The following is a 72089-nucleotide window of genomic DNA, read 5'->3' on the forward strand; positions in this document are numbered from 1 at the left end:
AAGCACATCTGGAGGCATTCTGTAGTCTGCGGACCTTCAGAGTGTTTATGAAACACAGAAATTGCATTGGGATTGAATGCAGCAGCCACCATGTGGACATTTCTCCATTGGAGTAATGTCTCAAACTGTCTACGCTTTGATCCTTCCCTGGAAGGTCAGTAGTAGTTTCCGAAGCACATCTGGAGACATTCTGTAATCTGCGGACCTACAGAGTGTTGATGAATCTCAGAAATTGCATCGGGACTGAATACAACTGGCTCCATGCAGACATTTCTCTGTGGGAGTAATGTCTTAATTTGTCTGCGCTTTGATCGTTCCCTGGAAGACCAGTAGTAGTTTCCGAAGCACATCTGGAGGCATTCTGTAATTTGTGGAACTTCAGAGTGTTGATGAAACACAGAAATTGCATCGGGATTGAATACAACAGGCACTCAGCCTACTTTACTCCATGGGAGTTATGTCTCCCACTGACTACGCTTTGATCGTCATCTGAAAGGCCAGTAGTAGTTTCCGAAGCACATCTGGAGGCATATTGTAATCTTTGGACCTTCAGGCTGTTGATGAAACACAGATACTGAAAGGGATTAAATACAATAGGCACCATGCGGTTTCTTCTACATGGGATTAATGTCTCAAACTGTGTACGCTTTAATCGATTCCTAGAAGACCGGTAGTAGTTTTCGAAGCACCTCTGGAGGCATTCTGTAATCTGTGAACCTTCAGAGTGTTGTTGAATCACAGAAATTGCATCGCGATTGAATACAACAGCCACCATGCGGACTTTGCTGCAAGGGAGTAATGTCACAAACTATCTACGCTTTGCTCGTTCCCTGGAAGACCAGTAGTAGTTTCCGAAGCACATCTGGAGGCTTTCTGTAATCTGTGGACCTTCAGAATGTTGATGAAACACAGAAATTGCATCGCGATTAAATACAACAGGAACTCAGCGGTCTTTTCTGAATGGGAGTAATGTCTCCCACTGTCTACGCTTCGATCGTTATCTGAAAGAACAGTAGTAGTTTCCGAAGCACATCTAGAGGCTTTCTGTAATCTGTGGACCTTCAGAGTGTTGATGAAACACAGAAATTGCAAAGGGATTAAATACAACAGGCACCATGCGGACTTTTCTCCGTGGGAGTAATGTCTCAAACTATCTATGTTTTGATCGTTCCCTGGAAGAACAATAGTAGTTTGCGAAGCACATCTGGAGGCATTCTATAGTCGTTGGAACTTCAGAGTGTTGATGGAACACTCAAACTGCATCGGGATTGAATACAACAGGCACCATGCGGACTTTTCTCCATGGGAGTAATGTCTCAAACGGTATACGGTTTGATCATTCCCTCGAAGAGCAATAGTAGTTTGCGAGGCACATCTGGAGGCATTCTGTAGTCTGTGGAAGTACAGAGTGTTGATGGAACACAGAAATTGCATCGTGATGGAATACAACAAGCACCATGCGGACTTTTCTCCATGGGCGTAATGTCTCAAACTGCTTTGGGCGATCCCTGGAAGAGCAGTAGTATTATCCGAAGCACATCTGGAGGCTTTCTGTAAACTGTGGACCTTCCGAGTTTTGACGAAACACAGATAATGGATCGGGATTGAATACAACAGGCACCATGCGGACTTTTCTCCATGGGGGTAATGTCGAAAACTGTCTACGCTTTGATCGTTCCCTTTAAGACCAGTAGTAGTTTCCGCAGCACATCTGTAGGCATTCTGTAATCTGTGGACTTTCAGGGTGTTGATGAAACACATAAATTGCTTCGGGATTGAATACAACAGCCACCATGTGGACATTACTCCATTGGAGTAATGTCTCAAACTGTCTACGTTTTGATCCTTCCCTGGAAGGCCAGTAGAAGTTTCCGAAGCACATCTCTAGGAATTCTGCAATCTGTGGACCTCAGAGTTTTGATGAAACACAGAAATTGGATCGGGATTGGATACAAGAAGCACCATGCGGACTTTTCTCCATGGGAGTAATGTCTAAAACGGTGTACGCTTTGATCGATTCCTGGGAGGCCAGTAGTAGTTTGCGAAGCACATTTGGAGGCATTCTGTAATCTGTGGACTTTCAGAGTGTTGATGAAACACAGAAATTGCATCGTGATTGAATACAACAGGCACCATTCGGACTTTTCTCCATCCGAGTAATGTCTAAAACTGTGTACACTTTGATCGATTCCTGGGAGGCCAGTAGTAGTTTGCGAAGCACATTTGGAGGCATTCTGTATTCTGTGGACTTTCAGAGTGTTGATGAAACACAGAAATTGCATCGGGATTGAATACAACAGGCACCATTCGGACTTTTCTCCATCGGAGTAATGTCTAAAACTGTGTACGCTTTGATCGATTCCTGGGAGGCCAGTAGTAGTTTGCGAAGCACATTTGGAGGCATTCTGTAATCTGTGGATTTTCAGAGTGTTGATGTAACACAGATATTGCATCGGGATTGAATGCAACAGGCACCATGCGAACTTTTCTCCATGGGCGTAATGTCTCAAACTGTCTACGCTTTGATCGATTCGTGGGAGGCCAGTAGTACTTTTTGAAACACATCTGGAGTCATTCTGTAATCTGTGGACCTTCAGAGTGTTGATGAAACACTTATGTTGCATCGGGATTGAATACAACAAACACCGTGCAGACTTATCTCTATGGGAATAATGTCTCAAACTGTCTGCGCTTTGCTGGCTCCCTGGAAGAACTGTAGTAGTTTCCGAAGGACATCTGGAGGCATTCTGTAGTCTGTGGATTTTCAGAGTGTTAATGAAACACAGAAATTGCAAAGGGATTGAATACAACAGACACCATGCGGACTTTTCCGCATGGGTGTTATGTCTCAAACTATCTACGCTTTGATCGTTCTCTGGAAGACCAGTAGTAGTTTCCGAAGCACATCTGCAGGCATTCTATAATCTGTGACACATTCAGAGTGTTGATGAAACTCATAAATTACATCGGGATTGAATACAACAGGCACCATGCGGACTTTTCTCAATGGGAGTAATGTCTCCAACCGTCTACGCTTTGATCGTTAGCTGGAAGTCCAGTAATAGATTCCGATGCACATATGGAAGCATTCTGTAATCTGTGGACCTTCAGAGTGTTGATGAAACACAGAAATTGCAAAGTGATTGAATACTGCAGGCACCATTCGGACTTTTCTCCATCGGAGTAATGTCTCAAACTCTTGTACGCTTTGATCGATGCCTAGAAGGCTGGTAGTAGTGTCCGAAGCACATCTGGAGGCATTCTGTAATCTGTTGACCTTCAGTGTGTAGATGTAACACAGATATTGCATCGGGATTGAATACAACAGGCACCATGCGAACTTTTCTCCATGGGCGTAATGTCTCAAACTGTATACGCTTTGATCGTTCCCTGGCTGACCAATAGCAGTTTGCCAAGCACATCTGGAGGCATTCTCTAGTCTGTGGAACTTCAGAGTGTTGATGGAACACAGTAATTGCATCGGGATTGAATATAACAGGCACCCAGCGGACTTTTCTCCATGGGAGTAATGTCTCTAACTGAGTACGCTTTGATCGATTCCTGGAAGAGCAGTAGTAGTTTCCGAAGTACATCTGGAGGCATTCTGTAATATGTGGATCTTCAGAGTGTTGATGAAGCACAGAAATTGCAAAGGGATTGAATAGAACAGGCACCCAGCAGACTTTTCTCCATGGATGTAATGCCTCCATCTGTCTAAGCTTTGACGATCCCATGAAGGCCAGTAATAGTTTCCGAACCACAACTGGAGGCATTCTGTAATCTGTTGAACTTCAGAGTGTTGATGAAACACAGAAATTGCAAAGGGATTGAATACAACAGGCACCATGAGGACTTTTCTCCATGGGAGTAATGTCTCAAACTGTGTACGCTTTCATCGATTCCTAGAAGACCGGTAGTAGTTTCCGAAGCACATCTAGAGGCATTCTGTAATCTGGGGACTTTCAGTGTGTTGATGAAACACAGTAATTGCATCGGGATTGAATACAACAGCCATCATGCGGACTTTTCTCCATGGGCGTAATGTCTCAAACTGTCTGCGCTTTGATCGATTCCTGGAAGAGCAGTAGTAGTTTCCGAAGTACATCTGGGGACATTCTGTAATCTGTGGTCCTTCAGAGTGTTGACGAAACACAGAAATTGCATTTGGATACAATACAACAGACACCATGAGGACTTTTCTCCATGGGCTTATTTTCTCAATTTGTGTACGCTTTGATCGATTCCTGGGAGGCCAGTAGTAGTTTTCTAAGCACATCTGGAGGCATTCTGTAATCTGTGTACCTTCAGAATGTTGATGAAACACAGAAATTGCATCGGGATTGAATATAACAGGCACCATGCGGACTTATCTAAATGGGAGTAATGTCTCAAACTGTCTACGCTTTGACCGTTCCCTGGAAGACCAGTAGTAGTTTCCGAAGAAAATCTTTATGCATTCTGTAATCTGTGGACCTTCAGAGTGTTTATGAAACACAGAAATTGCATTGGGATTGACTACAACAGGCACCATGCGGAGTTTTCCACATGGGAGTAATGTCTCAAACTGCTTTGGGCGATCCCTGGAAGAGCAGTAGTATTATCCGAAGCACATCTGGAGGCTTTCTGTAAACTGTGGACCTTCCGAGTTTTGACGAAACACAGATAATGGATCGGGATTGAATACAACAGGCACCATGCGGACTTTTCTCCATGGGGGTAATGTCGAAAACTGTCTACGCTTTGATCGTTCCCTTTAAGACCAGTAGTAGTTTCCGCAGCACATCTGTAGGCATTCTGTAATCTGTGGACTTTCAGGGTGTTGATGAAACACATAAATTGCTTCGGGATTGAATACAACAGCCACCATGTGGACATTACTCCATTGGAGTAATGTCTCAAACTGTCTACGTTTTGATCCTTCCCTGGAAGGCCAGTAGAAGTTTCCGAAGCACATCTCTAGGAATTCTGCAATCTGTGGACCTCAGAGTTTTGATGAAACACAGAAATTGGATCGGGATTGGATACAAGAAGCACCATGCGGACTTTTCTCCATGGGAGTAATGTCTAAAACGGTGTACGCTTTGATCGATTCCTGGGAGGCCAGTAGTAGTTTGCGAAGCACATTTGGAGGCATTCTGTAATCTGTGGACTTTCAGAGTGTTGATGAAACACAGAAATTGCATCGTGATTGAATACAACAGGCACCATTCGGACTTTTCTCCATCCGAGTAATGTCTAAAACTGTGTACACTTTGATCGATTCCTGGGAGGCCAGTAGTAGTTTGCGAAGCACATTTGGAGGCATTCTGTATTCTGTGGACTTTCAGAGTGTTGATGAAACACAGAAATTGCATCGGGATTGAATACAACAGGCACCATTCGGACTTTTCTCCATCGGAGTAATGTCTAAAACTGTGTACGCTTTGATCGATTCCTGGGAGGCCAGTAGTAGTTTGCGAAGCACATTTGGAGGCATTCTGTAATCTGTGGATTTTCAGAGTGTTGATGTAACACAGATATTGCATCGGGATTGAATGCAACAGGCACCATGCGAACTTTTCTCCATGGGCGTAATGTCTCAAACTGTCTACGCTTTGATCGATTCGTGGGAGGCCAGTAGTACATTTTGAAACACATCTGGAGTCATTCTGTAATCTGTGGACCTTCAGAGTGTTGATGAAACACTTATGTTGCATCGGGATTGAATACAACAAACACCGTGCAGACTTATCTCTATGGGAATAATGTCTCAAACTGTCTGCGCTTTGCTGGCTCCCTGGAAGAACTGTAGTAGTTTCCGAAGGACATCTGGAGGCATTCTGTAGTCTGTGGATTTTCAGAGTGTTAATGAAACACAGAAATTGCAAAGGGATTGAATACAACAGACACCATGCGGACTTTTCCGCATGGGTGTTATGTCTCAAACTATCTACGCTTTGATCGTTCTCTGGAAGACCAGTAGTAGTTTCCGAAGCACATCTGCAGGCATTCTATAATCTGTGACACATTCAGAGTGTTGATGAAACTCATAAATTACATCGGGATTGAATACAACAGGCACCATGCGGACTTTTCTCAATGGGAGTAATGTCTCCAACCGTCTACGCTTTGATCGTTAGCTGGAAGTCCAGTAATAGATTCCGATGCACATATGGAAGCATTCTGTAATCTGTGGACCTTCAGAGTGTTGATGAAACACAGAAATTGCAAAGTGATTGAATACTGCAGGCACCATTCGGACTTTTCTCCATCGGAGTAATGTCTCAAACTCTTGTACGCTTTGATCGATGCCTAGAAGGCTGGTAGTAGTGTCCGAAGCACATCTGGAGGCATTCTGTAATCTGTTGACCTTCAGTGTGTAGATGTAACACAGATATTGCATCGGGATTGAATACAACAGGCACCATGCGAACTTTTCTCCATGGGCGTAATGTCTCAAACTGTATACGCTTTGATCGTTCCCTGGCTGACCAATAGCAGTTTGCCAAGCACATCTGGAGGCATTCTCTAGTCTGTGGAACTTCAGAGTGTTGATGGAACACAGTAATTGCATCGGGATTGAATATAACAGGCACCCAGCGGACTTTTCTCCATGGGAGTAATGTCTCTAACTGAGTACGCTTTGATCGATTCCTGGAAGAGCAGTAGTAGTTTCCGAAGTACATCTGGAGGCATTCTGTAATATGTGGATCTTCAGAGTGTTGATGAAGCACAGAAATTGCAAAGGGATTGAATAGAACAGGCACCCAGCAGACTTTTCTCCATGGATGTAATGCCTCCATCTGTCTAAGCTTTGACGATCCCATGAAGGCCAGTAATAGTTTCCGAACCACAACTGGAGGCATTCTGTAATCTGTTGAACTTCAGAGTGTTGATGAAACACAGAAATTGCAAAGGGATTGAATACAACAGGCACCATGAGGACTTTTCTCCATGGGAGTAATGTCTCAAACTGTGTACGCTTTCATCGATTCCTAGAAGACCGGTAGTAGTTTCCGAAGCACATCTAGAGGCATTCTGTAATCTGGGGACTTTCAGTGTGTTGATGAAACACAGTAATTGCATCGGGATTGAATACAACAGCCATCATGCGGACTTTTCTCCATGGGCGTAATGTCTCAAACTGTCTGCGCTTTGATCGATTCCTGGAAGAGCAGTAGTAGTTTCCGAAGTACATCTGGGGACATTCTGTAATCTGTGGTCCTTCAGAGTGTTGACGAAACACAGAAATTGCATTTGGATACAATACAACAGACACCATGAGGACTTTTCTCCATGGGCTTATTTTCTCAATTTGTGTACGCTTTGATCGATTCCTGGGAGGCCAGTAGTAGTTTTCTAAGCACATCTGGAGGCATTCTGTAATCTGTGTACCTTCAGAATGTTGATGAAACACAGAAATTGCATCGGGATTGAATATAACAGGCACCATGCGGACTTATCTAAATGGGAGTAATGTCTCAAACTGTCTACGCTTTGACCGTTCCCTGGAAGACCAGTAGTAGTTTCCGAAGAAAATCTTTATGCATTCTGTAATCTGTGGACCTTCAGAGTGTTTATGAAACACAGAAATTGCATTGGGATTGACTACAACAGGCACCATGCGGAGTTTTCCACATGGGAGTAATGTCTCAAACTGTCTACGCTTTGATATTACCCTGTCAGACTAGTAGTAGTTTAAGAAGCACATCTGGATTCATTCTGTAACCTGTGGACCTTCAGAGTGTTGATGAAACATAGAAATTGCATCGGGATTGAATACAACAGGCACCATGCAGACTTTTCTCCATGGGAGTTATGTGTCAAACTGTCCACGCTTTTATCGTTCACTGGAAGACTAGTAGTAGTTTCCGAAGCACATCTGGAGTCATTCTGTAATCTGTGGACCTTCAGAGTGTTGAGGAATCTCAGAAATTGCATCGGGACTGAATACAACTGGCTCCATGCAGACATTTCTCTATGGGAGTAATGTCTCAAACTGTATACGCTTACATCGTTCCCTGGAAGACCAATAGTAGTTTGCGAAGCACATCTAGAGGCATTCTGTAATCTGTGGACCTTCAGAGTGTTGATGAAACACAGAAATTGCATCGGGATTGAATACAACAACCACCATGCGGACTTTTCTGCATAAGAGTAATGTCTCAAACTATCTACGCTTTGATCGTTCCCTGGAATGCCAGTAGTAGTTTCCGAAGCACATCTGGAGGCATTCTGTAATCTGTGGACCTGCAGAGTGTTGATGAAACACAGAAATTGCATCGGGATGGAATACGACAGACACCATGCGAACTTTTCTCCGTGGGAGTAATGTCTCAAACTGTCGACGATTTGATCGTTCCCTGGATGACTTGTAGTAGTTTCCGAAGCACATCTGGAGTCATTCTGTAATCTCAGGACTTTCAGAGTGTTGATGAAACACAGAAATTTAATCGGGATTGATTGCAAAAGCCGCAATGTTTACATTTCCCCATTGGAGTAATGTCTCAAACCATCTAGGCTTTGATCCTTCCCTGGAAGGCCATTAGTAGTTTCCGAAGCACATCTGGAGGCATTCTGTAGTCTGCGGACCTTCAGAGTGTTTATGAAACACAGAAATTGCATTGGGATTGAATGCAGCAGCCACCATGTGGACATTTCTCCATTGGAGTAATGTCTCAAACTGTCTACGCTTTGATCCTTCCCTGGAAGGTCAGTAGTAGTTTCCGAAGCACATCTGGAGACATTCTGTAATCTGCGGACCTACAGAGTGTTGATGAATCTCAGAAATTGCATCGGGACTGAATACAACTGGCTCCATGCAGACATTTCTCTGTGGGAGTAATGTCTTAATTTGTCTGCGCTTTGATCGTTCCCTGGAAGACCAGTAGTAGTTTCCGAAGCACATCTGGAGGCATTCTGTAATTTGTGGAACTTCAGAGTGTTGATGAAACACAGAAATTGCATCGGGATTGAATACAACAGGCACTCAGCCTACTTTACTCCATGGGAGTTATGTCTCCCACTGACTACGCTTTGATCGTCATCTGAAAGGCCAGTAGTAGTTTCCGAAGCACATCTGGAGGCATATTGTAATCTTTGGACCTTCAGACTGTTGATGAAACACAGATACTGAAAGGGATTAAATACAATAGGCACCATGCGGTTTCTTCTACATGGGAGTAATGTCTCAAACTGTGTACGCTTTAATCGATTCCTAGAAGACCGGTAGTAGTTTTCGAAGCACCTCTGGAGGCATTCTGTAATCTGTGAACCTTCAGAGTGTTGTTGAATCACAGAAATTGCATCGCGATTGAATACAACAGCCACCATGCGGACTTTGCTGCAAGGGAGTAATGTCACAAACTATCTACGCTTTGCTCGTTCCCTGGAAGACCAGTAGTAGTTTCCGAAGCACATCTGGAGGCTTTCTGTAATCTGTGGACCTTCAGAATGTTGATGAAACACAGAAATTGCATCGCGATTAAATACAACAGGAACTCAGCGGTCTTTTCTGAATGGGAGTAATGTCTCCCACTGTCTACGCTTCGATCGTTATCTGAAAGAACAGTAGTAGTTTCCGAAGCACATCTAGAGGCTTTCTGTAATCTGTGGACCTTCAGAGTGTTGATGAAACACAGAAATTGCAAAGGGATTAAATGCAACAGGCACCATGCGGACTTTTCTCCGTGGGAGTAATGTCTCAAACTATCTATGTTTTGATCGTTCCCTGGAAGAACAATAGTAGTTTGCGAAGCACATCTGGAGGCATTCTATAGTCGTTGGAACTTCAGAGTGTTGATGGAACACTGAAACTGCATCGGGATTGAATACAACAGGCACCATGCGGACTTTTCTCCATGGGAGTAATGTCTCAAACGGTATACGGTTTGATCATTCCCTCGAAGAGCAATAGTAGTTTGCGAGGCACATCTGGAGGCATTCTGTAGTCTGTGGAAGTACAGAGTGTTGATGGAACACAGAAATTGCATCGTGATGGAATACAACAAGCACCATGCGGACTTTTCTCCATGGGCGTAATGTCTCAAACTGCTTTGGGCGATCCCTGGAAGAGCAGTAGTATTATCCGAAGCACATCTGGAGGCTTTCTGTAAACTGTGGACCTTCCGAGTTTTGACGAAACACAGATAATGGATCGGGATTGAATACAACAGGCACCATGCGGACTTTTCTCCATGGGGGTAATGTCGAAAACTGTCTACGCTTTGATCGTTCCCTTTAAGACCAGTAGTAGTTTCCGCAGCACATCTGTAGGCATTCTGTAATCTGTGGACTTTCAGGGTGTTGATGAAACACATAAATTGCTTCGGGATTGAATACAACAGCCACCATGTGGACATTACTCCATTGGAGTAATGTCTCAAACTGTCTACGTTTTGATCCTTCCCTGGAAGGCCAGTAGAAGTTTCCGAAGCACATCTCTAGGAATTCTGCAATCTGTGGACCTCAGAGTTTTGATGAAACACAGAAATTGGATCGGGATTGGATACAAGAAGCACCATGCGGACTTTTCTCCATGGGAGTAATGTCTAAAACGGTGTACGCTTTGATCGATTCCTGGGAGGCCAGTAGTAGTTTGCGAAGCACATTTGGAGGCATTCTGTAATCTGTGGACTCTCAGAGTGTTGATGAAACACAGAAATTGCATCGTGATTGAATACAACAGGCACCATTCGGACTTTTCTCCATCCGAGTAATGTCTAAAACTGTGTACACTTTGATCGATTCCTGGGAGGCCAGTAGTAGTTTGCGAAGCACATTTGGAGGCATTCTGTATTCTGTGGACTTTCAGAGTGTTGATGAAACACAGAAATTGCATCGGGATTGAATACAACAGGCACCATTCGGACTTTTCTCCATCGGAGTAATGTCTAAAACTGTGTACGCTTTGATCGATTCCTGGGAGGCCAGTAGTAGTTTGCGAAGCACATTTGGAGGCATTCTGTAATCTGTGGATTTTCAGAGTGTTGATGTAACACAGATATTGCATCGGGATTGAATACAACAGGCACCATGCGAACTTTTCTCCATGGGCGTAATGTCTCAAACTGTCTACGCTTTGATCGATTCGTGGGAGGCCAGTAGTACATTTTGAAACACATCTGGAGTCATTCTGTAATCTGTGGACCTTCAGAGTGTTGATGAAACACTTATGTTGCATCGGGATTGAATACAACAAACACCGTGCAGACTTATCTCTATGGGAATAATGTCTCAAACTGTCTGCGCTTTGGTGGCTCCCTGGAAGAACTGTAGTAGTTTCCGAAGGACATCTGGAGGCATTCTGTAGTCTGTGGATTTTCAGAGTGTTAATGAAACACAGAAATTGCAAAGGGATTGAATACAACAGACACCATGCGGACTTTTCCGCATGGGTGTTATGTCTCAAACTATCTACGCTTTGATCGTTCCCTGGAAGACCAGTAGTAGTTTCCGAAGCACATCTGCAGGCATTCTATAATCTGTGACACATTCAGAGTGTTGATGAAACTCATAAATTACATCGGGATTGAATACAACAGGCACCATGCGGACTTTTCTCAATGGGGGTAATGTCTCCAACCGTCTACGCTTTGATCGTTAGCTGGAAGTCCAGTAATAGATTCCGATGCACATATGGAAGCATTCTGTAATCTGTGGACCTTCAGAGTGTTGATGAAACACAGAAATTGCAAAGTGATTGAATACTGCAGGCACCATTCGGACTTTTCTCCATCGGAGTAATGTCTCAAACTCTTGTACGCTTTGATCGATGCCTAGAAGGCTGGTAGTAGTGTCCGAAGCACATCTGGAGGCATTCTGTAATCTGTTGACCTTCAGTGTGTAGATGTAACACAGATATTGCATCGGGATTGAATACAACAGGCACCATGCGAACTTTTCTCCATGGGCGTAATGTCTCAAACTGTATACGCTTTGATCGTTCCCTGGCTGACCAATAGCAGTTTGCCAAGCACATCTGGAGGCATTCTCTAGTCTGTGGAACTTCAGAGTGTTGATGGAACACAGAAATTGCATCGGGAATGAATACACCAGGCACCATGAGGACTTTTCTCCATGGGAGTAATGTCTCAAACTGTCTACGCTTTGATCGTTCCCTCGAAGACCAGTATCAGTTTCCGAAGCACATCTGGAGGCATTCCGCAATCTGTGGACTCTCAGAGTGTTGATGAAGCACAGAAATTGTATCGGGATTGAATACAACAGGCACCCTGCGGACTTTTCTCCATGGGAGTAATGTCTCTAACTGAGTACGCTTTGATCGATTCCTGGAAGAGCAGTAGTAGTTTCCGAAGTACATCTGGAGGCATTCTGTAATATGTGGATCTTCAGAGTGTTGATGAAACACAGAAATTGCAAAGGGATTGAATAGAACAGGCACCCAGCAGACTTTTCTCCATGGATGTAATGCCTCCATCTGTCTAAGCTTTGACGATCCCATGAAGGCCAGTAATAGTTTCCGAACCACAACTGGAGGCATTCTGTAATCTGTTGAACTTCAGAGTGTTGATGAAACACAGAAATTGCAAAGGGATTGAATACAACAGGCACCATGAGGACTTTTCTCCATGGGAGTAATGTCTCAAACTGTGTACGCTTTCATCGATTCCTAGAAGACCGGTAGTAGTTTCCGAAGCACATCTAGAGGCATTCTGTAATCTGGGGACTTTCAGTGTGTTGATGAAACACAGTAATTGCATCGGGATTGAATACAACAGCCATCATGCGGACTTTTCTCCATGGGCGTAATGTCTCAAACTGTCTACGCTTTGATCGATTCCTGGAAGAGCAGTAGTAGTTTCCGAAGTACATCTGGGGACATTCTGTAATCTGTGGTCCTTCAGAGTGTTGACGAAACACAGAAATTGCATTTGGATACAATACAACAGACACCATGAGGACTTTTCTCCATGGGCTTATTTTCTCAATTTGTGTACGCTTTGATCGATTCCTGGGAGGCCAGTAGTAGTTTTCTAAGCACATCTGGAGGCATTCTGTAATCTGTGTACCTTCAGAATGTTGATGAAACACAGAAATTGCATCGGGATTGAATATAACAGGCACCATGCGGACTTATCTAAATGGGAGTAATGTCTCAAACTGTCTACGCTTTGACCGTTCCCTGGAAGACCAGTAGTAGTTTCCGAAGGAAATCTTTATGCATTCTGTAATCTGTGGACCTTCAGAGTGTTTATGAAACACAGAAATTGCATTGGGATTGACTACAACAGGCACCATGCGGAGTTTTCCACATGGGAGTAATGTCTCAATCTGTCTACGTTCGGATCGTTCCATGGAATAGCAGTAGTAGTTTCCGAAGCTCATCTGGAGGCATTCTGTAATCTGTGGACCGTCAGAAAGTTGATGAAACACAGAAATTGCATCGGGATTGAATACAACAGCTACCATGCGGACTTTTCTGCATGGGAGTAACGTCTCAATCTATCTACTCTTTGATCGTCCCTGGAAGACCAGTAGTAGTTTCCGAAGCTCATCTGGAGGCATTCTGTAATCTGTGGACCTTCAGATTGTTGAAACACAGAAATTGCATCGTGTTAAATACGACAGGCACCATGCGAACTTTTCTCCATGGGCGTAATGTCTCAAACTGTATACGCTTTGATCGTTCCCTGGCTGACCAATAGCAGTTTGCCAAGCACATCTGGAGGCATTCTCTAGTCTGTGGAACTTCAGAGTGTTGATGGAACACAGAAATTGCATCGGGAATGAATACACCAGGCACCATGAGGGCTTTTCTCCATGGGAGTAATGTCTCAAACTGTCTACGCTTTGATCGTTCCCTGGAAGACCAGTATTAGTTTCCGAAGCACATCTGGAGGCATTCCGCAATCTGTGGACTTTCAGAGTGTAGATGAAGCACAGAAATTGTATCGGGTTGAATACAACAGGCACCCTGCGGACTTTTCCCCATGGGAGTAATGTCTCTAACTGAGTACGCTTTGATCGATTCCTGGAAGAGCAGTAGTAGTTTCCGAAGCACATCCGGAGGCATTCTGTAATCTGTGGATCTTCAGAGTGTTGATGAAACACAGAAATTGCAAAGGGATTGAATACAACAGGCTTTCATCGATTCCTAGGAGACCGGTAGTAGTTTCCGAAGCACATCTAGGGGCATTCTGTAATCTGTGGACCTTCAGTGTGTTGATTAAACACAGAAATTGCATCGGGTTTGAATACAACAGGCACCATGCGGACTTTTCTCCATGGGCGTAATGTCTCTAACTGTCTACGATTTGATCGTTCCCTGGAAGACCAGTGGTAGTTTCCGAAGCACACCACGAGGCATTCTGTAATCATTGGACCTTAAGGGTGTTGATGAAACACAGATATTGCAAAGTGATTGAATGCTGCAGGCACCATTCGGACTTTTCTAAATCGGAGTAATGTCTCAAATTCTTGTACGCTTTGATCGATGCTTAAAAGGCTGGTAATAGTTTCCGAAGCACATCTGGAGGCATTCTGTAATGTGTTGACCTTGTGTGTTGATGTAACACAGATATTGCATCGGGATTGAATACAACAGGCACCATGCGGACTTTTCTCCAAGGGCGTAATGTCTCAAACTGTCTACGCTTTGATCGATTCGTGGGAGGCCAGTAGTACATTTTGAATCACATCTGCAGGCATTCTGTAATCTGTGGACCTTCAAAGTGTTGATGAAACACAGAAATTGCAAAGGGATTTAATACAACAGGCACCCAGCAGACTTTTCTCCATGGGAGTAATGTCTCAAACTGTCTACGCTTTGATCGCTCCCTGGAAGACTAGTAGTAGTTTCCGAAGCACATATGGAATCTTTCTGTGATCTGTGGACCTTCAGAGTGTTGATGAAACACAGAAGTTGCATCGGGATTGAATACAACAAACACCGTGCAGACTTATCTCTATTGGAGTAATGTCTCAAACTGTCTGCGCTTTGGTGGCTCCCTGGAAGAACTGTAGTAGTTTCCGAAAGACATCTGGAGGCAATCTGCAGTCTGTGGATCTTCAGAGTGTTATTGGAACTCAGAAATTGCAAAGGGATTGAATACAACAGACACCATGCGGACTTTTCCATATGGATAAAATGTCCCAAACTATCTACGCATTGATCGTCCCTGGAAGGCCAGTAGTAATTTCCGAAGCACATCTGGAGGCATTCTGTAATCTGTGGACCTTCAGAGTCTTGATGAAACACAGAAATTGCATCGGGATTGAACACAACAGGCACCCATCTGACTTTTCTCCACGGGAGGAAAGTCTTCAACTGTCTACGCATTAATCGTTAGCTGGAAGACCAGTAAAAGTTTCCGAAGCGCTTCTAAAGGCATTCTATAATCTGTGACACCTTCAGAGTGCTGATGAAACACAAAAATTACATCGGGATTAAATACAACAGGCACCCAGCGGACTTTTCTCCGTGGGACTAATGTCTCCAACTGACTACGCTTTGATCGTTAACTGGAAGTACAGAAATAGTTTCCGATGCACATCTGGAGGCATTCTGTAATCTGTGAGACCTTCAGAGTGTTTATGAAACACAGAAATTGCATCGGGATTCATTGCAACAGCCACCATGTGGACATTTCTTCATTGGAGTAATGTCTCAAATTGTCTACGCTTTGATCGATTCGTGGGAGGCCAGTAGTAATTTTGAATCACATCTGGAGGCATTCTGTAATCTGTGGACCTTCAAAGCGTTGACGAAACACAAAAATTGCATCGGGATTGAATACAACAGCCACCATGCGGTCTTTTCTGCATGGGAGTAATGTCTCAAACTATCTACGCTTTGATCGTTCCCTGGAAGACCAGTAGTAGTTTCCGAAGCACATCTGCAGGCATTCTATAATCTGTGACACATTCAGAGTGTTGATGAAACACAGAAATGGCGTCGGGATTGAATACAACATTCACCATGCGGACTTTTCTCCATGGGTGGAATGTCTCAAACTGTCTACGCTTTGATCGTTCCCTGGAAGACCAGTGGTAGTTTCCGAAGCACATCACGAGGCATTCTGTAATCATTGGACCTTCAGGGTGTTGATGAAACACAGAAATTGCAAAGTGATTGAATACTGCAGGCAACATTCGGACTTTTCTTTATCGGAGTAATGTATCAAACACTTGTACGCTTTGATCGATTCCTAGAAGACTGGTAGTAGTTTCCGAAGCACATCTGGAGGCATTCTGTAATCTGTTGACCTTCCGTGTGTTGATGTGACACTGATATTGCATCGGGATTGAATACAACAAGCACCATGCGGACTTTTCTCCATGGGCGTAATGTCTCAAACTGTCTAGGCTTTGATCGATTCGTGGGAGGCCAGTAGTACATTTTGAATCGCATCTGGAGGCATTCTGTAATCTGGGGACCTTCAGAGTGTTGATGAAACACAGAAATTGAATCGGGATTGAATACAACAGGCACCCTGCGGACATTTCTCCACGGGAGTAATGTCTCTGAGTACGCTTTGATCGATTCCTGGATGACCAGTAGTAGTTTCCGAAGCACATCTGCAGGCATTCTATAATCTGTGACACATTCAGAGTGTTGCTGAAACACATAAATCACATCGGGATTGAATACAACAGGCACCATGCAGACTTTTCTCAATGGGAGTAATGTCTCCAACCGTCTACGCTTTGATCGTTAGCTGGAAGTACAGTAATAGATTCCGATGCACATCTGGAGGCATTCTTTAATCTGTGGACCTTACTTCAGAGTGTTGATGAAACACAGATATTGCAAAGGGATTGAATACAACAGAAACCCAGCAGACTTATCTCCATGGGAGTAATGTCTCAAACTGTGTACGATTTGATCGATTTTTAGAAGACTGCTAGTAGTTTCCGAAGCACATCTGGAGGCATTCTGTATTTTGTGGACGTTCGGTGTGTTGATGAAACATAGAAATTGCTTCGGGATTGAATATAACAGGCACCATGCGGACTTTTCTCCATGGGCGTAATGTCTCAAACTGTCTACGCCATGTTCGATTCCTGCGAGGCCAGTAGTACTTTTTGAAGCACATCTTGTGGCATTCTGTAATCTGTGGACCTTCGAGAGAGTTGATGAAAACCTGAAATTACATCGGGATTGAATACAACAGCCACCATGTGGACTGTTCTCCGTTGGAGTAAAATCTCAAACTGTCTAATATTTGATCGTTCCCTGGAAGACAAGTAGCAGTTTCCGAAGCACATCTGGAGGCATTCCATAATCTGTGGACTTTCAGATTGTTGATGAAACACAGAAATTGATTCGGGATTGAATACAACAGGCACCCTGCGGACTTTTCTCCATGGGAGTAATGTCTCTAACTGAGTACGTTTTGATCGATTCCTGGAAGAGCAGTAGTAGTTTCCGAAGTACATCTGGAGGCATTCCGTAATCTGGGGTCCTTCAGAGTGTTGACGAAACACAGAAATTGCAAAGGGATTGAATACAACAGGCAACATGCGGACTTTTCTCCATGGGAGTAATGTCTCAAACTGTGTACTCTTTCATCGATTCCTAGAAGACCGGTAGTAGTTTCCAAAGCACGTCTAGAGGTATTCTGTAATCTGTGGACCTTCAGGGTGTTGTTGAAACACAGATATTGCAAAGTGATTGAATAGTGCTGGCACCATTCGGACTTTTCTAAATCGCAGTAATGTCTCAAACTCTTGTACGCCTTGATCGATGCCTAGAAGGCTGGTAGTAGTTTCCGCAGCACATCTGGAGGCATTCTGTAATCTGTTGACCTTGTGTGTTGATGTAACACAGATATTGCATCGGGATTGAATACAACAGGCACCATGCGGACTTTTCTCCATGGGCGTAATGTCTCAAACTGTCTACGCTTTGATCGATTCGTGGGAGGCCAGTAGTACATTTTGAATCACATCTGGAGGCATTCTGTAATCTGTGGACCTTCAAAGTGTTGATGAAACACAGAAATTGCAAAGGGATTTAATACAACAATCACCCAGCAGACTTTTCTCCATGGGAGTAATGTCTCAAACAGTCTACGCTTTGATCGTTCCCTGGAAGACTAGTAGTAGTTTCCGAAGCACATATGGAGTCTTTCTGTGATCTGTGGACCTTCAGAATGTTGATGAAACACAGAAGTTGCATCCGGATTGAATACAACAAACACCGTGCAGACTTATCTCTATGGGAGTAATGTCTCAAACTGTCTGCGCTTTGGTGGCTCCCTGGAAGAACTGTAGTAGTTTCCGACGGACATCTGGAGGCATTCTGTAGTCTGTGGATCTTCAGAGTGTTAATGAAACTCAGAAATTGCAAAGGGATTGAATACAACAGACACCCATCTGATTTTTCTCCACGGGAGGAAAGTCTTCAACTGTCTACGCTTTAATCGTTAGCTGGAAGACCAGTAAAAGTTTCCGAAGCGCTTCTAAAGGCATTCTATAATCTGTGACACCTTCAGAGTGCTGATGAAACACAAAAATTACATCGGGATTAAATACAACAGGCACCCAGCGGACTTTTCTCCATGGAACTAATGTCTCCAAATGACTACGCTTTGATCGTTAGCTGGAAGTACAGTAATAGTTTCCGATGCACATCTCGAGGCATTCTGTAATCTGTGAGACCTTCAGAGTGTTGATGAAACACAGAAATTGCAAAGGGATTGAATATAACAGGAACCCAGCAGACTTTTCTCCATGGGGGTAATGCCTCCAACTGTCTAAGCTTTGACGTTCCCATGAAGACCAGTAATAGATTCCGAACCACAACTGGAGGCTTTCTGTAATCTGTGGAACTTCAGAGTGTTAATGAAACACAGAAATTGCAAAGGGACTGAATACAACAGGCACCATGCGGACTTTTCTCCATGGGAATAATGTCTCAAACTGTGTACGCTTTCATCGATTCCTAGAAGACCGGTAGTAGTTTCCGAAGCACATCTAGAGGCATTCTGTAATCTGTGGACCTTCAGTGTGTTGATGAAACACAGAAATGGCATCGGGATTGAATACAACATTCACCATGCGGACTTTTCTCCATGGGCGGAATGTCTCAAACTGTCTACGCTTTGATCGTTCCCTGGAAGACCAGTGGTAGTTTCCGAAGCACATCACGAGGCATTCTGTAATCATTGGACCTTAAGGGTGTTGATGAAACACAGAAATTGCAAAGTGATTGAATACTGCAGGCAACATTCGGACTTTTCTGCATCGGAGTAATGTCTCAAACTCTTGTACGCTTTGATCGATTCCTAGAAGTCTGGTAGTAGTTTCCGAAGCACATCTGGAGGCATTCTGTAATCTGTGGACCTTCAGAGTGTTGATGAAAGACAGAAATTGAATCGGGATTGAATACAACAGGCACCCTGCGGACATTCCTCCATGGGAGTAATGTCTCTGAGTACGCTTTGATCGATTCCTGGAAGAGCAGTAGTAGTTTCCGAAGTACATCTAGAGGCATTCTATAATCTGTGACACATTCAGAGTGTTGATGAAACACAGAAATTACATCGGGATTGAATACAACAGGCACCCAGCGTACTTTTCTCCATGGGAGTAATGTCTCCAACTGACTACGCTTTGATCGTTAGCTGGAAGTACAGTAATAGATTCCGATGCACATCTGCAGGCCTTCTGTAATCTGTGGACCTTCAGAGTGTTGATGAAACACAGAATTGGCACAGGGATTGATTACAACAGGCACCCAGCAGACTTTTCTCCATGGGAGTAATGTCTCAAACTGTGTACGATTTGATCGATTCCTAGAAGACTTGTAGTAGTTTCCGAAGCACATCTGGAGCCAATCTGTATTTTGTGGACCTTCAGTGTGTTGATGACACATAGAAATTGCATGTTGGATACAATACAACAGACACCTTGAGGACTTTCCTCCATGGGCTTATTGTCTCAAACTGTGCACGCTTTGATCGATTCCTGGGAGGCCAGTAGTAGTTTTCTAAGCACATCTGGAGGCATTCTGCAATCTGTGTACCTTCAGAGTGTTGATGAACAACAGAAATTGCATCGGGATTGAATACAACAGGCACCATGCGGACTTATCTAAATGGGAGTACTGTCTCAAACTGTCTACGCTCTGACCGTTCCCTGGAAGACCAGTAGTAGTTACCGAAGCACATCTGGAGGCATTCTGTAATCTGTGGACCTTCAGAAAGTTGATGAAACACAGAAATTGCATCGGGATTGAATACAACAGATACCATGCGGACTTTTCTGCATGGGAGTAATGTCTCAAACTATCTACGCTTTGATCGCCCCTGGAAGGCCAGTACTAGTTTCCGATGCACATCTGGAGTCATTCTATAATCTGTGAGACCTTCAGAGTGTTGATGAAAAACAGAAATTGCATCGGGATTGAATGCACCATCCATCATGTAGACATTTCTCCAATGGAGTAATATCTCAAACAGTCTACGCTTTGACCCTTCCCTGGAAGGCCAGTAGTAGTTTCCGAAGCTCATCTGGAGGCATTCTGTAATCTGTGGACCTTCAGATTGTTAAAACACAGAAATTGCATCGTGTTAAATACGAGAGGCACCATGCGAACTTTTCTCCATGGGCGTAATGTCTCACACTGTATACGCTTTGATCCTTCCCTGGCTGACCAATAGCAGTTTGCCAAGCACATCTGGAGGCATTCTGTAGTCTGTGGAACTTCAGAGTGTTGATGGAACACAGAAATTGCATCGGGAATGAATACACCAGGCACCATGAGGACTTTTCTCCATGGGAGTAATGTCTCAAACTGTCTACGCTTTGATCGTTCCCTGGAAGACCAGTATTAGTTTCCGAAGCACATCTGGAGGCATTGCGCAATCTGTGGACTTTCAGAGTGTTGATGAAGCACAGAAATTGGATCGGGATTGAATACAACAGGCACCCTGCGGACTTTTCTCCATGGGAGTAATGTCTCTAACTGAGTACGCTTTGATCGATTCCTGGAAGAGCAGTAGTAGTTTCCGAAGTACATCTGTGGGCATTTTGTAATATGTGGTCCTTCAGAGTGTTGACGAAACACAGAAATTGCAAAGGGATTGAATACAACAGGCACCCAGGAGACATTTCTCCATGGGAGTAATGTCTCAAACTGTGTACGATTTGATCGATTCCTAGAAGACTGGTAGTAGTTTCCGAAGCAAATCTTTATGCATTCTGTAATTTGTGGATCTTCAGAGTGTTGATGAAACACAGAAATTGCATCGGGATTGAATACAAGAAGCACCATGCGGAGTTTTCTGCATGGGAGTAATGTCTCAAACTGTCTATGCTTTGATCGTTCCCTGAAAGACCAGTAATAGTTTGCGAACCACATCTGGATTCATTCTGTAATCTGTGGACCTTCAGAGTGTTGACGATATACAGAAATTACATCGGGATTGAATACAACAGGCACCATACTGATTTTTCACCATGTGAGTAATGTCTAAAACTGTCTACGCTTTGATCGTTCCCTGGAACACCAGTAATAGTTTCCGTAGCACATATGGAGGCATTCTGTAATCTGTGGACCTTCAGAGTGTTGATGAAACACAGCAATTGCCTCGGGATTGAATACAACAGGAACCATGTGGACTTTTCTCCATGGGATTAATGTCTCAAACTGTCTACGCTTTGATCGTTCCCTGGAAGGCCAGTAGTAAATGCCGAAGCACATCTGGAGATATTCTATAATCTGTGAGACCTTCAGAGCGTTGATGAAACACAGAAATTGCATCGGGATTGAATACACCAGGCACCATGCGAACTTTTCTCCATGAGCGTAATGTCTCAAACTGACTACGGTCTGATCGTTACCTGGAAGTCCAGTAGTAGTTTCCTAGGCACATCTGGAGGCATTCTGTAATCTGTAGACCTTTAGAGTGTTGATGAAACACAGAAATTACATCGGGATTGAATACAACAGGCACCATACGGATTTTTCTCCATGTGAGTAATGTCTAAAACTGTCTACGCTTTGATCGTTCCCTGGAACACCAGTAGTAGTTTCCGTAGCACATCTGGAGGCATTCTGTAATTTGTAGACCTTCAGAGTGTTGATGGAACACAGAATTTGCATCGGGATGGATTACAACAGGCACCTTGCGTACTTTTCTCCATGGGAGTAATGTCTCAAACTATCTACGCTTCGATCGTTCCCTGGAAGGCCAGTTGTAAATTCCGAAGCACATCTGGAGATATTCTTTAATCTGTGAGACCTTCAGAGAGTTGATGAAACACAGAAATTGCATCGGGATTGAATATAAAAGCCACCATGCAGACTTTTCTCCATTGGAATATATATCTCAAACTGTGTACGATTTGATCGTTCCCTAGGAGACAAGTAGCAGTTACCGAAACACATCTGGAGGCATTCTCTAATCTGTGGAAATTGAGAGTGTTGATGAAACACAGAAATTGCATCGGGATTCAATACAATAGGCACCATGCGGACGTTTGTCCATGGGAGTAATGTATCAAACTGTCTACGCTTTGATCGTTCCCTGGAAAACGAGTAGTAGTTTCCGAAGCACATCTGGAGGCGTTCCGCAATCTGTGGACTTTCAGAGTGTTGATGAAGCACAGAAATTGTATCGGGATTGAATACAACAGGCACCATGCGGACTTTTCTCCATGGGCGTAATGTCTCAAACTGTTTACGCTTTGATCGATTCGTGGGAGGCCAGTAGTACTTTTTGAAGCACAATTCGAGGCATTCTGTAATTAGTGGACCTTTACAGTGTTGATGAAACACAGAAATTGCATAGGGATTGAATACAACAGCCACCATGCCGACTTTTCTTCATGGGAGTAATGTCTCTAACTATCTACGCTTTGATCGTTCCCAGGAAGGACAATAGTAGTTTCCGATGCACATCTGGAGGCATTCTATAATCTGTGAGACCTTCAGAGTGTTGATGAAAAACCGAAATTGCATCGGGACTCAATGCAACATCCACCATGAGGACATTTCTCCATTGGAGTAAAATCTCAAACAGTCTACGCTTTGATCCTTCCCTGGAAGGCCAGTAGTAGTTTCCGAAGTACATCTGGGGGCATTCTGTCATCTGTGGACCTTCAGAGTGTTAAAACAGAGAAATTGCATCGGGATTGAATACGAGAGGCACCATGCGAACTTTTCTCCAAGGGAGTAATGTCTCAAACTGTCTGCGCTTTGGTCATTCCCTGGAAGAAATGTAGTAGTCTCCGAAGCACATCTGGAGGCTTTCTGTAATCTGTGGATCATCAGAGTGTTGATGAAACACAGAAATTGCATCGGGATTGAATATAACAGGCACCCAGCGGACTTTTCTCCATGGGACTAATGTCTCCAAATGTCTACGCTTTGATCGTTAGCTGGAAGTCCAGTAATAGTTTCCGATGCACATCTGGAGGCATTCTGTAATCTGTGGACCTTCAGAGTGTTGTGAAACACAGTAATTGCTAAGGGATTGAATATAACAGGAACCCAGTAGACTTTTCTCTATGTTGGTAATGCCTCCTAGTGTCTAAGCTCTGATCGTTCCCATGAAGACAAGTAATAGTTTCCGAAGCACAACTGGTGGCATTCTGTAATCTGTGGAACTTCAGAATGTTGATGAAACACAGAAATTGCAAAGGGATTGAATACAACAGGCACCATGCGGACTTTTCTCCATGGGAGTAATGTCTCAAACTGTGTACGCTTTCATCGATTCCTAGAAGACCGATGGTAGTTTCCGAAGCACATCTAGAGGCATCTTGTAATCTGTGGACCTTCAGTGTGTTGATGAAACACAGAAATTGCATCGGGATTGAAAACAACAGGCACCATGCGAACTTTTCTCCATGGGCGTAATGTCTCAAACTGACTACGGTCTGATCGTTACCTGGAAGACCAGTAGTAGTTTCCTAGGCACATCTGGAGGCATTCTGTAATCTGTGGACCTTCGGAGTGTTGATGAAACACAGCAATTGCATCGGGATTGAATTTAACAGGAACCATGTGGAGTTTCTCCATGGGATTAATGTCTCAAACTATCTTCGCTTTGATCGTTCCCTGGAAGGCCAGTAGTAAATTCCGAAGCACATCTGGAGATATTCTTTAATCTTTGAGACCTTCAGAGTGTTGTGAAACACAGTAATTACAAAGGGATTGAATATAACAGGCACTATGCGTACTTTTCTCCATGGGAGTAATGTCTCAAACTATCATTGCTTTGATCGATCCCTGGAAGGCCAGTAGTAAATTCCGAAGCACATCTGGAGATATTCTTTAATCTGTGAGACCTTCAGAGTGTTGATGAAACACAGAAATTGCATCTGGATTGAATACAAAAGCCACCATGCGGACGTTTGTCCATGGGAGTAATGTCTCAAACTGTCTACGCTTTGATCGTTCCCTGGAAGACCAGTAGTAGTTTCCGAAGCACATCTGGAGTCTTCTGTAATCTGTGGACCTTCAGAGTGTTGATAAAACACAGAAATTGCATAGGGATTGAATACAACGGGCACCATGCGAACTTTTCTCCATGAGCCTAATGTCTCAAACTGACTACGGTCTGATCGTTACCTGGAAGACCAGTAGTAGTTTCCTAGGCACATCTGGAGGCATTCTGTAATCTGTAGACCTTTAGAGTGTTGATGAAACACAGAAATTACATCGGCATTGAATACAACAGGCACCATACGGATTTTTCTCCATGTGAGTAATGTCTAAAACTGTCTACGCTTTGATCGTTCCCTGGAACACCAGTAGTAGTTTCCGAAGCACATCTGGAGGCATTCTGCAATTTGTAGACCTTCAGAGTGTTGATTGAACACAGAATTTGCATCGGGATGGACTACAACTGGCACCATGCGTACTTTTCTCCGTGGGAGTAACGTCTCAAACTATCTCCGCTATGATCGTTCCCTGGAAGGCCAGTAGTAAATTCCGAAGCACATCTGGAGATATTCTATAATCTGTGAGACCTTCAGAGTGTTGATGAAACACAGAAATTGCATCGGGATTGAATACAAAAGCCACCATGCAGACTTTTCTCCATTGGAATATATTTCTCAAACTGTGTACGATTTGATCGTTCCCTGGAAGACAAGTAGCAGTTTCCGAAGCACATCTGGAGGCATTCTCTAATCTGTGGAAATTCAGAGTGTTGATGAAAAACAGAAATTGCATCGGGATTGAATACAATAGGCACCATGCGGACGTTTGTCCATGGGAGTAATGTCTCAAACTGTATAAGCGTTGATCGTTCCCTGGCTGACCAACAGCAGTTTGCCAAGCACATCTGGAGGCATTCTGTAGTCTGTGGACCTTCAGAGTGTTGATGAAACACAGAAATTGCATCGGGAATGAATACAACAGGCACCATGCAGACTTTTCTCTAAGGGAGTAATGTCTCAATCTGTCTGCACTTTGATCGTTCCCTGGAAGACCAGTAGTAGTTTCCGAAGCCCATCTGGAGGGATTCTGTAATCTGTGGACCTTCGGAGATTTGATGAAACACAGAAAATGCATCGGGATTGAATACAACAGGCACCAGCGGACTTTTGTCCATGGGAGTAATGTCTCACACTGTCTACGCTTTGATCGTTCATTGGAAGACAAGATGTAGTTTCCGAAGCACATCTGGAGGCATTCTCTAATCTGTGGAAATTCAGAGTGTTGATGAAACGCTGCAATTGCATCGGGATTGAATACAACAGGAACCATGTGGACTTCTCTCCATGGGATTAATGTCTCAAACGTTCTACGCTTTGATCTTTTCCTGGAAGACCAGTAGTAGTTTCCGAAGCACATCTGGAGGCATTCTGTAATTTGTGGATCTTCAGAGTGTTGATGAAACAAAGAAATTGCATCGGGATTGAATATAACAGGCACCCAGCGGACTTTTCTCCATGGGAGTAATGTCGCAAACTGTGTACGCTTTCATCGATTCCTAGAAGACCGGTAGTAGTTTCCGAAGCACATCTGGAGGCATTCTGTAATCTGTGGACATATAGAGTGTTGATGAAACACAGAAATTACATCGGGATTGAATACAACAGGCACCGTACGGATTTTTCTCCATGGGAGTAATGTCTCAAACTGTATTCGATTTGATCGTTCCCTGGAACACCAGTAGCAGTTTCCGAAGCACACCTGGAGGCATTCTGTAATCTGCGGTCCTTCAGAGTGTTGATGAAACACAGAAAGTGCATCGGGATTGAAAACAAGAAGCACCATGCGGAGTTTTCTGCATGGGAGTAATGTCTCAAACTGCCTTCGCTTTGATCGTTCCCTGGAAGACCAGTAATTGTTTGCGAACCACATCTGGAGGCATTCTGTAATCTGTGGACCCTCAGAGTGTTGATGAAACACAGAATTTGCATCGGGATTGGCTACAACAGGCACCATGCGTACTTGTCTTAATGGGAGTAATGTCTCAAACTGTATACGCTTTGATCGTTCACTGGAAGACTAGTAGTAGTTTCCGAAGCACATATGGAGTCTTCTGTAATCTGTGGACCTTCAGAGTGTTGATGAAACACAGAAATTGCATCGGGATTAAATATAACAGGCACCCAGCGGACTTTTCTCCATGGGAGTAATGTCTCCGACCGTCTACGCTTTGATCGTTAGCTGGAAGTCCAGTAATAATTTCCGATGCACATCTGGAGGCATTCTGTAATCTGTGGACCTTCAGAGTGTTCATGAAACACAGAAATTGCATCGGGATTGAATACAAGAAGCACCGTGCGGAGTTTTCTGCAAGGGAGTAATGTCTCAAACTGCCTACGCTTTGATCGTTCCCTGCAAGACCAGTAATAGTTTGCGAACCACATATGGAGGCATTCTGTAATCTGTGGACCTTCAGAGTGTTGATGAAACACAGCAATTGCATCGGGATTGAATACAATAGGAACCATGTCTACTTTTCTCCATGGGATTAGTGTCTCAAACTGTCTACGCTTTGATTGTTCCCTGGAAGACCAGTAGTAGTTTCCGAAGCACATCTGGAGGCATTCTGTAATTTGTGGACCTTCAAAGTGTTGATGGATCACAGAATTTGCATCGGGATGGACTACAACATTCACCATGCGTACTTTTCTCCATGAGAGTAATGTCTCAAACTATCTACGCTTTGATCGTTCCCTGGAAGGCCAGTAGTAAATTCCGAAGCACATCTGGAGATATTCTATAATCTGTGAGACCTTCAGAGTGTTGATGAAACACAGAAATTGCATCGGGATTGAATACAAAAGCCACCATGCGGAGTTTTCTCCATTGGAATATATATCTCAAACTGTGTACGATTTGATCGTTCCGTGGAAGACAAGTAGCCGTTTCCGGAGCACATCTGGAGGCATTCTCTAATCTGTGGTAATTCAGAGTGTTGATGAAACACAGAAATTGCATCGGGTTTGAATACAATAGGCACTATGCGAACCTTTGTCCATGGGAGTAATGTCTCAAAATGTATACGCTTTGATCGTTCCCTGGCTGACCAATAGCATTTTGCCAAGCACATCTGGAGACATTCTGTAGTCTGTGAAACTTCAGAGTGTTGATGGAACACAGAAATTGCATCAGGAATGAATACACCAGGCACCATGCGGACTTTTCTCCATGGGAGTAATGTCTTTAACTGAGTACGCTTTGATCGATTCCTGGAAGACCAGTAGTCGTTTCCGAACCACATCTGGAGGCATTCTGTAATCTGTGGACCTTCGGAGTGTTCATGAAACACAGAAATTGCATCGGGATTGAATACAACTGGCACCATGTGGACTTTTCTAATTGGGAGTAATGTCTCAGACTGTCTACGCTTTGATCGTTCCCTGGAAGACCACTAGTAGTTTCCGGAGCACATCTGGAGGCATTCTGTAATCTGTGGACCTTGAGAGTGTTGATGGAACACCGAAATTGCATCGGGATTTCCCACGAAAGGCACCATGCGAACTTTTCTCCACGGCAGTAATGTCTCAAACTATCTACGCTTTGATCGTTCCCTGAAAGCCAGTAGTAGTTTTCGAAGCACATCTGGAGACATTCTGTAATCTGTGGACCTTCAGAGTGTTGATGAAGCACAGAAATTGTATCGGGATTGAATGCAACATCCACCATGAGGACATTTCTCCATTGGAGTAAAATCTCAAACAGTCTACGCTTTGATCCTTCCCTGGAAGGCCAGTAGTAGTTTCCGAAGCACATCTGGAGGCATTCTGTCATCTGTGGACCTTCAGAGTGTTAAAACAGGGAAATTGCATCGGGATTAAATACGAGAGGCACCATGCGAACTTTTCTCCAAGATAGTAATGTCTCAAACTGTCCACGCTTTGATCGTTCCCTGGAAGACTAGTAGTAGTTTCAGAAGCACATCTGGAGTCTTCTGTAATCTGTGGACCTTCAGAGTGTTGTGAAACACAGTAATTGCAAAGTGATTGAATATAACAGGCAACCAGCAGACTTTTCTCCACGTTGGTAATGCCTCCTACTGTCTAAGCTCTGATCGTTCCCATGAAGACCAGTAATAGTTTCCGAAACAAAACTTCTGGCATTCTGTAATCTGTGGAACTTCTGAATGTTGATGAAACACAGAAATTGCAAAGGGATTGAATACAACAGGCACCATGCGGACTTTCGTCCATGGGAGTAATGTCTCAAACTGTGTACGTTTTCAACGATTCCTAGAAGACCGGTAGTAGTTTCCGAAGCACATCTGGAGACATTCTGTAATCTGTGAACCTTCAGAGTGTTGATGAAACACAGAAATTATATCGGGATTGACTACAACAAGCACCATGCGGACTTTTCTCCATTGGAGTAATGTCTCAAACAGTCTAGGCTTTCATCCTTCCCTGGAAGGCCAGTAGTAGTTTCAGAAGCACATCTGGTGGCATTCTGTAATCTGTGGACCATCAGAGTGTTGATGAAACACAGAAATTGCATCGGGATTGAATACAATAGGCACCATGCGGACGTATGTCAATGGGAGTAATGTATCCAACTGTATACGCTTTGATCGTTCCCTGGCTGACCTATAGTAGTTTGCCAAGCACATCTGGAGGCATTCTGTAGTCTGTGGAATTTCAGTGGGTTGATTGAACACAGAAATTACATTGGGAATGAATACACCAGGCAAAATGCGGACTTTTCTCCATGGGATTAATGTCTCAAACTGTCTACGATTTGATCGTTCCCTGGAAGACCACTCGTAGTTTCCGAAGCACATCTGGAGGCATTCCGCAATCTGTGGTCTTTCAGAGTGTTGATGAAGCACTGAAATTGCATCGTGATTGAATACAACAGGCAACCTGCGCACTTTTCACCATGAGAGTAATGTCTCTAACTGACTACGCATTGATCGATTCCTGGAAGACCAGAAGTAGTATCCGAAGCACATCGGGAGGCAACTTGTAATCTGTGGACCTTCAGAGTGTTGATGAAACACAGAAATTGCATCGCGTTTGAATACAACAGCCACCATGCGGACTTTTCTCCATTGGAGTAATTTTTCAAAGTGTCTTCGCTTTGATCGTTCCCTGGAGGCAAGTAGTAGTTTCCGAAGCAGATTGTCGATGAAACACAGAAATTGCATCGGGATTGAATACAACAGCCACCCTGCGGACTTTTCTACATGGGAGTAATGTCTCAAACTATCTACGGTTTGATCGTCCCAGGAAGGCCAGTAGTAGTTTCAGAAGCACATCTGGAGTCATTCTGTAACATGTGAGACCTTCGGAGTGTTGATGAAACACAGATATTGCATCGGGATTGAATGCAACAGCCACCATATGGACTTTTCACTATTTTAGTATTGTCTCAAACAGTCTAGGCATTGATCCTTTCCTGGAAGGCCAGTAGTAGTTTCCGAAGCACATCTGGAAGCAACTTCTAATCTGTGGAACTTCAGAGTGTTGATGAAACACAGAAATTGCATCGGGTTTGAATACAACAGCCACCATGCGGACTTTTCTCCATTGGGGTAACTTTTTAAAGTGTCTACGCTTTAATCGTTCCCTGGAGGCAAGTAGTTGTTTCCGAAGCAGAGTGTCGATGAAACACAGAAATTGCATCGTGATTGAATACAATAGCCAAAATTCGGGCTTTTCTCCATGGGAGTAATGTCTCAAACTGTATACGCTTTGATCGTTCCCTGGAAGTCCAGTAGTAGTTTGCGCAGCACATCCGGAGGCATTCTGTAGTCTGTTGAACTTCAGAGTGTTGATGGAACACAGAAATTACAGCGCGATTGAATACTACAGCCACCATGCGGACTTTTCTCCATGGGAGGAATGTCTCAAACTGTCTACGCTTTGATCGTTCCCTGGAAGACAAGTAGTAGTTTTCGAAGCAAATCTGGAAGCATTCTGTAATCTGTGGACCTTCAGAGTGTTAATGGAACACAGACATTTCACCGGAATTGAATACAACAGGCACCATGCGGACTTTTCCTCATGGGAGCAATATCTCAAACTGTGTACGAGTTGATCGATTCCTGGAAGAACTGTAGTAGTTTCCGAAGCACATCTTCAGGCATTCTGTAATCTGTGGACATACAGAGTGTTGATTAACCACAGAAATTGCATTGGGATTGAATACAATATTTACCATGCGGTCTATTCTCCATGGGAGTAATGTCTCAAACTTTCTGCTCTTTGATCGTTCCCAGGATGTCCAGTATTAGTTTCCGAAAGACATCTGGTAGCAATGTGTAATCTGTGGCCCCTCAGAGTGTTGATGAAACACAGAAAATGTATCGGGATTGAATACAACAGGCACCATGAGGCCTTTTCTACATGCGAGTAATGTCTCAAAATGTCTACGATTTGACCGTTCACTGGAAGAACAGTAGTAGTTTCCGAAGCACATCTGGTGGCAACCTGTAATCTGTGGACATTCAGGGTGTTGATGAAACACAGGAATTGCATCGGGATTGAATACAACAGGCACCATGCGGACTTTTCTCCATGGGGGTAAAGTCTCGGACTGTCTACGCTTTGATCGTTCCCTCGAAGACAATTAGTAGCTTCCGAAACACATCTCTAGTCATTATGTAATCTGTTGACCTTCAGAGTGTTGATGAAACACAGAAATTGCATCGGGATAGAATACAACAGGCACCATGTGGACTTTCCTCAATGAGAGTGATGTCTCAAGCTGTCTACGATATGATCGTTTCCGGGAAGACAAGTAGTAGTTTCCGAAGCACATAAGGAGGCATTCTGTAATATGTGGACCATCACACTGTAGATGAAACACAGAAATTGCATCGGGATTGAATACAACAGACACATGCGGACTTTTCTCCATGGGAGTAATGTCTCAAACTGTCTACGCTTTAATCGTTCCCTGGAAGACCAGTAGTTGTTTGCGAATCACATCTTTTGGCATTCTGTAATCCGCGGCCCTTTAGAGTGTTGATGAAACACAGAAAATACATCGGGACTAAATACAACAGGCACCATGTTGACCTTTCTCCATGGAAGTAATGTCTCGAACTGTCTACGCTTTGATCGTTCCCTGGAAGACAATTAGTAGTTTCCGAAGCACATCTGGAGGCATTCTGAAACCTGTGCACCTTCAGAGTGTTCTTAAAACACAGAAATTGCATCGGAAATGAATACGACAGTCACCATGCAGATTTTTCTCCACAGGCGTAATGTCTCAAACTGTCTACGTTTTGATCGATTCTTGGGAGACCAGTAGTAGTTTCCGAAGCACATATGGAGGCATTCTCAAATCTGTGGACCTTCAACGTGTTGACGAAACACTGAATTAGAAGTGGTATTGAATACAATAGGCACCATGCGCTCTTTTCTCCATGGGATTAATGTCTCAAAGTTTCTACGATTTGATCGTTCCCTGGAAGACCAGTAGTAGCTTAAGAAGCACATCTGGAGGCATTCTGTAATCTGTGGACCTTCAGAGTGTTGATGAAACACAGAAATTGCATCGGGATTGAATACAACAGGCACCATGCGCACTTTTCTCCATTGGAATAATGTCTCAAACAGTCTACGCTATAATCGTTCCCTGGAAGGCCAGTAGTAGTTTCCGAAGCACATCTGGAGGCATTCTGTAACCTGTGCACCTTCAGAGTGTTCATAAAACACAGAAATTGCATCGGGATTGAATACAACAGCCACAATGCGGATTTTTCCCCACGGGAGTAATGTCTCAAACTGACTACACTTTACTCGTTCCCTATAAGACGAGTATTAGTTTCCGAAACACATCTGGAGGCATTCTGCTGTCTGTGGACCTTAAGATTGTAGATAAAACACAGTAATTGAATGGGGATTGTATACAACAGGGACCATTCGGGCTTTTCTCCATGGGACATATGTCTCAAACTGTGTACGAATTTTGATCGACTCCTCGAAGACCAGTAGTAGTTTCCAAGCTCATCTGGAGGCCATCTATAATCAGTGGACCTTCAGAGTGTTGATGAAATACAGAAATTGCATCGGGATTGAATACAACATGCACCATGCGGACTTTTCTCCAGGGGAGTAATGTCTCAAACTGTCCACGCTTTGATCGTTCCCTGGATGACCAGTAGTAGTTTCCGAAGGACATTCGGAGGTATTCTGTAGTCTGTGAACTATCAGAGTGTTGATGAAACACAGAAATTTCATCGGGATTGAGTACAACTAGCATCATGCGGACTTTTCTCCATGGGAGTAATGTCTCAATATGCCTACGCTTTGATTGATCAATGGAAGAGCAATAGCAGTTCCGAAGCACATCTGGAGGCATTCTGTAATCTGTGGACCTTCAGACTGTTGATGAAACACAGAAATTGCATCAGAATTGAATACAACAGGCACAATGCGGACTTTTCTCCATGGAATTTATGTCTCAAACTGTCTACGCTTTGATCGTTCCCTGGAAGAAAAGTTATAGTTTCAGAAGCCCATCTGCAGCCATTCTGTAATCTGTGGACCTTCAGAGTGTTGATGAAACACAAAATTGCATCGGTATTGAATACAACAGGCACCATGTGGACTTTCCTCCATGAGAGTAATGTCTCAAACTGTCTACGCTATGATCGTTTCCTGGAAGACCAGTAGTAGTTTCCAAAGCACATATTGTGGCTTTCTGTAATCTGTGGACTTTCAGAGTGTTGATGAAACACAGAAATTGCATCGGGATTGAATACAACAGCCACCATGTGGACTTTTCTCCGTGAGAGTAATGTCTCAAACTGTCTACGCTTTGTTTGTTCCCTAGAAGACCAGTAGTAGTTTCCGAAGTACATCTTGAGGTATTCTGTAATCTGTGGACCTTCCGAGTGTTGATGAAACACAGATATTGCATCGGGATTGAATACAACTGGCACCATGCAGACTTATCTCCATCGGAGTAATGTCTCAAACTGTCTACGCTTTGATCGTTCCCTGGAGGACCAGTAGTAGATTCCAAAGCACATCTGCAGGCATTCTGTAATCTGTGGACCTTTAGAGTGTTGATGAAAAACTGAATTTGCAGCGGTATTGAATACAACAGGCACCATGCGCACTTTTCTCCATGTTAGTAATGTCTCAAACTTTCTACGCTTTAATCGTTCCCTGGAAGACCAGTAGTAGATTCCGCAGCTCATCTGGAGGCATTCCGTAATCTGAGGACCTTCAGAGTGTAGATGAAACACTAAATTTGCAGCTGTATTGAATACAACAGGCACCATGCGGACTTTTCTACAAGGCAGTAATTGACTGTCTTCGCTTTGATCGTTCACTGGAAATCAAGTATTAGTTTCCGAAACACATCTGGAGGCATTCTGTAATCTGTGAACCTTCATATTGTGGATGAAACACTGGATTGGCAGCGGTATTGAATGCAACAGGCACCATGCGCACTTTTCTCCATGTTTGTAATGTCTCAAACTTTCTACAATTTGATCGTTCCTTGGAAGACCAGTAGTAGCTTAAGAAGCACATCTGGAGGCATTCTGTAATCTGTGGACCTTCAGAGCATAGGGATTATATACAACACGGACTATGCCTCAAACTGTCTACGGTTTGATCGTTCCCTGGAATGACAGTAGTTGTTTCCGAAGCCCATCTTGAGGCATTCTGTATTCTTTCGACCTTCAGAGTGTTGATGAAACACAGAAATGGAATCGGGATTTAATACAACAGGCACCATGTGGACTTTTCTCCATGAGTGTAATTTCTCAAACTCTCTACGCTTTGATCATTCCCTGGAAGACCATGAGTAGTTTCCGAAGCACATCTGGATGCTTTCTGTAATCTGTGGATCTTCAGAGTGTTGATGAAACACAGAAATTGCATCGGGATTGAATACAACAGCCATCATGCGGACTTTTCTCCACTGGAGTAACGTCTCAAACTGTTTCCTGTTTGATCGTTTACTGCAAGGACAGTAGTAGTTTCCGAAGCACATCTGGTTTCATTATGTAATCTGTGGACCAGCAGAGTGTTAATGAAACACAGAAATTTCATCAGGATTGAATACAAGAGGCTCCACGTGGACTTTTCTCCATTGGAGTAATGTCTCAAAATGTCTACGCTTTGATCGTTCCCTGGAATGACAGTAGTTGTTTCCGAAGCCCATCTTGAGGCATTCTGTATTCTTTCGACCTTCAGAGTGTTGATGAAACACAGAAATGGAATCGGGATTTAATACAACAGGCACCATGTGGACTTTTCTCCATGAGTGCAATTTCTCAAACTCTCTACGCTTTGATCATTCCCTGGATGACCAGTAGTAGTTTCCGTAGCACATCTGGAGACATTCTGTAATCTGTGGAAGTTCAGAGTGTTGATGAAACACAGAAATTGCATCGGGATTGAATAAAACAGGCGCCACGTGGACTTTTCTCCATTGGAGTAATGTCTCAAACTGTCTACGCTTTGATCGTTCCCTGCAAGGCCAGTAGCAGTTTCTGAAGCACATCTGGAGGCATTCTGTAGTCTGTGGACCTTCAGAGTGTTGATGAAACACAGAAATGGCATCGGGATTGAATACAACAGGCACCATGCGGACTTTTCTCCATGGGAGTAATGTCTCAAACTGTCTACGCTTAGATAGTTCACTGGAAGACCAGTAGTAGTTTCTGAAGCACATCTGGAGGCATTCTGTTATCTGTGGACCTTCAGTGTGTTGATGAAACACAGAAATTCTTCGGCATAGAGTACCACAGGCACCATGCGTACTTTTCTCCATGGGAGTAATGTCTCAAACTAACTACGCTCTGTTCGTTACCTGGAAGACCAGTAATAGTTTCCGAAGCACATCTGTAGAAATTCTGTAACCTGCGGACCATCAGAGCGTTGATGAAACACAGAAATTGCATCGGGATTGAATACAATAGGCGCCACGTGGACTTTTCTACATTGGAGTAATGTCTCAAACTGTCTACGCTTTGATCGTTCCCTGGAAGGCCAGTAGTAGTTTCTGAGGCACATCTGGAGGCATTCTGTAGTCTGTGAACTTTCAGAGTGTTGATGAAACACAGAAATTTCGTCGGGATTCAATACAACAGGCACCATGCGGATTGTACTCCATGGGAGTAATGTCTCAAACTCTCTACGCTTTGATTGCTCAATGGAAGAGCACTAGTAGTTTCCTAAGCACATCTAGAGGCATTGTGTAATCTGTGGACCTTCAGAGTGTTGATGAAACACAGAAATTGCATCGGGATTGACTACAACAGGCACCATGTTGACTTTTCTCCGTGACAGTAATGTCTCAAACTGTCTACGCTTTGTCGTTCCCTGGAAGAGCAGTAGTAGTTTCCAAATTACCATTGCAAGCATTCTGTAATCTGTGGACCTTCGGCGGGTTGTGAAACACACTAATTGCATCGGGATTGAATACAACAGGCACCATGTTGACTATTCCCCATGAGAGTAATGTCTAAAACTGTCTACGCTTTAACCATTCCCTGGAAGACGTGTAGTAGTTTCCGAAGCACATCTGGTGGCATTCAGTAATCTGTGGACCATCAGAGTGTTGATGAAGCACAGAAATTACATCGTGATTGTAAACAACCGGCACCATGTGGACTTTTCTCCATGCGAGTAATGTCTCAAACTGTCTACGCTTTGATCGTTCCCTGCAAGACCAGTAGTAGTTTCCGACGCACATCTGGAGGCATTCTGTAATCTGTGGACCTTAGAGTCTTGATGAAACACAGATATTGCATCGGTATTGAATACAACACGCACCATGCGGACTTTTCTCCATAGAAGTAATGTCTCTAACTGTCTACGCTTAGATAGTTCACTGGAAGACCAGTAGTAGTTTTGGAAGCACATCTGGAGGCATTCTGTTATCTGTGGACCTTCAGTGTGTTGATGAAACACAGAAATTCTTCGGTATAGAGTACCACAGGTATCATGCGGACTTTTCTCCATGGGAGTAATGTCTCAAAGTAACTGCGATCTGATCGTTACCTGGAAGACCAGTAGTAGTTTCCGAAGCACATCTGGAGGCATTCTGTAACCTGCGGATCATCAGAGTGTTCAAGAAACACAGAAGTTTCATGGGGATTGAATACAACATTCACCATGCGGACTTTTCTCCATGGGAGTAATGTCTCAGACTGTCTACGCTATGATCGTTTCCTGGAAGACCAGTAATAGTTTCCGAAGAACATATGGAGGCATTCTGTAATCCCTGGACTTTCAGAGTGCTGATGAAACACAGAAATTGCATCTGCATTGAATACAACAGGCACCATGTGGACTTTTCTCCGTGAGAGTAATATCAATATGGCTACGCTTTGATTGTTGCCTAGAAGACCAGTAGTAGTTTCCGAAGCAAATCTGGAGGCATTCTGTAATCTGTGGACCTTCAGTGTCTTGATGAAACACAGAAATTGCATGGGGATTGAATAGAACACGCACCATGTGGACTTTTCTCCATAGGATTAATGTCTCAAACTGTCTACGCTTTGATCGTTCCCAGGAAGAGCAGTAGTAGTTTCCGAATCACATATGGAGGCATTCTGTAATCTGTGGACCTTCGGAGGGTTGAGAAACTCACTAATTAATCGTTCCCTGGAAGACCAGTAGTTGTTTCCGAAGCACATCTGGAGGCATTCTGTCATCTGTGGACGTTCAGGGTATTAATGAAACACAGAAATTGAAACGGTATTGAATACAACACGCACCACGCGGAATTTTCTCCATAGGAGTAATGTCGCTGTCTACGCTTAGATAGTTCAGTGGAAGACCAATAGTAGTTTTTGAAGCACATCTCGAGGCATTCTGTTATCTGTGGACCTTCAGTGTGTTGATGAAATACAGAAATTCTTCGGCATAGAATACCACAGGCACCATGCGGATTTTTCTCCGTGGGAGAAATGTCTGAAACTAACAACGCTCTGATCGTTACCTGGAGGACCAGTAGTAGTTTCCGAAGCACATCTGGACGCATTCTGTAACCGGCGGACCTTCAGAGTGTTGATGAAACACAGAAATTGCATCGGGATTGAATACAAATGGCACCATGTGGACTTTCCTCCAAGGTAATAATGTCTCTAACTGTCTTCGCTTTAATCGTTCCCTGGAAGACCCGTAGTAGTTGCCGAAGCACATCTGGAGGCATTCTGTTGTCTGTGGAAATTCAGTGTGTTGATGAATCACAGAAATTCTTCCGAATAGAGTACCACAGGTACCATGCGGACTATTCTCCATGGGAGTAATGTCTCAAAATTAACTGCGCTCTGATCGTTACGTGGAAGACCAGTAGCAATTTCTGAAGGACATCTGGAGGCATTCTGTTGTCTGTGGACCTTCAGAGTGTTTATGAAACACTTAATTTGCAGCGGTATTGAATACAATAGACACAAAGCGCTCTTTTTTCCATGGGATTAATGTCTCAAATTTTCTACGATTTAATCGTTCCCTGGAAGACCAGTAGTAGTTCAAGAAGCACATCTGCAGGCATTCCGTAATCTGTCGATCTTCAGAGTGTTGATGAAACACAGAAAGTGCATCGGGATTGAATACAACAGCCATCATGCGGACTTTTCTCCATTGGAGTAACGTCTCAAACTGTTTCCTCTTTGATCGTTTACTGGAAGGACAGTAGTAGTTTCCGAAGCACATCTGGTTTCATTATGTAATCTGTGGACCAGCAGAGTGTTAATGAAACACAGAAATTGCATCAGGATTGAATACAAAAGGCGCCACGTGGACTTTTCTCCATTGGAGTAATGTCTCAAAATGTCTACGATTTGTTCGTTCCCTGGAAGGCCAGTAGCAGTTTCTGAAGCACATCTGGAGGCATTCTGTAATCTGTGGACCATCAGAGTGTTGATGAGACACAGAAATTGCATCGGGATTGAATACAACAGCCACCATGCGGATTTTTCTCAATGAGAGAAAGACCTTAAACTGTCTACACTTTAATCGTTCCCTGGAAGACCAGTAGTAGTTTCCGTAGCACATCTGGAGACATTCTGTAATCTGTGGACATTCAGAGTGTTGATGAAACACAGAAATTGCATCGGGATTGAATAAAACAGGCGCCACGTGGACTTTTCTCCATTGGAGTAATGTCTCAAACTGTCTACGCTTTGATCGTTCCCTGGAAGGCCAGTAGCAGTTTCTGAAGCACATCTGGAGGCATTCTGTACTCTGCGGACCTTCAGAGTGTTGATGAAACACAGAAATGGCATCGGGATTGAATACAACAGGCACTATGCGGACTTTTCTCCATGGGAGTAATGTCTCAAACTGTCTACGCTTAGATAGTTCACTGGAAGACCAGTAGTAGTTTTTGAAGCACATCTGGAGGCATTCTGTAATCTGTGGACCATCAGAGTGTTGATGAGACACAGAAATTGCATCGGGATTGAATACAACAGCCACCATGCGGATTTTTCTCAATGAGAGAAAGACCTTAAACTGTCTACACTTTAATCGTTCCCTGGAAGACCAGTAGTAGTTTCCGTAGCACATCTGGAGACATTCTGTAATCTGTGGACATTCAGAGTGTTGATGAAACACAGAAATTGCATCGGGATTGAATAAAACAGGCGCCACGTGGACTTTTCTCCATTGGAGTAATGTCTCAAACTGTCTACGCTTTGATCGTTCCCTGGAAGGCCAGTAGCAGTTTCTGAAGCACATCTGGAGGCATTCTGTAGTCTGCGGACCTTCAGAGTGTTGATGAAACACAGAAATGGCATCGGGATTGAATACAACAGGCACTATGCGGACTTTTCTCCATGGGAGTAATGTCTCAAACTGTCTACGCTTAGATAGTTCACTGGAAGACCAGTAGTAGTTTTTGAAGCACATCTGGAGGCATTCTGTTATCTGTGGACCTTCAGTGTGTTGATGAAACACAGAAATTCTTCGGCATAGAGTACCACAGTCACCATGCGTACTTTTCTCCATGGGAGTAATGTCTCAAACTAACTACGTTCTGTTCGTTACCTGGAAGACCAGTAGTAGTTTCCGATGCACATCTGTAGAAATTCTGTAACCTGCGGACCATCAGAGTGTTGAAGAAACACAGAAATTGCATCGGGATTGAATACAACACGCACCATGCCGACTTTTCTCCATGGGAGTAATGTCTCAAACAGTCTACGCTTTGATTGATCAATGGAAGAGCACTAGTAGTTTCCAAAGCACATCTGGAGGCATTCTGTTATCTGTGGACCTTTAGTGTGTTGATGAAACACAGAAAATCTTCGGCATAGAGTACCACAGGTCTCATGCGGACTTTTCTCCATGGGAGTAATGTCTCAAAGTAACTGCGATCTGATCGTTACCTGGAAGACCAGTAGTAGTTTCCGAAGCACATCTGGAGGCATTCTGTAACCTGCGGACCATCAGAGTGTTCATGAACAAAGAAATATCATGGGGACTGAATACAACATTCACCATGCGGACTTTTCTCCATGGGAGTAATGTCTCAAACTGTCCACGTTTTGATCCTTCCCTGGATGACCAGTATTTGTTTCCGAAGGACATCTGGAGGTATTCTGTAATCTGTGAACTTTCAGAGTGTTGATGAAACACAGACATTTCATTGGGATTGAATACAACAGGCACCATGCGGACTTTTCTCCATGGGAGTAATGTCTCAGACTGTCTACGCTACGATCGTTTCCTGGAAGACCAGTAATAGTTTCCGAAGAACATATGGAGGCATTCTGTAATCTCTGGACTTTCAGAGTGCTGATGAAACACAGAAATTGCATCTCCATTGACTACAACAGGCACCATGTGGACTTTTCTCCGTGAGAGTAATGTCTCAATATGGCTACGCTTTGATTGTTGCCTAGAAGACCAGCAGTAGTTTCCGAAGCAACTCTGGAGGCATTCTGTAATCTGTGGACCTTCAGTGTCTTGATGAAACACAGAAATTGCATCGGGATTGAATACAACAGGCACCATGCGGACTTTTCTCCAAGGGAGTAATGTCTCATACTGTCTACGCTTTGAACCTTCCCTGAAAGACTAGTAGTAGTTTCCGAAGCACATCGGGAGGCATTCTGTAATCTGTAGACCTTCAGGGTGTTAATGAAACACAGAAATTGCAACGGGATTGAATACAACATTCACCATGCTGACTTTTTTCCATGGGAGTTACGTGTCAAACTGTCTACGCTTTGATTGTTCAATGGAAGACCAGTAGTAGTTTCCGAAGCACATCAAGAGTCATTCTGTAATATGTGGGCCTTCAGAGTGTTGATGAAACACAGAAATTGAATCGGGATTGAATACAACAGGCACTATGCGAACGTTTCTCCTTGGTAGTAAAGTCTCAAACTTTCTATATTTAGATTGTTCGCTGGAAGATCAATAGTAATTTCCGAGTCACATCTGGAGGCATTCTGTAAACTGTGGACCTCAGAGTGTTGATGAAACACCGAAATTGCATCGGGATTGAATACAACAGGAACCATGCGGATTTTTCTCCATGGGAGTAATATCTCAAACTGTCTACGCTTTTATCCCTCCCTGAAAGACTAGTAGTAGTTTCCGAAGCACATTGGGAGGCATTCTGTAATCTGTTGACCTTCAGGGTGTTGATGAAACACAGAATTTGCATCGGAATTGAATACAACATTCAGCCTGCGGACTTTTCTCCGTGGGAGTAATGTCTCAAAATGTCTACGCTTTGATCGTTCCCTGGACGACTAGTAGTAGTTTCCGAAGCACATCTGGACTCATTCTGTAATATGTGGACCTTCAGAGTCTTGATGAAACACAGAAATTGCATGAGGATTGAATACTAGAGGAACCTTGCAAACTTTTCTATATGGGAGTAATGTCTGAAATTGTCCACGATTTGATCGATTCCTACACAACCAGTAGTAGTTTCCGAAGCACATATGGAGAAATTCAGTAATCTGTGGACCTTATGAGTGTTGATGAAACCCAGAAATTTCATCGGGATTGAATACAACAGGCACCATGCGGACTTTTCTCCAAGGGAGTAATGTCTCATACTGTCTACGCTTTGAACCCTCCCTGAAAGACTAGTAGTAGTTTCCGAAGCACATCGGGAGGCATTCTGTAATCTGTAGACCTTCAGGGTGTTGATGAAACACAGAATTTGCATCGGAATTGAATACAACATTCAGCCTGCAGACTTTTCTCCGTGGGAGTAATGTCTCAAAATGTCTACGCTTTGATCGTTCCTTGGAAGACCAGTAGTAGTTTCCGAAGCACATCTTGAGGACTTCTGTAATCTGTGGATCTTCAGAGTGTTGATGAAACACACAAATTGCATCGGGATTAAATACAACAAGCACCATGCGGACGTTTCTCCATGTGAGTGGATGTCTCAAACTGTCTACGCTTTGATCGATTCCTGGACGATCCGTAGTAGTTTCCGAAGCACATCTGGAGGCATTCTGTAATCTGTTTACCTTCAGAGTGTTGATGAAACAGAGAAAGTGCGTCGAGATTGAGTACAACAGGCACCTGGGGACTTTTCTCCAACTGAGTAATGTCTCAAACTGTCTACGCTTTGATCGTTCCCTGGAAGACCAGTAGTAGTTTCAGAAGCAGATCTGGACGCATTCTGTAATCTGTGTTCCTTCCGAGTGTTGATAAAACAAAAAAATTGCATCGGGATTCAATATAACAGACACCATGCAAACTTTTCGCGAGGTGAGTAATGTCTGAAACTGCCTACTCTTTGATCGATTCCTGGACGACCAGTAGTAGTTTCCGATGCACATCTGGTGGCATTCTGTGATCGGTGGACCTTCTGAGTGTTGATGAAACACAGAAATTGCATCGGGATGGAATACACCATGTGGACTTTTGTTAAAGGGAGTAAAGTCTCAAACTGTCTACGCTTTGATCTTTCCCTGGAAGACCAGCAGTAGTTGCCGAAGCACATCTGGAGGCATTCTGTAATCTATGAACCTTTTAAGTGTTGATGAAACACAGAAATTGCGTCGGGATTGAATACATTAGGCACCATGCGGACTTTTATCCGTGGGAGTAATGTCTCACACTGTCTATACCTTGATCGTTCCCTGGAAGACAAGTAGCAGTTTCCGAAGCACATCTGGAGGCATTCTGTAATTGTGGACCTTCAGAGTGTTCACTAAACACAGAAATGGCACCGGGATTTAATACAACAGGCACCATGATGACTTTTCTCCATCGGAGTAGTGTCTCAAACTGTCTATGGTTTGATCGTTCCCTGGAGAACCAGTAGTACTTTAAGAAATACATCTGGAGGCATTCTGTAATCTGTGGACCTCCCGAGTGTTGATGAAACAAAAAAATTGCATTGGTATTCAATACAACAGGCACCATGCCTACTTTTCGCGATGGGAGTAATGTCTCAAACTGCCTACGCTTTGATCGATTCCTGGACGACTAGTAGTAGTTTGCGAAGCACATCTGGAGGCATTCTGTAAACTGTGGACCTTCAGAGTCTTGATGAAACACACATAATTGCATGAGGATTGAATACAAGAGGCACCGTGCGGACTTATCTCCATGGAAGTAATGTCTGAAATTGTCCACGCTTTGATCGATTCCTGGACTTCCAGTAGCAGTTTCCGAAGCACATCTTGAGGCATTTTTTAATCTGAGGTGCTTCAGTGAGTTGATTAAACACAGTAATTGCAACGGAATTGAATAGAAGAGGCACCATGCGGACTTTTCACCATGGGAGTAATGTCTCAAACTGTCTACGCCATGATCGTTCGCTGAAAGACCAGTAGTAGTTTCCGAAGCACAATTGGAGGCATTCTGTAATCTGTGGACCTTCAGACTGTTGATGAAACACAGAGATTGCGTCGGGATTGAATACAACAGGCTCCATGGGACTATTCTCCATGGGAGTAATGTCTCAAACTGTCTACACTTTGTTCGATACCTTGACGACCAGTAGTGGTTTCCGAAGTACATATGGAGGCATTCTTTAATCTGTGGACCTTCAGAGTCTTGATGAAACACAGAAATTGCATGAGGATTGAATACAAGAGGAACCTTGCAAACTTTTCTATATGGGAGTAATGTCTGAAATTGTCCACGATTTGATCGATTCCTACACGACCAGTAGTAGTTTCCGAAGCACATATGGAGAAATTCAGTAATCTGTGGACCTTATGAGTGTTGATGAAACCCAGAAATTTCATCGGGATTGAATACAACAGGCACCATGCGGACTTTTCTCCAAGGGAGTAATGTCTCATACTGTCTACGCTTTGAACCTTCCCTGAAAGACTAGTAGTAGTTTCCGAAGCACATCGGGAGGCATTCTGTAATCTGTAGACCTTCAGGGTGTTAATGAAACACAGAAATTGCAACGGGATTGAATACAACATGCACCATGCTGACTTTTTTCCATGGGAGTTACGTGTCAAACTGTCTACGCTTTGATTGTTCAATGGAAGACCAGTAGTAGTTTCCGAAGCACATCAAGAGTCATTCTGTAATATGTGGGCCTTCAGAGTGTTGATGAAACACAGAAATTGAATCGGGATTGAATACAACAGGCACTATGCGAACGTTTCTCCTTGGTAGTAAAGTCTCAAACTTTCTATATTTAGATTGTTCGCTGGAAGATCAATAGTAATTTCCGAGTCACATCTGGAGGCATTCTGTAAACTGTGGACCTCAGAGTGTTGATGAAACACCGAAATTGCATCGGGATTGAATACAACAGGAACCATGCGGATTTTTCTCCATGGGAGTAATATCTCAAACTGTCTACGCTTTTATCCCTCCCTGAAAGACTAGTAGTAGTTTCCGAAGCACATTGGGAGGCATTCTGTAATCTGTTGACCTTCAGGGTGTTGATGAAACACAGAATTTGCATCGGAATTGAATACAACATTCAGCCTGCGGACTTTTCTCCGTGGGAGTAATGTCTCAAAATGTCTACGCTTTGATCGTTCCCTGGACGACTAGTAGTAGTTTCCGAAGCACATCTGGACTCATTCTGTAATATGTGGACCTTCAGAGTCTTGATGAAACACAGAAATTGCATGAGGATTGAATACAAGAGGAACCTTGCAAACTTTTCTATATGGGAGTAATGTCTGAAATTGTCCACGATTTGATCGATTCCTACACAACCAGTAGTAGTTTCCGAAGCACATATGGAGAAATTCAGTAATCTGTGGACCTTATGAGTGTTGATGAAACCCAGAAATTTCATCGGGATTGAATACAACAGGCACCATGCGGACTTTTCTCCAAGGGAGTAATGTCTCATACTGTCTACGTTTTGAACCTTCCCTGAAAGACTAGTAGTAGTTTCCGAAGCACATCGGGAGGCATTCTGTAATCTGTAGACCTTAAGGGTGTTGATGAAACACAGAATTTGCATCGGAATTGAATACAACATTCAGCCTGCAGACTTTTCTCCGTGGGAGTAATGTCTCAAAATGTCTACGCTTTGATCGTTCCTTGGAAGACCAGTAGTAGTTTCCGAAGCACATCTTGAGGACTTCTGTAATCTGTGGATCTTCAGAGTGTTGATGAAACACACAAATTGCATCGGGATTAAATACAACAAGCACCATGCGGACGTTTCTCCATGTGAGTGGATGTCTCAAACTGTCTACGCTTTGATCGATTCCTGGACGATCCGTAGTAGTTTCCGAAGCACATCTGGAGGCATTCTGTAATCTGTTTACCTTCAGAGTGTTGATGAAACAGAGAAAGTGCGTCGAGATTGAGTACAACAGGCACCTGGGGACTTTTCTCCAACTGAGTAATGTCTCAAACTGTCTACGCTTTGATCGTTCCCTGGAAGACCAGTAGTAGTTTCAGAAGCAGATCTGGACGCATTCTGTAATCTGTGTTCCTTCCGAGTGTTGATAAAACAAAAAAATTGCATCGGGATTCAATATAACAGACACCATGCAAACTTTTCGCGAGGGGAGTAATGTCTGAAACTGCCTACTCTTTGATCGATTCCTGGACGACCAGTAGTAGTTTCCGATGCACATCTGGTGGCATTCTGTGATCGGTGGACCTTCTGAGTGTTGATGAAACACAGAAATTGCATCGGGATGGAATACACCATGTGGACTTTTGTTAAAGGGAGTAAAGTCTCAAACTGTCTACGCTTTGATCTTTCCCTGGAAGACCAGTAGTAGTTGCCGAAGCACATCTGGAGGCATTCTGTAATCTATGAACCTTTTAAGTGTTGATGAAACACAGAAATTGCGTCGGGATTGAATACATTAGGCACCATGCGGACTTTTATCCGTGGGAGTAATGTCTCACACTGTCTATACCTTGATCGTTCCCTGGAAGACAAGTAGCAGTTTCCGAAGCACATCTGGAGGCATTCTGTAATTGTGGACCTTCAGAGTGTTCACTAAACACAGAAATGGCACCGGGATTTAATACAACAGGCACCATGATGACTTTTCTCCATCGGAGTAGTGTCTCAAACTGTCTATGGTTTGATCGTTCCCTGGAGAACCAGTAGTACTTTAAGAAATACATCTGGAGGCATTCTGTAATCTGTGGACCTCCCGAGTGTTGATGAAACAAAAAAATTGCATTGGTATTCAATACAACAGGCACCATGCCTACTTTTCGCGATGGGAGTAATGTCTCAAACTGCCTACGCTTTGATCGATTCCTGGACTTCCAGTAGCAGTTTCCGAAGCACATCTTGAGGCATTTTTTAATCTGAGGTCCTTCAGTGAGTTGATTAAACACAGTAATTGCAACGGAATTGAATAGAAGAGGCACCATGCGGACTTTTCACCATGGGAGTAATGTCTCAAACTGTCTACGCCATGATCGTTCGCTGAAAGACCAGTAGTAGTTTCCGAAGCACAATTGGAGGCATTCTGTAATCTGTGGACCTTCAGACTGTTGATGAAACACAGAGATTGCGTCGGGATTGAATACAACAGGCTCCATGGGACTATTCTCCATGGGAGTAATGTCTCAAACTGTCTACACTTTGTTCGATACCTTGACGACCAGTAGTGGTTTCCGAAGTACATCTGGACTCATTCTGTAATATGTGGACCTTCAGAGTCTTGATGAAACACAGAAATTGCATGAGGATTGAATACAAGAGGCACCATGCGGACCTTTCTATATGGGCGTAATGCCTCAAACTGTCTACGCTTTGATCGTTCCCTGGACGACTAGTAGTAGTTTCCGAAGCACATCTGGACTCATTCTGTAATATGTGGACCTTCAGAGTCTTGATGAAACACAGAAATTGCATGAGGATTGAATACAAGAGGAACCTTGCAAACTTTTCTATATGGGAGTAATGTCTGAAATTGTCCACGATTTGATCGATTCCTACACGACCAGTAGTAGTTTCCGAAGCACATATGGAGAAATTCAGTAATCTGTGGACCTTATGAGTGTTGATGAAACCCAGAAATTTCATCGGGATTGAATACAACAGGCACCATGCGGACTTTTCTCCAAGGGAGTAATGTCTCATACTGTCTACGCTTTGAACCTTCCCTGAAAGACTAGTAGTAGTTTCCGAAGCACATCGGGAGGCATTCTGTAATCTGTAGACCTTCAGGGTGTTGATGAAACACAGAATTTGCATCGGAATTGAATACAACATTCAGCATGCGGACTTTTCTCCGTGGGAGTAATGTCTCAAAACGTCTACGCTTTGATCGTTCCTTGGAAGACCAGTAGTAGTTTCCGAAGCACATCTTGAGGACTTCTGTAATCTGTGGATCTTCAGAGTGTTGATGAAACACACAAATTTCATCGGGATTAAATACAACAAGCACCATGCGGACGTTTCTCCATGTGAGTGATGTCTCAAACTGTCTACGCTTTGATCGATTCCTGGACGATCCATAGTAGTTTCCGAAGCACATCTGGAGGCATTCTTTTATCTGTGGACCTTCAGGGTGTTAATGAAACACAGAAATTGCAACGGGATTGAATACAACATGCACCATGCTGACTTTTTTCCATGGGAGTTACGTGTCAAACTGTCTACGCTTTGATTGTTCAATGGAAGACCAGTAGTAGTTTCCGAAGCACATCAAGAGTCATTCTGTAATATGTGGGCCTTCAGAGTGTTGATGAAACACAGAAATTGAATCGGGATTGAATACAACAGGCACTATGCGAACGTTTCTCCTTGGGAGTAAAGTCTCAAACTTTCTATATTTAGATTGTTCGCTGGAAGATCAATAGTAATTTCCGAGTCACATCTGGAGGCATTCTGTAAACTGTGGACCTCAGAGTGTTGATGAAACACCGAAATTGCATCGGGATTGAATACAACAAGAACCATGCGCATTTTTCTCCATGGGAGTAATATCTCAAACTGTCTACGCTTTTATCCCTCCCTGAAAGACTAGTAGTAGTTTCCGAAGCACATTGGGAGGCATTCTGAAATCTGTTGACCTTCAGGGTGTTGATGAAACACAGAATTTGCATCGGAATTGAATACAACATTCAGCCTGCGGACTTTTCTCCGTGGGAGTAATGTCTCAAAATGTCTACGCTTTGATTGTTCCTTGGAAGACCAGTAGTAGTTTCCGAAGCACATCTTGAGGACTTCTGTGATCTGTGGATCTTCAGAGTGTTGATGAAACACACAAATTGCATCGGGATTAAATACAACAAGCACCATGCGGACGTTTCTCCATGTGAGTGATGTCTCAAACTGTCTACGCTTTGATCGATTCCTGGACGATCCATAGTAGTTTCCGAAGCACATCTGGAGGCATTCTGTAATTGTGGTCCTTCAGAGTGTTGATTAAACACAGAAATGGCATCGGGATTGAATACAACAGGCAAGATGCAGACTTTTCTCCATCGGAGTAGTGTCTCAAACTGTCTATGGTTTGATCGTTACGGGGAGAAAAAGTAGTACTTTCCGAAGCACATCTGGAGGCATTCTGTAATTGTGGTCCTTCAGAGTGTTGATTAAACACAGAAATGGCATCGGGATTGAATACAACAGGCAAGATGCAGACTTTTCTCCATCGGAGTAGTGTCTCAAACTGTCTATGGTTTGATCGTTACGGGGAGAAAAAAGTAGTACTTTCCGAAGCACATCTGGAGGCATTCTGTAATCGGTGGACCTTCTGAGTGTTGATGAAAGACAGAAATTGCATCGGGATGGAATACACCATGTGGACTTTTCTTAAAGGGAGTAAAGTCTCAAACTGTCTACGCTTAGATCCTTCCCTGGAAGACCAGTAGTAGTTTCCGAAGCACATCTGGAGGCATTCTGTAATCTGTTTACCTTCAGAGTGTTGATGAAACAGAGAAAGTGCGTCGAGATTGAGTACAACAGGCACCTGGGGACTTTTCTCCAACTGAGTAATGTCTCAAACTGTCTACGCTTTGATCGTTCCCTGGAAGACCAGTAGTAGTTTCAGAAGCAGATCTGGACGCATTCTGTAATCTGTGTTCCTTCCGAGTGTTGATAAAACAAAAAAATTGCATCGGGATTCAATATAACAGACACCATGCAAACTTTTCGCGAGGGGAGTAATGTCTGAAACTGCCTACTCTTTGATCGATTCCTGGACGACCAGTAGTAGTTTCCGATGCACATCTGGTGGCATTCTGTGATCGGTGGACCTTCTGAGTGTTGATGAAACACAGAATTTGCATCGGGATGGAATACACCATGTGGACTTTTGTTAAAGGGAGTAAAGTCTCAAACTGTCTACGCTTTGATCTTTCCCTGGAAGACCAGTAGTAGTTGCCGAAGCACATCTGGAGGCATTCTGTATTCTATGAACCTTTTAAGTGTTGATGAAACACAGAAATTGCGTCGGGATTGAATACATTAGGCACCATGCGGACTTTTATCCGTGGGAGTAATGTCTCACACTGTCTATACCTTGATCGTTCCCTGGAAGACAAGTAGCAGTTTCCGAAGCACATCTGGAGGCATTCTGTAATTGTGGACCTTCAGAGTGTTCACTAAACACAGAAATGGCACCGGGATTGAATACAACAGGCACCATGATGACTTTTCTCCATCGGAGTAGTGTCTCAAACTGTCTATGGTTTGATCGTTCCCTGGAGAACCAGTAGTACTTTAAGAAATACATCTGGAGGCATTCTGTAATCTGTGGACCTCCCGAGTGTTGATGAAACAAAAAAATTGCAACGGGATTCAATACAACAGGCACCATGCCTACTTTTCGCGTTGGGAGTAATGTCTCAAACTGCCTACGCTTTGATCGATTCCTGGACGACCAGTAGTAGTTTGCGAAGCACATCTGGAGGCATTCTGTAAACTGTGGACCTTCAGAGTCTTGATGAAACACACATAATTGCATGAGGATTGAATATTAGAGGCACCGTGCGGACTTATCTCCATGGAAGTAATGTCTGAAATTGTCCACGCTTTGATCGATTCCTGGACTTCCAGTAGCAGTTTCCGAAGCACATCTTGAGGCATGTTTTAATCTGAGGTCCTTCAGTGAGTTGATGAAACACAGGAATTGCAACGGAATTGAATAGAAAAGGCACCATGCGGACTTTTCACCATGGGAGCAATGTCTCAAACTGTCTACGCCATGATCGTTCGCTGAAAGACCAGTAGTAGTTTCCGAAGCACAATTGGAGGCATTCTGTAATCTGTGGACCTTCAGACTGTTGATGAAACACAGAGATTGCGTCGGGATTGAATACAACAGGCTCCATGGGACTATTCTCCATGGGAGTAATGTCTCAAACTGTCTACACTTTGTTCGATACCTTGACGACCAGTAGTAGTTTCCGAAGTACATATGGAGGCATTCTTTAATCTGTGGACCTTCAGAGTCTTGATGAAACACAGAAATTGCATGAGGATTGAATACAAGAGGCACCAAGCGGACCTTTCTATATGGGCGTAATACCTCAAACTGTCTACGCTTTGATCGTTCCCTGGACGACTAGTAGTAGTTTCCGAAGCACATCTGGACTCATTCTGTAATATGTGGACCTTCAGAGTCTTGATGAAACACAGAAATTGCATGAGGATTGAATACAAGAGGAACCTTGCAAACTTTTCTATATGGGAGTAATGTCTGAAATTGTCCACGATTTGATCGATTCCTACACGACCAGTAGTAGTTTCCGAAGCACATATGGAGAAATTCAGTAATCTGTGGACCTTATGAGTGTTGATGAAACCCAGAAATTTCATCGGGATTGAATACAACAGGCACCATGCGGACTTTTCTCCAAGGGAGTAATGTCTCATACTGTCTACGCTTTGAACCTTCCCTGAGAGACTAGTAGTAGTTTCCGAAGCACATCGGGAGGCATTCTGTAATCTGTAGACCTTCAGGGTGTTGATGAAACACAGAATTTGCATCGGAATTGAATACAACATTCAGCCTGCGGACTTTTCTCCGTGGGAGTAATGTCTCAAAACGTCTACGCTTTGATCGTTCCTTGGAAGACGAGTAGTAGTTTCCGAAGCACATCTTGAGGACTTCTGTAATCTGTGGATCTTCAGAGTGTTGATGAAACACACAACTTTCATCGGGATTAAATACAACAAGCACCATGCGGACGTTTCTCCATGTGAGTGGATGTCTCAAACTGTCTACGCGTTGATCGATTCCTGGACGATCCATAGTAGTTTCCGAAGCACATCTGGAGGCATTCTTTTATCTGTGGACCTTCAGAGTGTTAATGAAACACAGAAATTGCAACGGGATTGAATACAACATGCACCATGCTGACTTTTTTCCATGGGAGTTACATGTCAAACTGTCTACGCTTTGATTGTTCAATGGAAGACCAGTAGTAGTTTCCGAAGCACATCAAGAGTCATTCTGTAATATGTGGGCCTTCAGAGTGTTGATGAAACACAGAAATTGAATCGGGTTTGAATACAACAGGCACTATGCGAACGTTTCTCCTTGGGAGTAAAGTCTCAAACTTTCTATATTTAGATTGTTCGCTGGAAGATCAATAGTAGTTTCCGAGTCACATCTGGAGGCATTCTGTAAACTGTGGACCTCAGAGTGTTGATGAAACACCGAAATTGCATCGGGATTGAATACAACAGGAACCATGCGGATTTTTCTCCATGGGAGTAATATCTCAAACTGTCTACGCTTTTATCCCTCCCTGAAAGACTAGTAGTAGTTTCCGAAGCACATCGGGAGGCATTCTGTAATCTGTTGACCTTCAGGGTGTTGATGAAACACTGAATTTGCATCGGAATTGAATACAACATTCAGCCTGCGGACTTTTCTCCATGGGAGTAATGTCTCAAAATGTCTATGGTTTGATCCTTACGGGGAGAAAAAGTAGTACTTTCCGAAGCACATCTGGAGGCATTCTGTAATATGTGGAGTTTCAGTGTGTTGATGAAACACAGAAATTGCATCGAGATTGAATACAACAGGCACCATGCTTACTTTTCTCCATGGCGGTAATGTCTCAAACTGTCTACGCTTTGATCGTTCGTTGGAAGACCAGTAGTAGTTTCAGAAGCACATCGGGAGGCATTCTGTAATCTGCGGACTTTCAGAGTGTTGATGAAACACAGAAATTGCATCGGGATTGAATACAACAAGCACCATGCGGACTTTTCTCCATGGGAGTAATATCTCAAACTGTCTACGCTTTTATCCTTCCCTGAAAGACTAGTAGTAGTTTCCGAAGCACATCGGGAGGCATTCTGTAATCTGTTGACCTTCAGGGTGTTGATGAAACACAGAATTTGCATCGGAATTGAATACAACATTCAGCCTGCGGACTTTTCTCCATGGGAGTAATGTCTCAAAACGTCTACGCTTTGATCGTTCCTTGGAAGACCAGTAGTAGTTTCCGAAGCACATCTTGAGGACTTCTGTAATCTGTGGATCTTCAGAGTGTTGATGAAACACACAAATTTCATCGGGATTAAATACAACAAGCACCATGCGGACGTTTCTCCATGTGAGTGATGTCTCAAACTGTCTACGCTTTGATCGATTCCTGGACGATCCATAGTAGTTTCCGAAGCACATCTGGAGGCATTCTTTTATCTGTGGACCTTCAGGGTGTTAATGAAACACAGAAATTGCAACGGGATTGAATACAACATGCACCATGCTGACTTTTTTCCATGGGAGTTACGTGTCAAACTGTCTACGCTTTGATTGTTCAATGGAAGACCAGTAGTAGTTTCCGAAGCACATCAAGAGTCATTCTGTAATATGTGGGCCTTCAGAGTGTTGATGAAACACAGAAATTGAATCGGGATTGAATACAACAGGCACTATGCGAACGTTTCTCCTTGGGAGTAAAGTCTCAAACTTTCTATATTTAGATTGTTCGCTGGAAGATCAATAGTAATTTCCGAGTCACATCTGGAGGCATTCTGTAAACTGTGGACCTCAGAGTGTTGATGAAACACCGAAATTGCATCGGGATTGAATACAACAAGAACCATGCGCATTTTTCTCCATGGGAGTAATATCTCAAACTGTCTACGCTTTTATCCCTCCCTGAAAGACTAGTAGTAGTTTCCGAAGCACATTGGGAGGCATTCTGAAATCTGTTGACCTTCAGGGTGTTGATGAAACACAGAATTTGCATCGGAATTGAATACAACATTCAGCCTGCGGACTTTTCTTCGTGGGAGTAATGTCTCAAAATGTCTACGCTTTGATTGTTCCTTGGAAGACCAGTAGTAGTTTCCGAAGCACATCTTGAGGACTTCTGTGATCTGTGGATCTTCAGAGTGTTGATGAAACACACAAATTGCATCGGGATTAAATACAACAAGCACCATGCGGACGTTTCTCCATGTGAGTGATGTCTCAAACTGTCTACGCTTTGATCGATTCCTGGACGATCCATAGTAGTTTCCGAAGCACATCTGGAGGCATTCTGTAATTGTGGTCCTTCAGAGTGTTGATTAAACACAGAAATGGCATCGGGATTGAATACAACAGGCAAGATGCAGACTTTTCTCCATCGGAGTAGTGTCTCAAACTGTCTATGGTTTGATCGTTACGGGGAGAAAAAGTAGTACTTTCCGAAGCACATCTGGAGGCATTCTGTAATTGTGGTCCTTCAGAGTGTTGATTAAACACAGAAATGGCATCGGGATTGAATACAACAGGCAAGATGCAGACTTTTCTCCATCGGAGTAGTGTCTCAAACTGTCTATGGTTTGATCGTTACGGGGAGAAAAAAGTAGTACTTTCCGAAGCACATCTGGAGGCATTCTGTAATCGGTGGACCTTCTGAGTGTTGATGAAAGACAGAAATTGCATCGGGATGGAATACACCATGTGGACTTTTCTTAAAGGGAGTAAAGTCTCAAACTGTCTACGCTTAGATCCTTCCCTGGAAGACCAGTAGTAGTTTCCGAAGCACATCTGGAGGCATTCTGTAATCTGTTTACCTTCAGAGTGTTGATGAAACAGAGAAAGTGCGTCGAGATTGAGTACAACAGGCACCTGGGGACTTTTCTCCAACTGAGTAATGTCTCAAACTGTCTACGCTTTGATCGTTCCCTGGAAGACCAGTAGTAGTTTCAGAAGCAGATCTGGACGCATTCTGTAATCTGTGTTCCTTCCGAGTGTTGATAAAACAAAAAAATTGCATCGGGATTCAATATAACAGACACCATGCAAACTTTTCGCGAGGGGAGTAATGTCTGAAACTGCCTACTCTTTGATCGATTCCTGGACGACCAGTAGTAGTTTCCGATGCACATCTGGTGGCATTCTGTGATCGGTGGACCTTCTGAGTGTTGATGAAACACAGAATTTGCATCGGGATGGAATACACCATGTGGACTTTTGTTAAAGGGAGTAAAGTCTCAAACTGTCTACGCTTTGATCTTTCCCTGGAAGACCAGTAGTAGTTGCCGAAGCACATCTGGAGGCATTCTGTATTCTATGAACCTTTTAAGTGTTTATGAAACACAGAAATTGCGTCGGGATTGAATACATTAGGCACCATGCGGACTTTTATCCGTGGGAGTAATGTCTCACACTGTCTATACCTTGATCGTTCCCTGGAAGACAAGTAGCAGTTTCCGAAGCACATCTGGAGGCATTCTGTAATTGTGGACCTTCAGAGTGTTCACTAAACACAGAAATGGCACCGGGATTGAATACAACAGGCACCATGATGACTTTTCTCCATCGGAGTAGTGTCTCAAACTGTCTATGGTTTGATCGTTCCCTGGAGAACCAGTAGTACTTTAAGAAATACATCTGGAGGCATTCTGTAATCTGTGGACCTCCCGAGTGTTGATGAAACAAAAAAATTGCAACGGGATTCAATACAACAGGCACCATGCCTACTTTTCGCGATGGGAGTAATGTCTCAAACTGCCTACGCTTTGATCGATTCCTGGACGACCAGTAGTAGTTTGCGAAGCACATCTGGAGGCATTCTGTAAACTGTGGACCTTCAGAGTCTTGATGAAACACACATAATTGCATGAGGATTGAATATTAGAGGCACCGTGCGGACTTATCTCCATGGAAGTAATGTCTGAAATTGTCCACGCTTTGATCGATTCCTGGACTTCCAGTAGCAGTTTCCGAAGCACATCTTGAGGCATGTTTTAATCTGAGGTCCTTCAGTGAGTTGATGAAACACAGGAATTGCAACGGAATTGAATAGAAAAGGCACCATGCGGACTTTTCACCATGGGAGCAATGTCTCAAACTGTCTACGCCATGATCGTTCGCTGAAAGACCAGTAGTAGTTTCCGAAGCACAATTGGAGGCATTCTGTAATCTGTGGACCTTCAGACTGTTGATGAAACACAGAGATTGCGTCGGGATTGAATACAACAGGCTCCATGGGACTATTCTCCATGGGAGTAATGTCTCAAACTGTCTACACTTTGTTCGATACCTTGACGACCAGTAGTAGTTTCCGAAGTACATATGGAGGCATTCTTTAATCTGTGGACCTTCAGAGTCTTGATGAAACACAGAAATTGCATGAGGATTGAATACAAGAGGCACCAAGCGGACCTTTCTATATGGGCGTAATGCCTCAAACTGTCTACGCTTTGATCGTTCCCTGGACGACTAGTAGTAGTTTCCGAAGCACATCTGGACTCATTCTGTAATATGTGGACCTTCAGAGTCTTGATGAAACACAGAAATTGCATGAGGATTGAATACAAGAGGAACCTTGCAAACTTTTCTATATGGGAGTAATGTCTGAAATTGTCCACGATTTGATCGATTCCTACACGACCAGTAGTAGTTTCCGAAGCACATATGGAGAAATTCAGTAATCTGTGGACCTTATGAGTGTTGATGAAACCCAGAAATTTCATCGGGATTGAATACAACAGGCACCATGCGGACTTTTCTCCAAGGGAGTAATGTCTCATACTGTCTACGCTTTGAACCTTCCCTGAGAGACTAGTAGTAGTTTCCGAAGCACATCGGGAGGCATTCTGTAATCTGTAGACCTTCAGGGTGTTGATGAAACACAGAATTTGCATCGGAATTGAATACAACATTCAGCCTGCGGACTTTTCTCCGTGGGAGTAATGTCTCAAAACGTCTACGCTTTGATCGTTCCTTGGAAGACCAGTAGTAGTTTCCGAAGCACATCTTGAGGACTTCTGTAATCTGTGGATCTTCAGAGTGTTGATGAAACACACAACTTTCATCGGGATTAAATACAACAAGCACCATGCGGACGTTTCTCCATGTGAGTGGATGTCTCAAACTGTCTACGCGTTGATCGATTCCTGGACGATCCATAGTAGTTTCCGAAGCACATCTGGAGGCATTCTTTTATCTGTGCACCTTCAGAGTGTTAATGAAACACAGAAATTGCAACGGGATTGAATACAACATGCACCATGCTGACTTTTTTCCATGGGAGTTACATGTCAAACTGTCTACGCTTTGATTGTTCAATGGAAGACCAGTAGTAGTTTCCGAAGCACATCAAGAGTCATTCTGTAATATGTGGGCCTTCAGAGTGTTGATGAAACACAGAAATTGAATCGGGTTTGAATACAACAGGCACTATGCGAACGTTTCTCCTTGGGAGTAAAGTCTCAAACTTTCTATATTTAGATTGTTCGCTGGAAGATCAATAGTAGTTTCCGAGTCACATCTGGAGGCATTCTGTAAACTGTGGACCTCAGAGTGTTGATGAAACACCGAAATTGCATCGGGATTGAATACAACAGGAACCATGCGGATTTTTCTCCATGGGAGTAATATCTCAAACTGTCTACGCTTTTATCCCTCCCTGAAAGACTAGTAGTAGTTTCCGAAGCACATCGGGAGGCATTCTGTAATCTGTTGACCTTCAGGGTGTTGATGAAACACTGAATTTGCATCGGAATTGAATACAACATTCAGCCTGCGGACTTTTCTCCATGGGAGTAATGTCTCAAAATGTCTATGGTTTGATCCTTACGGGGAGAAAAAGTAGTACTTTCCGAAGCACATCTGGAGGCATTCTGTAATATGTGGAGTTTCAGTGTGTTGATGAAACACAGAAATTGCATCGAGATTGAATACAACAGGCACCATGCTTACTTTTCTCCATGGCGGTAATGTCTCAAACTGTCTACGCTTTGATCGTTCGTTGGAAGACCAGTAGTAGTTTCAGAAGCACATCGGGAGGCATTCTGTAATCTGCGGACTTTCAGAGTGTTGATGAAACACAGAAATTGCATCGGGATTGAATACAACAAGCACCATGCGGACTTTTCTCCATGGGAGTAATATCTCAAACTGTCTACGCTTTTATCCTTCCCTGAAAGACTAGTAGTAGTTTCCGAAGCACATCGGGAGGCATTCTGTAATCTGTTGACCTTCAGGGTGTTGATGAAACACAGAATTTGCATCGGAATTGAATACAACATTCAGCCTGCGGACTTTTCTCCATGGGAGTAATGTCTCAAAACGTCTACGCTTTGATCGTTCCTTGGAAGACCAGTAGTAGTTTCCGAAGCACATCTTGAGGACTTCTGTAATCTGTGGATCTTCAGAGTGTTGATGAAACACACAAATTTCATCGGGATTAAATACAACAAGCACCATGCGGACGTTTCTCCATGTGAGTGATGTCTCAAACTGTCTACGCTTTGATCGATTCCTGGACGATCCATAGTAGTTTCCGAAGCACATCTGGAGGCATTCTTTTATCTGTGGACCTTCAGGGTGTTAATGAAACACAGAAATTGCAACGGGATTGAATACAACATGCACCATGCTGACTTTTTTCCATGGGAGTTACGTGTCAAACTGTCTACGCTTTGATTGTTCAATGGAAGACCAGTAGTAGTTTCCGAAGCACATCAAGAGTCATTCTGTAATATGTGGGCCTTCAGAGTGTTGATGAAACACAGAAATTGAATCTGGATTGAATACAACAGGCACTATGCGAACGTTTCTCCTTGGGAGTAAAGTCTCAAACTTTCTATATTTAGATTGTTCGCTGGAAGATCAATAGTAATTTCCGAGTCACATCTGGAGGCATTCTGTAAACTGTGGACCTCAGAGTGTTGATGAAACACCGAAATTGCATCGGGATTGAATACAACAAGAACCATGCGCATTTTTCTCCATGGGAGTAATATCTCAAACTGTCTACGCTTTTATCCCTCCCTGAAAGACTAGTAGTAGTTTCCGAAGCATATTGGGAGGCATTCTGAAATCTGTTGACCTTCAGGGTGTTGATGAAACACAGAATTTGCATCGGAATTTAATACAACATTCAGCCTGCGGACTTTTCTCCGTGGGAGTAATGTCTCAAAATGTCTACGCTTTGATTGTTCCTTGGAAGACCAGTAGTAGTTTCCGAAGCACATCTTGAGGACTTCTGTGATCTGTGGATCTTCAGAGTGTTGATGAAACACACAAATTGCATCGGGATTAAATACAACAAGCACCATGCGGACGTTTCTCCATTTGAGTGATGTCTCAAACTGTCTACGCTTTGATCGATTCCTGGACGATCCATAGTAGTTTCCGAAGCACATCTGGAGGCATTCTGTAATTGTGGTCCTTCAGAGTGTTGATTAAACACAGAAATGGCATCGGGATTGAATACAACAGGCAAGATGCAGACTTTTCTCCATCGGAGTAGTGTCTCAAACTGTCTATGGTTTGATCGTTACGGGGAGAAAAAGTAGTACTTTCCGAAGCACATCTGGAGGCATTCTGTAATTGTGGTCCTTCAGAGTGTTGATTAAACACAGAAATGGCATCGGGATTGAATACAACAGGCAAGATGCAGACTTTTCTCCATCGGAGTAGTGTCTCAAACTGTCTATGGTTTGATCGTTACGGGGAGAAAAAAGTAGTACTTTCCGAAGCACATCTGGAGGCATTCTGTAATCGGTGGACCTTCTGAGTGTTGATGAAAGACAGAAATTGCATCGGGATGGAATACACCATGTGGACTTTTCTTAAAGGGAGTAAAGTCTCAAACTGTCTACGCTTAGATCCTTCCCTGGAAGACCAGTAGTAGTTTCCGAAGCACATCTGGAGGCATTCTGTAATCTGTTTACCTTCAGAGTGTTGATGAAACAGAGAAAGTGCGTCGAGATTGAGTACAACAGGCACCTGGGGACTTTTCTCCAACTGAGTAATGTCTCAAACTGTCTACGCTTTGATCGTTCCCTGGAAGACCAGTAGTAGTTTCAGAAGCAGATCTGGACGCATTCTGTAATCTGTGTTCCTTCCGAGTGTTGATAAAACAAAAAAATTGCATCGGGATTCAATATAACAGACACCATGCAAACTTTTCGCGAGGGGAGTAATGTCTGAAACTGCCTACTCTTTGATCGATTCCTGGACGACCAGTAGTAGTTTCCGATGCACATCTGGTGGCATTCTGTGATCGGTGGACCTTCTGAGTGTTGATGAAACACAGAATTTGCATCGGGATGGAATACACCATGTGGACTTTTGTTAAAGGGAGTAAAGTCTCAAACTGTCTACGCTTTGATCTTTCCCTGGAAGACCAGTAGTAGTTGCCGAAGCACATCTGGAGGCATTCTGTATTCTATGAACCTTTTAAGTGTTGATGAAACACAGAAATTGCGTCGGGATTGAATACATTAGGCACCATGCGGACTTTTATCCGTGGGAGTAATGTCTCACACTGTCTATACCTTGATCGTTCCCTGGAAGACAAGTAGCAGTTTCCGAAGCACATCTGGAGGCATTCTGTAATTGTGGACCTTCAGAGTGTTCACTAAACACAGAAATGGCACCGGGATTGAATACAACAGGCACCATGATGACTTTTCTCCATCGGAGTAGTGTCTCAAACTGTCTATGGTTTGATCGTTCCCTGGAGAACCAGTAGTACTTTAAGAAATACATCTGGAGGCATTCTGTAATCTGTAGACCTCCCGAGTGTTGATGAAACAAAAAAATTGCAACGGGATTCAATACAACAGGCACCATGCCTACTTTTCGCGATGGGAGTAATGTCTCAAACTGCCTACGCTTTGATCGATTCCTGGACGACCAGTAGTAGTTTGCGAAGCACATCTGGAGGCATTCTGTAAACTGTGGACCTTCAGAGTCTTGATGAAACACACATAATTGCATGAGGATTGAATATTAGAGGCACCGTGCGGACTTATCTCCATGGAAGTAATGTCTGAAATTGTCCACGCTTTGATCGATTCCTGGACTTCCAGTAGCAGTTTTCGAAGCACATCTTGAGGCATTTTTTAATCTGAGGTCCTTCAGTGAGTTGATGAAACACAGGAATTGCAACGGAATTGAATAGAAAAGGCACCATGCGGACTTTTCACCATGGGAGCAATGTCTCAAACTGTCTACGCCATGATCGTTCGCTGAAAGACCAGTAGTAGTTTCCGAAGCACAATTGGAGGCATTCTGTAATCTGTGGACCTTCAGACTGTTGATGAAACACAGAGATTGCGTCGGGATTGAATACAACAGGCTCCATGGGACTATTCTCCATGGGAGTAATGTCTCAAACTGTCTACACTTTGTTCGATACCTTGACGACCAGTAGTAGTTTCCGAAGTACATATGGAGGCATTCTTTAATCTGTGGACCTTCAGAGTCTTGATGAAACACAGAAATTGCATGAGGATTGAATACAAGAGGCACCATGCGGACCTTTCTATATGGGCGTAATGCCTCAAACTGTCTACGCTTTGATCGTTCCCTGGACGACTAGTAGTAGTTTCCGAAGCACATCTGGACTCATTCTGTAATATGTGGACCTTCAGAGTCTTGATGAAACACAGAAATTGCATGAGGATTGAATACAAGAGGAACCTTGCAAACTTTTCTATATGGGAGTAATGTCTGAAATTGTCCACGATTTGATCGATTCCTACACGACCAGTAGTAGTTTCCGAAGCACATATGGAGAAATTCAGTAATCTGTGGACCTTATGAGTGTTGATGAAACCCAGAAATTTCATCGGGATTGAATACAACAGGCACCATGCGGACTTTTCTCCAAGGGAGTAATGTCTCATACTGTCTACGCTTTGAACCTTCCCTGAGAGACTAGTAGTAGTTTCCGAAGCACATCGGGAGGCATTCTGTAATCTGTAGACCTTCAGGGTGTTGATGAAACACAGAATTTGCATCGGAATTGAATACAACATTCAGCCTGCGGACTTTTCTCCGTGGGAGTAATGTCTCAAAACGTCTACGCTTTGATCGTTCCTTGGAAGACCAGTAGTAGTTTCCGAAGCACATCTTGAGGACTTCTGTAATCTGTGGATCTTCAGAGTGTTGATGAAACACACAACTTTCATCGGGATTAAATACAACAAGCACCATGCGGACGTTTCTCCATGTGAGTGGATGTCTCAAACTGTCTACGCGTTGATCGATTCCTGGACGATCCATAGTAGTTTCCGAAGCACATCTGGAGGCATTCTTTTATCTGTGCACCTTCAGAGTGTTAATGAAACACAGAAATTGCAACGGGATTGAATACAACATGCACCATGCTGACTTTTTTCCATGGGAGTTACATGTCAAACTGTCTACGCTTTGATTGTTCAATGGAAGACCAGTAGTAGTTTCCGAAGCACATCAAGAGTCATTCTGTAATATGTGGGCCTTCAGAGTGTTGATGAAACACAGAAATTGAATCGGGTTTGAATACAACAGGCACTATGCGAACGTTTCTCCTTGGGAGTAAAGTCTCAAACTTTCTATATTTAGATTGTTCGCTGGAAGATCAATAGTAGTTTCCGAGTCACATCTGGAGGCATTCTGTAAACTGTGGACCTCAGAGTGTTGATGAAACACCGAAATTGCATCGGGATTGAATACAACAGGAACCATGCGGATTTTTCTCCATGGGAGTAATATCTCAAACTGTCTACGCTTTTATCCCTCCCTGAAAGACTAGTAGTAGTTTCCGAAGCACATCGGGAGGCATTCTGTAATCTGTTGACCTTCAGGGTGTTGATGAAACACTGAATTTGCATCGGAATTGAATACAACATTCAGCCTGCGGACTTTTCTCCATGGGAGTAATGTCTCAAAATGTCTATGGTTTGATCCTTACGGGGAGAAAAAGTAGTACTTTCCGAAGCACATCTGGAGGCATTCTGTAATATGTGGAGTTTCAGTGTGTTGATGAAACACAGAAATTGCATCGAGATTGAATACAACAGGCACCATGCTTACTTTTCTCCATGGCGGTAATGTCTCAAACTGTCTACGCTTTGATCGTTCGTTGGAAGACCAGTAGTAGTTTCAGAAGCACATCGGGAGGCATTCTGTAATCTGCGGACTTTCAGAGTGTTGATGAAACACAGAAATTGCATCGGGATTGAATACAACAAGCACCATGCGGACTTTTCTCCATGGGAGTAATATCTCAAACTGTCTACGCTTTTATCCTTCCCTGAAAGACTAGTAGTAGTTTCCGAAGCACATCGGGAGGCATTCTGTAATCTGTTGACCTTCAGGGTGTTGATGAAACACAGAATTTGCATCGGAATTGAATACAACATTCAGCCTGCGGACTTTTCTCCATGGGAGTAATGTCTCAAAATGTCTACGCTTTGATCGTTCCTTGGAAGACCAGTAGTAGTTTCCGAAGCACATCTTGAGGACTTCTGTAATTTGTCGATCTTCAGGGTGTTAATGTAACACAGAAATTGCAACGGGATTGAATACAACATGCACCATGCTGACTTTTCTCCATGGGAGTTGCGTGTCAAACTGTCTACGCTTTGATTGTTCCCTGGAAGACCAGTAGTAGTTTCCGAAGCACATCAAGAGTCATTCTCTAATATGTGGGCCTTCAGAGTGTTGATGAGACACAGATATTCAATCGGGATTGAATACAACAGGCACTATGCGAACGTTTCTCCTTGGGAGTAAAGTCTCAAACTGTCTATATTTTGATCGTTCGCTGGAAGATCAATAGTAGTTTCCGAGTCACATCTGGAGGCATTCTGTAAACTGTGGACCTCAGAGTGTTGATGAAACACCGAAATTGCATCGGGATTGAATATAACAAGAACCATGCGGATTTTCCTCCATGGGAGTAATGTCTCAAACTGTCTACGCTTTGATCGTTTCCTGGAAGACCAGTAGTAGTTTCCGAAGCACATCTAGAGGCATTCTGTAATTGTGGACCTTCAGAGTGTTGATTAAACACAGAAATGGCACCGGGATTGAATACAACAGGCAAGATGCTGACTTTTCTCCATCGGAGTAGTGTCTCAAACTGTCTATGGTTTGATCTTTACGGGGAGAAAAAGTAGTACTTTCCTAAGCACATCTGGAGGCATTCTAAAATCGGTGAACCTTCTGAGTGTTGATGAAACACAGAAAGTGCATCGAGATTTAGTACAACAGGCACATGGGGACTTTTCTCCAAGGGAGTAGTGTCTCAAACTGTCTACGCTTTGATCGTTCCCTGGAAGACCAGTAGTAGTTTCAGAAGCAGATCTGGACGCATTCTGTAATCTGAGTTCCTTCCGAGTGTTGATGAAACAAAAAAATTGCATCGGGATTCAATATAACAGACACCATGCAAACTTTTCGCGAGGTTAGTAATGTCTGAAACTACCTACTCTTTGATCAATTCCTGGACGACCAGTAGTAGTTTCCGAAGCACATCTGGAGGCATTCTTCAATCTGCGGTCCTTCAGAGTATTGAAAAAAAACAGAAATTGCAACTGGATTGAATACAACAGGCACCATTCGGACGTTTCACCATGGGAGTAATGTCACAAACAGTCTAAGCCTTGATCGTTGCCTGGAAGACCAGTTGTAGTATGCGAAGCACATCTGTAGGGATTCTGTAAACTGTGGACCTTCAGAGTCTTGATGAAACACACAAAATTGCATGAGGATTGAATACAAGAGGCACCATGCGGACTTATCTCCATGGGCGTAATGTCTGAAATTGCCCACGCTTTGATCGATTCCTGGACGACCAGTAGCAGTTTCCGAAGCACATCTTGAGGCACTTTTTAATCTGAGGTCCTTCAGTGAGTTGATGGAACACAGGAACTGCAACGGAATTGAATACAAGAGGCACCATGCGGACTTCTCACTATGGGAGTAATGTCAGAAACTGTCTACGCTTTGATCGTTAACAGGAAGACCAGTAGTAGTTTGCGAAGCACATCTGGAGGCATTCTGTAAACTGTGAACCTTCAGAGTCTGGATGAAACACATACATTGCATGATGACTGAATACAAGAGGCACAATGCGGACGTTTCATGGGGGTAATGTCACAAACTGTCTACGGTTTGATCGTTCCCTGGAAGACCGGTAGTAGTTTCCGAAGCACATCTGTAGGCATTCTGTAATCTGCGGACCTTCAGAGTCTTGATGAAACACAGAAAATGCATGAGGATTGAATACAAGACGCACCATGCAGACTTTTCTATATGGGAGTATTGTCTCAAATTTTCTACGCTTGGATCGATTCCTGGACGACCAGTAGTAGTTTCCGAAGCACATCTGGAAGCATTCTGTCATCTGTGGGATTTCAGAGTGTTGATGAAACACATAAATTTCATCGGGATTGATTTAAACAGGCACCATTCGGACATTTCTATATCAGAGTAATGTCTCAATCTGTCTATGGTTTGATCATTCCCTAGAAGACCAGTAGTAGTTTCCGAAGTACATCTGGAGGCATTCTTTAATCTGTGGACCTTCAGTGTCTTGATGAAACACAGAAAGTGCATGACGATTGAATACAAGAGGCACCATGCGGACCTTTCTATATGGGCGTAATGTCTCCAACTGTCTACGCTTTGATCGTTTCCTGGACGACTAGTAGTAGTTTCCGAAGCACATCTGGACTCATTCTGTAATCTGTGGACCTTCAGAGTCTTGATTAAACACAGAAATTGCATGAGGATTGAATACAAGAGGAACCATGCGAACTTTTCTATATGGGAGTAATGTCTGAAATTGTCCACGTTTTGATCGATTCCTACATGACCAGTAGTAGTTTCCGAAGCACATCTGGAGAAATTCAGTAATCTGTGGACCTTATGAGTGTTGATGAAACACAGAAATTGCATCGGGATTGAATACAACAGGCAGGATGCGGACTTTTCTCTGTAGGAGTAGTGTCTCAATCTGTCTATGCTTTGATCGTTCCCTGGAAGAAAAGTAGTAGTTTCCGAAACAGACCTGGAGGCATTCTGTAATCTGTGGACCTTCATAGTGTTGATGAAACACAGAAATTGCGTCTGGATTGAATACAACAGGCACCATGCCGACTTCTGTCCATGAGAGTTGTGTCTCAATCTGTCTATGCTTTGATTATTCCCTGAAAGAAACGTTGTAGCTTCAGAATTACACCTGGAATCATTCTGAAATCTGTGGACATTCTGAGTGTTGATGAAACACAGAAATTGCATCAGGATTGAATACAACAGGCACCAAGCAGACTTTTCTCCATGGGAGTAATGTCTCAAACGGTCTCCGCTTTGATAGTTCGCCGGAAGACCAGTAATAATTTCCGAAGCACATCTGGAGGCATTCTGTAATCTGCGGACTTACAGAGTGTTGATGAAACACAGAAATTGCATCGGGATTGAATACAACAAGCACCATGCGGACTTTTCTCCATGGGAGTAATATCTCGAACTGTCTACGCTTTTATCCATCCCTGAAAGACTAGTAGTAATTTCCGAAGCACATCGAGAGGCATTCTGTAATCTGTTGACCTTCAGGGTGTTGATGAAACACAGAATTTACATCGGAATTGAATACAACATTCAGCCTGCGGACTTTTCTCCATGGGAGTAATGTCTCAAAATGTCTACGCTTTGATCGTTCCTTGGAAGACCAGTAGTAGTTTCCGAAGCACATCTTGAGGACTTCTGTAATCTGTGGATCATCAGGGTGTTAATGAAACACAGAAATTGCAACGGGATTGAATACAACATGCACCATGCTGACTTTTCTCCATGGGAGTTGCGTGTCAAACTGTCTACGCTTTGATTGTTCCCTGGAAGACCAGTAGTAGTTTCCGAAGCACATCAAGAGTCATTCTGTAATATGTGGGCCTTCAGAGTGTTGATGAGACACAGAAATTGAATCGGGATTGAATACAACAGGCACTATGCGAACGTTTCTCCTTGGGAGTAAAGTCTCAAACTGTCTGTATTTTAATCGTTCGCTAGAAGATCAATAGTAGTTTCCGAGTCACATCTGGAGGCATTCTGTAAACTGTGGACCTCAGAGTGTTGATGAAACACCGAAATTGCATCAGGATTGAATATAACAGGAACCATGCGGATTTTTCTCCATGGGAGTAATGTCTCAAACTGTCTACGTTTTGATCGTTTCCTGGAAGACCAGTAGTAGTTTCCGAAGCACATCTAGAAGCATTCTGTAATAGTGGACCTTCAGAGTGTTGATTAAACACAGAAATGGCATCGGCATTGAATACAACAGGAAAGATGCTGACTTTTCTCCATCGGAGTAGTGTCTCAAACTGTCTATGGTATGATCGTTACGGGGAGAAAAAGTAGTACTTTCCGAAGCACATCATGAGGCATTCTGTAATCTGTGGACCTTCAGAGAGTTGATGAAACATAGAAATTGCATCGGGATTGAATACAACAGGCACCATGTGTACTTTTCTCCTTGTGAGTAATGTCTCAAACTGTCTACGCTTTCATCGTTCCCTAGAAGACAAGTAGCAGTTTTCGAAGCACATCTGGAGGCTTTCTTTAATCTGTGGACCTTCAGAGTGTTCAAGAAACACAGAAATTCCATCGGGATTAAATACATCAGGCACCATGCGAACTTTTCTTCACGGGAGTTGTGTCTCAAAAGGACTACGCTTTGATCGTACCCTGGAAGACCAGTAGTAATTTCCGAAGCACATCTGGGGGTATTCTGTAATCTATGGACCTTCTGAGTATTGATGAAACTCAGAAATTGCATCGGGATTGAATACAACAGGCACAATGCGTTCTTTTCTCAATGCGAGTAATTTCTCAAACTGTCGACGCTTTGATCGTTCCCTGAAAGACCAGTAGTAGATTCCGAAGCACATCTTGAGGCATTCAGTAATCTGTGAAACTTCCGATTGTTGATGAAGCACAGAAATTGCATCGGGAATGAATACAACAGGCACTATATGGAGTTTTCTCCATCGGGTAATGTCTCAAACTGTCTACGCTTTGATCGTTCCCTGGAAGACCAGTAGTAGTTCCCGAAGCACACCTGGAGGCATTCTATTATCCGTGGAGTTTCAGAGTGTTGATGAAACACAGAAATTGCATCGGGATTAAATACAACTCGAACCATGCGCACTTCTATCCATGGGAGTAATGACTTAAACTGTCTACGCTTTAATCATTCCCTGGAAGACCAGTAGTAGCTTCTGAAGCACATCTGGAGGCATTCTCTAATCTGTGGACCTTCCGAGTAATGATGAAAAACAGAAATTGCATCGGGATTGAATACAACAGGCACTATGCAGACTTTTCTCAATGCGGGTAATGTCTCAAACTGTGTACGCTATGATCAATTCCTTGACGACCAAGAGATGTTTCCGATTCACATCTGGAGGCATTCTGTAAACTGTGGACCTTCAGAGTGTTGATGACACACTGAAATTACATCGGGATTGACTACAACAGGCACCAGGCGGACTTTTCTTCATGGGAATAATGTCTCAAACTGTCTAAGCTTTGATAGATTCCTGGACGACCAGTGGCAATTTCCGACGCACATCTGGAGGCATTCTGTAATCTGTGGATCTTCACGGTGTTGATGAAACACAGAAATTCAATCGGGATTGAATACAACAGGCACCATGTGGACTTTTCTCCATGGGAATAATGTCTCAAACTGTCTACGCTTTGATCGTTCCCTTGGAGACCAGTAGTAATTTTCGAATTACATCTGGAGGCATACTGTAATCCGAGGAGCATCTGAGTGTTGATGAAACATAGAAGTTGCATCGGGATTGAATACAACAGGCACCATGCCGACTTTTCTCCATGGGAGCAGTGTCTCAATCTGTCTATGCTTTGATCGTTCCCTGGAAGAAAAGTTGTAGTTTCCGAAGCACACCTGGAGTCATACTGTAATCTGTGGACCTTCAGAGTGTTGATGAAACACATAAATTGCATCTGGATTGAATACAACAGGCACCAAGCAGACTTTTCTCCATGGGAGTAATGTCTCAAACGGTCTACGCTTTGATTGTTCGCCGGAAGACCAGTAAAATTTCCGATGCACATCTGGAGGCATACTGTAATCTGTGGACCTTCACAGTGTTGATGAAACATAGAAATTGCATCGGGATAGAACACAACAGGCACCGTGTGAACTTTTCTCCTTGTCAGTAATGTCTCAAACTGTCTACTCTTTCATCGTTACCTAGAAGACAAGTAGCAGTTTTCGAAGCACATCTGGAGGCTTTCTTTATTCTGTGGAATTCAGAGTGTTCATGAAACACAGAAATTCCATCGGGATTAAATACAACAGGCACCATGCGGACTTTTCTTCACGGGAGTAGTGTCTCAAACGGACTACGCTTTGATCGTACCCTGGAAGACCAGTAGTAATTTCCGAAGCACATCTGGTGGTATTCTGTAATCTATGGACCTTCAGAGTATTGATGGAACACAGAAATTGCATCGGGATTGAATACAACAGGCACAATGCGTTCTTTTCTCAATGCGAGTAATTTCTCAAACTGTCGACGCTTAGATCGTTCCCTGAAACACCAGTAGTAATTTCCGAAGCACATCTGGAGGCATTCTGTAATCTGTGAAACTTCCGATTGTTGATGAAGCACAGAAATTGCATCGGGAATGAATACAACAGGCACTATATGGAGTTTTCTCCATCGGGTAATGTCTCAAACTGTCTACGCTTTGATCGTTGCCTGGCAGACCAGTAGTAGTTTCCGAAGCACATCTGAGGGCATTCTGTAATCTGTGAACCTTCAGATTATTGATGAAACACAGAAATTGCATCGGGATTGAATACAAGAGGCACCATGCGGACTTTTCTCCATGTGAGTAATGTCTCAAACTGTATACGATTGGATCGATACCTGGACGACCAGTAGTAGTTTCCGAAGCACAGCTGGAGGTTTCCTGTAATCTGTGGACGTTCGGAGTGTTGTCGAAACACAGAAATTGTATCGGGATTGAATGCAACAGGCACCATTCGGACTTTTCTCCATGGGAATAATGTCTCAGACAGTCTACGCTTTGATTGTTCCCTGGAAGACCAGTAGTAGCTCCCGAAGCACAACTGGAAGCATTCTGTAATCCGTGGACCTTCAGAACGTTGATGAAACACAGAAATTGCATCGGGATTGAATACAACAGACACTATTCGTACTTTTCTCAATGCGGGTAATGTCTCAAACTGTCTACGCTTTGATCGTTCCCTGGAAGACCAGTAGTAGCTCCCGAAGCACATCTGGAAGCATTCTGTAATCCGTGGACCTTTAGAGCGTTGATGAAACACAGGAATTGCATCGGGATTAAATACAACAGGCACCATGCGGTCTTTTCTCCATGGGGGTAATGTCTCAAACTGTCTACGCTTTGATCGTTCCCTGGAAGTCCAGAAGTAGTTTCCGAAGCACATGTGGTGTCATTCACTAATCTGTGGAACATCAGAGTCTTGATGAAACACAGAAATTGCATCGGGATAGATTACATCAGGCACCAAGCGGACTTTTCTCCATGTGAGTAATGTCCCAAACTGTCCACGAGTTGATCATTCCCTGGAAGCTCAGTAGTAGTTTCCGAAACACATCTATATGCATTCTGTAATCTGTGGACCTTCAGAGAGTTGTTGAAACCCAGAAATTTCATCGGTGTTGAATACAATATTCACCATGCGGACTTTTCTCCATGGGAGTAATGTCTCAAACTGTATACGCTTTTATCGATTCCTGGACGACCAGTAGTAGTTTCCGAAGCACATCTGGAGGGATTCTGTAATCTGTGGACCTTCAGAGTGTTGATGAAACACAGATATTGCATCGGGATTGAATACAACAGGCACCACGCCGACTTTTCTTCATGGGAGTAGTGTCTCAATCTGTCTATGATTTGATCGTACCCTCGAAGACCACTAGTAATTTCCGAAGCACGTCAGAAGGCATTTTGTCATCTGTAGACCTTCAGAGTGTTGATGAAACACAGAAATTGCATCGGGATTGATTATAACCGTCACCATGCGTTCTTTTCTTAATGCGAGTAATATCTCAAACTGTCTACGCTTTGATCGTTCCCTGAAAGACAAGTAGTAGTTTCAGAAGCACATCTGGAGGCATTCTGTAATCAGTGGACCTTGAGAGTGTTGATGAAACACAGAAATTGCGTCGGGATTGAATACAACAGGCACCATACAGACTTTTCCCCATGGATGTGATCTCTCAAACTGTCTACGCTTTGATCGTTCCCTAGAAGAAAAGTATTAGTTTCCGAAGGACACCTGGAGGCATTCTGTAATCTGTTGACCTTCGGAGTGTTGATGAAACACAGAAATTGCATCGGTATTGAATACAACAGGCACCATGCGGACATTTCTCCATGGGAGTAATGTCTCAAACTTTCTACGCTTTGAACGTTCCCTAGAGGAAAAGTAGTAGTTTCCGAAGCACACCTGGAGGCATTCTGTAATCTGTTGACCTTTAGAGTATTGATGAAACACAGAAATTGCATTAGGATTGAATACAACAGCCACCATGCGAACTTATCTCCATTTGAGTAACGTCTGTAATAGTCTACGTTTTTATCGTTCTTTGGAATAAGAGGTAGTAATTTTCTGAAACACATCTGCAGGTGTTCTGTAAACTGTGGACTTTCAGTGTGTCGATGAAACACAGAAATTTCATCGGGATTGACTACAACAAGCACCCGGCGGGCTTTTCTTCATTGGAGTAGTGTCTCAATCTGTCTACGCATTGATCGTTCTCTGGAACAAAAGTAGTAGTTTCCGAAGCACACATGGAAGCATTCTGTAATCTGTGGACGTTCAGAGTGTTGATGAAACACAGAAATTGCATCGGGATATCATACAACAGGCACCATGCGGACTTTTCTCCGTGGGAGTAGCGTCTCAATCGGTCTACGCTTTGATCGTACACTGGAAGAAAAGTAGTAGTGTCCGAAGCACACCTGGAGGCATTCTGTAATCTGTTGACCTACAGAGTGTTGATGAAACACAGAAATTGCATCGGGATTGAATACAACAGGCACAATGCGGATTTTTCTTCATGCGGGTAATGTCTCTAACTTTCTACGCTTTGATCGTTGCATGGAAAACCAGTAGTAGTTTCCGAATCACATCTCGAGGTCCTCTGCAATCTGTGGACCTTCAAAGTGTTGATGAAACACAGAAATTCCAACAGGATTGAATACAACAGGCACCATGCGGACTTTTCTCCATGGGAATAATGTCTCAAACGGTCTACGCTTTGATCGTTCCCTTGGAGACCACTAGTAATTTACGAAGCACGTCAGGAGGCATTCTGTAATCTGTGGACCTTAAGAGTGTTGATGAAACACAGAAATTGCATCTGGACTGAATACAAAAAGCACCATGAAGACTTTTCTCCATGGGAATAATGTCTCAAACTGTCTATGCTTTGATCGTTCCCTGCAAGAAAAGTTGTAGTTTCCGAAGCACACCTGGAGGCAATCAGTAATCTGTTGACCTTCAGAGTGTTGACGAAACACAGAGTTTTGCATCGGGATTGAATACAACAGGCACCATACGGACTTTTCTCCATGGAAGTAATGTCTCAAACTGTCTACGCTTTGATAGATTCCTGGATGACCAGTGGTAATTTCCGAGGCACATCTGGTTGCATTCTGTAATCTGTGGACCTTCAGAGTGTTGATGAAACACAGAAATTGCATCGCGATTGAATACAACAGGCACCATGCGGACATTTCTCCGTGGGAATAATGTCTCAAACTGTCTACACTTTCAACGTTCCCTAGAAGAAAAGTAGTAGTTTCCGAAGCATATCTGGAGGCGTTTTTATCTGTGGACCTACAGAGTATTGATGAAACACAGAAATTGCATCGGGATTAAATACAACAGGCAACATGTGGACTTCTCTCCATGGGAATAATGTCTCAAACTGTCTACGATTTGATCGTTCCCTAGAAGAAAAGTAGTAGTTTCCGAAGCACACCTGGAGGCATTCTGTAATCTGTTGACCTACAGAGTGTTGATGAAACACAGAAATTGCATCGGTATTGAATACAACAGGCACCATGCGGACTTTTCCCCAAGGGAGTAGTGTCTCAATCTGTCTATGC

This window comes from Schistocerca gregaria, chromosome 5, assembly GCF_023897955.1.
Source record: "Schistocerca gregaria isolate iqSchGreg1 chromosome 5, iqSchGreg1.2, whole genome shotgun sequence".
NCBI classification, from domain to species: domain Eukaryota; kingdom Metazoa; phylum Arthropoda; class Insecta; order Orthoptera; family Acrididae; genus Schistocerca; species Schistocerca gregaria.